This window comes from Aquarana catesbeiana, linkage group LG03 (assembly GCF_042186555.1).
Source record: "Aquarana catesbeiana isolate 2022-GZ linkage group LG03, ASM4218655v1, whole genome shotgun sequence".
Taxonomy (NCBI): Eukaryota; Metazoa; Chordata; class Amphibia; order Anura; family Ranidae; genus Aquarana; species Aquarana catesbeiana.
Window position 1 is genome coordinate 672,977,796 of NC_133326.1, and position 72,089 is coordinate 673,049,884.

Consider the following 72,089-nt stretch of genomic DNA (forward strand, 5'->3'; position numbering starts at 1 on the left):
GCAGTCTGGAGCCCAGTGCGTTTCTGTTCACTGGTTCAGGTGCGATTTTTTGCACCTAAACCAAACTCAAAAACGCACGGGGCCTTTTTCAAAACTGCACCGCGGCCGCCCCGGACATGCTTGAACTGGTTCCATTGCGAGTTGGTCTCCTTCACACGTTATGCAAATTGGATGCAGTTAAAAACACATCCATCTGTGATTGGACAAGAGGAGATTGTGATGTTCATACGCCCTTTGTCCAATCACAGAACGCCTTGCATCTTTGAAAAGCTGTTTTCTGAACGGAGCAGCTACATTGAGATCAATCCACTGTGATCCAAGTTAGAGGCTGTGTGTAAGTAACATTGTTCAAGAAAGCAGCCACCAACGAGGCACACATCATTAGGAGGTACCTAGCTAATGCCCCAAACAACGTTTTTGCGCACCCCTTTAACAATTATTGTTTTTTTTTTGTTGTTTTTTTAAATAAAGTGTGGGGGGGCGACATATAATGTACCATTAGTACACGCTGTCACGCAGTTTGGGTTACAACCCAGATTACAGTACTTGTGGTCTACAACCATTTCCTGCCTTTCTAGCTTTAAGAAACAGAACTTTTCGATGGCCCTTTAACACGTATGATTTTTTTTTTTCCTACGCACCCCCCCTTTTTTTTCCCCTGCTTTCTTATGGAAACCATTACAGCTAAAAATGGCTAGTCTCTAAGTGCAAGACGATAAACGATAATTGGCGCAACCAGAAAACATTTGAGATCTGTGTCTGAAATACCTGGTTAAAAAAAAAAAAAAAAAAAAAAAAAAAAAACAAAAAAATGTAAACATAAAAAAAAAACCCTGAATGTACAAGAGAGAAGGTGGCAAAGAGAAAGGGATACAGTCCGTTCTCCCATCTCGTTTTCCTATATCACATGGGGCGGAGTCACTGACCCCATTTGTACGTTAAGCTCCTCACATTCCATTCTTTGGTCCCAATGTCCCACCCACACAAGCTTCCCAAAGCTCCGTCTGTACTACCAGTGTTTGGCTTCAGTTACCCACCCCCAACAGGCTGCGTTTTTTTTTTTGTTCCCCAGTCCCTCCCACCTTAAAGGCTGTGTCTGTTCACTTTCCCCCCCCCCCCTGCGCACACAGCCTGCGTTTGGCCCCAAGACCCCCCATTTGCTTAGGCCACACTAGTGGCCCCCCCATCCAACCCAAGCGCTAATTGGCCCATATATCTTGCTGGGCCCCTTAATTTCCCATCCAGGAGAGGCTCTGTGTGGCTCCAATCTCCCGTCCAGTACAGGCTTGTTTGGTGTAGGTCCTTTGTCCATCCCAAGCGTTGTTTTGGTTCCCCCCCCATCCACCGTGCGAGTTTAGGAGGTTCCACTTCTGCTTGGCAGCTTTGGCGGAGGTCACTGCACTGGGTTAACCACCAGAACTTTGCACTGGCGCTTGGCTATTTTATCCAGCGATAGGGTGGCCCGCTCGGGTGGCAGGTAGAGGGGGCGGCCCAAGGGCGATCCTACAGGTGGAGTGATTGCGCGACGCTCCATAACGCTGCCGGTTCTATACAAAGAGAGGAGGGGTGTTACTGGTCAGATCATCAGGTGCAAACAGAGGGGGGGGGGGGGAGGCAAAGAAAAGAAAACGAATGCAGCCACCACATCTGATCGGTAAGCTGCAATATATTACATTTTTGTTTTAGGGTTTCATACTGCTTTAAGCATTTATACATAAAACAAAATGATTGTTTAAGGGAATACCCATTCCTATAACTGTCCTGCACATGTTGAAGTCATAAAAAATAGAAGCCTAATGATTTCTTGCTAAAGCTTTAATATGCACCCATTTATAGCCATCCTAATATAGATAGGATCACAAGTTTTTGTTTTCAAGATAAAGCTGCTGATTAGTAGACATCTTGTGGAGCCTCAGTCAGGTACACACTTATAGTGGTTGTAAAGGCAGAAGGTTTATCTTAATAAATTCTATACATTAAGATAAAAAGCCTTCTGTGTGCAGCAGCCCCCTAATACTTACCTGAGGTCCCTCTCTGTCCAGCGAAGTCCACGAGTGTCTCAGCTACCCGAGATTCTCCTTCCCTGATTGGCTGAGACAGAGCAGCAGCGCCATTGGCTGCCGCTGCTGTCAAGGTCAGCTAGCCAATCAGGAGAGGGGGTGGGGCCGGGGGGTCCTGTGAATGGACACAGGGAGCTGTGACTCCCACTTGGGAGGCGCCAGGAGCACCGAAGAGGCACCTGATGAGAGAAGGATCGGGCCTGCTCTGTGCAAATCCACTACACAGAGGAGGTAAGTATAACATTTTTTTTTTCTATAAAAATAATACACGAGACATTACAATTACTTGCTCACGCCGTTATACGTTGGCAGAATGGCACCGCTGCAGAAACCGCTATACCCGTACGGCGGCTCCTTTAAGAGCCCTAGCAGACGCACGCACCCGCTGCACAGCGGAGGACCCGATGCGTGTGGCCGGTGGGCGCGATCGCGGGCATGAGAGCCGGAACGGGGATTTGTGTGTGTAAACACACAAATCCCTGTTCTGATAGGGGAGGAGACACAGATTGTCTGTTCCTACTAAGTAGGAACAACGATCTGGATCCTTCTTCAGTCAGTCACATCCCCCCACAGTTAAAAACACTTCCCTAGGGAACACATTTAATCCCTTGATTGCCCCCTAGTGTTAACCCTTTCCCTGCCAGTGACATTTACACAGTAATCAGTAGGGGTGCAACGGATCGTCGCCGATCCAGGATCTGTACGGATCAACCTCCGCGGATCGGCACACCCGCGATCCGCGGAGCACTCTGCGGCCTTGGCCATAGGAAAGGCCGCGGCTTCGGCCTAGCTCCGGAGCGGCGGCCATCTTGGTACACCCAGAAGCGGCTGCTGTCTCATCAGGAAGTGATGTTTCGTCGCCGCCATGTTGCTACACCCCACACTCCTGCACAGTACAGTAATGATAGCGTGAGAAGGGGGCAAGCGGACATCTTGTTACACCCACCGGAGTTTTAGATTTAAAAGCTATTTTCAACACAAAACTGAGCTTATATGCATAAATACAGTATTTGTAGATCGGACGGACTGTTTAGATGTTAGATTTTAAAAGCAACAGCAAACCTGCTGACCTTACATGGTCAGTCCGGTGGGTGTAACAAGATTTGTGTGTTTTTTTTTTTTTTGCTGATCCGAAAATGATCCGATCCGTGACTCTGTTCCGAGGATCGATCCGATCCGTGAGTTTTTTGATCCGTTGCACCCCTAGTAATCAGTGCATTTTTATAGCACTGATTGCTGTAGAATTGTCAAGGGTCCCAAAAAAAGTGTCAAAAGCGTCCGATCTGTCCGTCGCAATGCCGATAAAAAAAAAATTATGTAGAAGAATACGTATCAACCTAAACTGATGAAGAAATTTGTTTTTAAAATTTTTTGGGGGGGATATACATTATAGCAAAAAGTTAAAAAATATATTTTTTTTTTTCAAAATTGTTGCCTTTTTTTTGTTTATAGCGCAAAAAATAAAAACCGCAGAGATGATCAAATATCACCAAAAGGAAGTTCTATTTGTGGGAAAAAAAGTACATTAATTTTGTTTGGGTACAGCTTTCCACGACCGTGCAATTGTCAGTTAAAGCGGCGCAGTGCCGTATCGCATAAAATAGCCTGGTCAGGAATGGGGTAAAGCCTTCCGGGGCTGAAATGGTTAAAGTAGGAGTATGGCTAAAGCCATTTTAATTGTACTTCTCCTATGGATCACAGGATTGCAGTTTGTTCTGCACTTCTGTGACCTGTTTTCAGCCGACAGAGGGCTAAAGCCCGCTGTTGGCACAGAGCCAGTCCAGGCTTGGGAAAGATCCTGACTTTACAGTCGGGATCCTCCCAGAAGCCTGGACCGGCAGCTGGCTCACCCCTCTCAGCATGCCACACAGAGCCTTAGTCAGCCGCTCCTGCCCCCTGCATAGCCCAGCGCTCCAGTAAGTGCTGGAGGAGCAGAGCAGAGTGCCGCTGACTGACAGTCCCTGCTCAGGGCGGAGGGGAGAACTGAGTGATCAGCGGTGTTTAATCACTCAGTTCTTGGTGTAGAGCCGGCAGGGGACAGCTGCAGCTGGTATCGGTGCTGCAGCCATCTAGGCGAGTATGATTTTTTTTTTTTTTTGCTATTCAAATACTTCTCTTTTAATTCTGTATATTCCTAGCCGAATCCTTTTATTTCTGTTTTTGAGCATGGAAGAGTTGGATTCTTGGCAATTTTGTTTCCAGTCTGTGTTACCGCTAGGGAGATTCAGCCTCTATCTGTCTTGGTGACCACTGTCTCCAGAACAAAGGTAGAGGGAAATCTTCCAATAGGGACACTTCTCCTGGTGACATAAGGCTAGCCATACACGTTACAATCCAACCATATCATCTCTGTACATTGGACCACCAAAACTAAGTAATATGAGGACCTATTTAAACTATACAACCAATCGGGCCCTTGCATTACAAACTTGGTAGATCTAAGGGAGATAGCACATTTAGATTGCAATGTTTGAGCTTGAGAGAGGTTCTGTCCTCACTTTGGAGAGATTACCTCTCACTTCCTGTGGTGTCTCGGAGACAGAAAATAAAAGAAAAATCTACCCGAAGGAACAAGACAGCAATAACCCCAACAGAGACTTTAAATGCCAGTTCACCTATTCAGAAAGAAGATGAAAAGGTGAACACTATACACCCTCCCCAGCGGTCTAGGGATTTGAAATCCCCTCTCCTCTTCTTTCTGTAGGGCTTTTTTGTGCGATTCTGATTGGTCAGTGCTGCCACGTGACTGGTTTGACAAATCGGAATCGCTCTCATTTATCCGGAAAACTTTACAGAAAGAAGTGGAAGAACAGCGGGGGATTTGCTGCACCGGCTTTGTGGGCACTAACACCTCATCACCCACAGAGGTAAAGTACAGTGCGGACCGGAGGGGGTAGGGAAGGTCTATTGTGTAACCCTGAAAAGGTGAAGTAACCCTTTAAGCATTCCTCACTCTATCCAAAGATGCACTTAAATCTTCAAACCAACACCGGTGTACCCTAGGCCATCTGATACACTGGTCCGTGATGCCTACCTATGCCGAACCCTAAGCCCTATGCTTTTAAGCACTAAGCCCCACCCTCTGTCTTTTAATGGTCTAGTTTCAAGATGCTGGTGGCCAATAGAGACTCTGGCATTTTACTGTCAAATTGTAGGGGTGGTACCTAATGTTAATTTGAGCGAAGTTCTGTGTACAATTTGGGCTGAAGCTTCACAAGGACACAAAAGTTGGTTTGAAGAGTCAAGCAAATAAACCGTGCGCAACACATGATGTCTGCACTCCCATAGAATGGTTTGCTTGGATACTTCCTAGGCCCTGACAGCCACACTTTAAAGAGTAACGCTGAACCATAAAGCAGTTGGATTCCTCACCGGATCAGCTGACCGCGAGGAGGCTGCTGGTGAGAGAAAGACTGGGATCTCCCAAGAGCACCCCCTGCCTGCTGTCTCTCCAGATCCCTAAGTGCCGGACTGCTGGGACTACTTCTTCTTGAAACAGGACGAGCGTCTGGAGGAGCCTGTGACACACTGGCTGTGAACTGCAGCTTCAGCTTCATATGTTGGCTCAACTAGAAGGGGAAAACAGAAGAGAAATCAAGTCTAGTTGAAGTGGTCATGGTAACTGTATTAAAGCATATTTCCACCATTGCAGTCAAATTTGAGAAAAACCAACTATACAGCATGTTTGTTATGTGTTCCCACTCACACAGCATACCTATTTTTTTGTAATATTTGTTACTTTTTAGATGTTTCTTAGGAGAAGGTGTCATGGCTGACTTCAAGGTTTTTTTTAAACAAACAATGTTGGGGTGAGCCTATGCCAAGTCTGTCCTCATTAAAGCAGAACTTCACCCAAAAGTTCTGCTTGTCCCTCCCCTATTTTTTTTGGGTGTGTCACTGATCAGGTGACCAGTGTGTGGTTATTTGGTCATGTGATGGGCCCTGGGTTTAGCAGGGACTGACCAAATTTCAATTCATGTATTGCAGTCCCTGGTCGATGGAAGTCGATGGTTAGATCATCTTCTGTCGAATGGACAAGCTGGAAAACATTTGTTGATCAGTGGCTGCAGCCACTGATCAATGTATTTTGACAGTGGAGAGTCCCGCTGTCAGAATACTGAACCATCTATGGCCAGCTTAACTGCACTGCTGGTCTGTGCTACCGATGCGTGTCAGTGAACAGAGCGGCTTCCTGTGCCTCTATAGTTCCGTGCAAGAGAGCACAGGTCCGGGTAGCTATGCCCTCCTTCCCCCCGAAGCACTGTAGCCACCTAAAAATCCAATGCTAAAATCACTCAACTTGAACTTTGGCTGAACAGAAGAGACTGTGAAGAACAAGACTGAGCATATAAGAGAAGAAGTAAGTGTGGCTATTATATTTTTTGTAAAGAGGATCTTCAGTCCTAATTTTTTTTGCAAAAAATTAAAAAAAAAAAAAAAAAGTCAGCAGCTATGATAAATTCTGTAGCTGCTGACTTTTCATAAAAGGACACTTACCTGTCTAGGGATCCAGCGTCGTCCTCACCTGGGCCAGTTTTTTGGGTCCCCAGCGACAGAATGTTTACTGTGGGAAGCCAGGTGTGACTCCTTGCGGCTTTGGAGGGGACTTTCCACTGCACTTGCATGAGCCACGCTTTGTCAATGGTCCCGCAGTCTCCTGTGACATGTCCCAAGAGGTAGCGGGCACGTGTTTGGGAATCAAGGTGGGGGACTGTGGGGGGGGGGGGGGGGGGGGGTGTTGCATGGGGAGCCATCCCTGCTGGGAGAATACAGTGATTATTGCTAGCAGCTATAGCCATTGGCAATAATCGCATATAAAAACCTGACATGCTGGTTGTACCGAAGCTGATCAATCCCTGCTAAACTGACCTAGATTTGAACCATCTACGGCCGACTTAAGTCTCTTTAAAATGCATGTTAAAGCAAACCCGTGTTTCGCCTACTCGTTGCACAGAATAAAATTGTAACTTTCATGGAACTGAGCAAGCATGTTTATGCATAAAACTGGCCAGCCATCTGACTATTATCCAATCCAGTTCCATGGCCACCTTTAACAATTACTATAAAAGAATTTGTGCTGCTGAAGTCTTGATAGTCCGGGCTAGAGTTGGTTAATTCCCATCTGCCCACAGAAGCCAGATGCCCTTCCTCTGTAGACAAACAGTGAGTCATGAGATAATTGCAGACAATCTCTGGAATAATGAATCGTCTGGGAATATTAACAGTATGTCTTATGTTTTCATCAAAGCGGAGGAGAGGGTCAGGTCATACACTGTATTATTCAAGCACTTATCTCTTCACCACACACACCGTCTCCAATAATGACAGGGTAGGCGCAGTGCTGGAGGACGGCAGGCTGAAAGTCAGACAAAGATTTTTTATTTATTTTTCCCCATCAGCAACAGATAGCCTGTCTTCAATCACAGGGGAATTGTGGGGTTTGGCACAGCTATGTAAGACAAAATAACAGCAGGGCAGGAGAAGAGCTCTGTGTTGGACATAAATTGCTCCTCGCTGGATCAGCTTCAGTTCAAAGTGAATACCAAAGCAGAGATAGAAGGTGCATCTAAGTGCAGTAATAAAACACTTTAATGACAAGGAAGGGTTAATAACACTTATAAGATGGAAGTGAACAAACAGGCATATCAATGAATCCATAACGTCCAACGGGATGCCTCCTGGGAGTAAGACAGCTGCAGGTGGACGTTCCAGCTGATCAGCGGTGGTAAATACGGTCTTTCTGATCCAAGATGGAGGGCTGTGCTGTCATGACCAGCATGGAATCCAGGCAACCGTAAGCGATGTCAGAGTGGCCGGTACATGTTTCGGAGCATGCCCAGTCGCACCAACGATTGGTTTGAAGAAGGAGCAACCCTGCATGCTGCGAAACATGTACCGGCCACTCTGACATCGCTTACGGTTGCCTGGATTCCATGCTGGTCATGACAGCACAGCCCTCCATCTTGGATCAGAAAGACCGTATTTACCACCGCTGGTCGGCTGGAACTTCCACCTGCAGCTGTCTTACTCCCAGGAGGCATCCCGCTGGACGTTATGGATTCGTTGATATGCTTGTTTTTCACTTCCATCTTATAATTTTTGTTTTTTTAACCTTTCCTTGTCATTAAAGTATTTTATAACTGCACTTAGATGCGCCTTCTCTGCTTCTCCTATAAAGTGTTCTTCCCTCTTCTGAAGTGCTGCATTAATCTCAAGAGCCAGTCATGTACTGGTAAAGTCTTCTTGTTATCCAGAGCGCCCCTATTCTCCACACTCCTAGTTCAAAGGGAATGTAACCTCAAAAAATTATTTGACATGCATGTTCTGTTTTTTTTATATATTTTTTGCAATCTGTTCAGTTTTTAGCATTTCAGTTATTCAGAAATACCTGGTGACCCTGCCAGTTTCTCTTTATCAGATGCTGATCTATGCTGGTGTGGTCAAGTTTGCATCTCTGTGCTTCCTCTTCGGAAATACAGGATGTTGTGGTGATGCACGGTGTGCCTATATCTCCCTTAGTCATTTTATCCACCATGGCCCCCCACCTAGTCCTGCTGTGTTAACTGGTAGCAGCTCCCAACACTGCAGCATACACAGTAGAGGAACATATTGACTGTCGTATGTGAAGTCACTCAGAGTCCTACTTTAGCTCATAATTGTCACTGTAAATGGAAGTGGAGGACATCACTTTTTGCAGCAGCATCATCATCATCATGCAGGCCCTGTCCCTCCTTTCCACTGACTGATCGCAATATCAGAAGTGGCCCTTATGCACTTTCTAGGGAGAGCTGAAAAAAAAAGTTCCTTCTTGCAACAACACCTGAAATGCCCCAGAGAAAGAAACACAGCTTCAGGTGAGACCGCAATCCATGTCTCTGTAGTGGGTGCTCGCCCAGGATTGCCACGTCACATCATAGGATAAAAAGAGCTGGCCGCACACCACTTAGATACTCTAACTTTACTCCATATAACACATGGGGACAACACAAGTGACACCAAATCTGCAAGTGTTAACGCGTTTCACATGGCTCAGTGCTTACTCATAACGAGAAATGCCGGCCAGACTGATACGTCGCCGCAGCATCCCGATGCGGAGAAAGTATTCAAAAGAAGGGCGGACAGTAAAATTTACTGGGAGCAGAGGTCGGAATCGCATATTTTCTGATGACTCCCATCCTTTACATCGCAGCCCCCCCCCACATTTATATCACAGTCCCCTTCTTACATCATTGTCCTCTGTTCCTCCCTCCCCATCACTGTTACTCCCCCTTTACGTCACAGTTCCCCTATGCATCATAGTCCCCACTCTATGTCACAGTTCCTCTTTTACGTCAATGTGACCACCTCCCTTAGCCCCCCTTCAAAGCACTGTTCTTACTCCCTCTTTATAGCAGCAGCAATGGGGAAAGCAGGAGATAAATGTACACTGCAGCTATGACAGAAAGGAAGAGCAACCTTTCTATCGGAACCAGCATTGACTTTTTCAGTAATTTGAGCTACAGTAGCTCTTCTATTGGATCAGACGACACAGGCCAGCCTTTGCTCTCCATGTGTATCAATAAGCCTTGGCCACTTATGACCCCATCACCAAGTCACTAATTTTCCTTCCTTGGACCACTTTTGATCGGTCCCGACCACTGCAGACCAGGAACATCCCACAAGAGCTGCAGTATTGGAGTTGCTCTGACCCAGCTGTCTAGCCATTAAAATCTGGCCTTTATCAAAGTCAGTCAAATCCTTATGCTTGCCCATTTTTTCTGCTTTCAACACATCAACATCAGGGGCGGCATGTTCATATATCCCACCCATTTTCAGATGCCATTGTAACAAGTTAATCAATGTTATTCACTTCACCTGTCAGTGATCATAATGTTATGGCTGATCACTGTATTCTTGTACTCAGGTCTAACATCCTGAAGTTTTCAGAAACTTCCCCAAAAATTATACTAATATTCTATCACATTCAGGGGTAAGCAACATTAAAGAGGTGGAGAATCTACCTGAACAACATGGGAGAAGTCAAAGATCACCGGACACAGTGTCACCTCCTCACGCCTGATTTAAACCTCTAATTACCGTAATACCGTGTCGCAATTGCGTGCATTGCACAGCAATCATGGGTTCATATCAGTCTGTCAAACACACTCAGATCACTTTTCAGGGGAACGGCAGTGCCTGCTGCACTTGTGAATGAGCCCTTAGTTGCATTCAGCAGCGGCACCCTTAGTGCTTGATCACATGTAAAGTTGGAGGATGGGGGGTGTAAACCCTGCGGTTGAGTCACGGTTTAACCGCCCCCAATTTGGCAGCAGCCAAAAGGTGTACACATACCACAGCAGGAATTAAGCCCTGTGTTGCTTTTGGTGGGGCTACCACCTGCCAATCGCGACCCATTCAAGTAAATGGGGCCACTCTGCAAGGGCCCCGCAACTACATGCTTCTGCGGGGTCCAAGAGGCTAACGCAGGTGGTGAAAAGGCAACACAAAGCTGCCTGCTTTAACCCTTGTTTTCTGTAGTGCACAAGATTGCAGGGTACTTGCAGAGCAGCCTCATTCACTTGAATGGGTCATGCTTGAAACAGCACTGCACCCGCAGTGTGGGTAAACCGCAGAACATCAGTGTGAAAGCAGCTCTATACTATTATGCCCGGTGTATTGCTTCACATTGACTTGATGATCTCTTCATTCCTGCTGCTGGCACCACTGCTAGAAGGGATAAGAGATGGAGTGCAGTTGGTATCACTCCGCATGGGACAGGAGCCAGCACTACAGAGGAGGCTTTGGCTTATGTGGCTCTTGCTCCCTACTACAGCCTCAACTTTATAAGTAGTCCCTCTGCATTGTACTCTGTTTGATTCTGTGGAACGGCAGGTCAGCAAGCCCAGACCGAGATCTACCAGTCACCTGTCTGCGATCTACTGACAGAAACTTTCCTTTAGAACCTCTTTCTTTATAATACAAAAAGAAAGGGTTCCCCTATTGGTGGACTTTTTAGGCACGTATAAAACGGTGTAGAAGAGTATATAAAGTACAAATAAAGTTGATTAAATAGAAAAATACTAAAAAATATGACAATAGTGTAACGTCTATTATGGGAATGCGAATCAAGCAGTTTTACATTTGTATATATACAGTGTAAAAGACAATGCACTTGCACCCAAGGGGGATGGAGGGGATGGGTTCCTCTATATGCCGCCCTTTCTATCCAGCTTCCTCTTCTTTCTGCTGCCCCCAGGCCCTGGTGTGCTCCTCTGTCCCCCCAAAGCTGTGCCGGTTTCCCCCTACCCTCTCCTGCCAGCTGCTGTGGGGGATCTGTTAGGATGGAGTCCAGGGAGAGGGGCGGTAAAAATGTCATTTACCGGTCCCTTCCTCTTCTAAATGGACACAGTGAGTAATCAGTACTGATCGCTCCTGTGTCCATTCATCGCTGAAGCATAACAAACTGTGTTTACTATGCTTCAGTGTGTGAATGAACGGGAAGCTCTGTACAGAGCTCCTACTGTCCATTCATTCAGTGCAGCTGAGGCTGCAGAGATGGAGATTGAGGGTTGTGTACTCAATCTCCTTTCTCTGTCTTAAAGGTGGAAAATTAGGAGGTCTGTCTAGACCCCTGATATTTCACCAAAGGCCCCAACGGGGCTCCTAAAAAAAAAAAAAGTGTAAAAAAAAAAAAAAAAAAAAAAAGAAGAAAAAAAAATTATATAAAATAAAATGGTAAAAAAAAATATAAAAATAAAAACTACCGACACCAGTGGCGGAACTACCAGGGTCACAAATGTACTTGCAAAAGGACCCTAGCGCTCTGCCATCGTGCTTGGAGGGAAGTACCCCAGCTGGGGGGTCAAGGGCGCCCTTCGTGGTTTCTTGCACCAGGGACTCGAAGGTTCTAGTTACGCCTCTGGACCATCCTATATAGTTACTGCCTGCTGAGCTAGGACTGTGTATATGGCTAACTGCAGCAGAGAGACAGTAAGTATGCTCTTAAGGTTACACATCCAAGACAACCTATCCCCCACCACAGGGTGCTTGTAAGAGACCCAAGGATCATATTAACAAGAAAAGATGCAGAATCTTTTTAAATTACACAATATTAGGCTATAAGAAAAAGGCTGGAATATGCTTCATGTTACAGATCCACATACTATGCACATCAGCCTGCTTCTACAAGCTTTGGGCTTGTGTCGATGGCATCTGTTTAACTTCAGTTTCAGACGTTTTTGAGATCATTCAAAATTTACTGACAGGTGAAGGTGACTTGAAGATGATCTCCCTTCAAGTAGGTTTTGCAATCCATAGACTCGTATGGGGATGCAAAACCTGCTTGAAGTGAACAAAAGCCCAATCACACTTAAACAAACTCACAAGATTTCCACAGTTCCCTGCTGCTCACCTCAAACAAGCCGGCTTTTAAAGCCATGAAGGTGACACCGATCGTCACTGAGCTGCCTTTCCGACAGAATCCCAGACTATTAATTGGAGTGTAACACACCATGGCCTCCTGGGCGCCCTGGGTCATACGTCGTTCCTCTTCTGACAAGCACCGACCTGTGGAAGGCCAGAAATTTAGCAAATCCTTATTTACTACATGACAGTGTGTCTCCTCTTACTGGCTCCTCTCTACTCACCACCTGCTGCTGTGTTGACGTCCGGCGACCACACCAATCGAACAGCTAGGAAATCCTGCAGGTCGTTCAGCAAAGTGTAGGTGACACGAAACGTAGAGTGCGCCTGAACTGGAGAGTCACAGCGAGCGGTCATGACAAACCGCGGCCTCTCCAGCCGAATACTTGGGAGCCTGGAAGAAAAGGTAACATTGATTGCAAATTGTAGTTACCACACAGAACAATCTACCTGGTGGTTTGATAACTTACTTGTAGTGGGTGTAAATCCCAGATGAATGTGGCAGTTTCGAGGTTGACCAGTGAACTATAGCAACTAATGGAACCTCCAAACCCTAACAAAACAATAGAAAAAAAAGGAGAGAAAAATGACCAAACTGAGGTGACATAGGGGCAGAGACTGTGAAAGACATACAGGCAGGGGTGTACGTACAGGGGGTTGCCATTGTGACCCAGACCCCCTGTACATCTGGATAGGAGGGAGGCTGCATGTAGGAGGAACTGATCCCTCCATGCAGCCACTGAAACATCATCTCCCTCCCACAGACACTTAGTGGCTAAAAGAGGGAAATGGAGGGCATCAGCTCTGCCACATGCAGCTCCCACTGCCTCCCTATCTATACCTGTCCTTCTACCCTGGGACTCCTGTGTCATTCCCTGACCCCGCCCCCACACACACACACCCCGCTGCGGGATTTCATGCTGGCTGCTGCGGGGGATCTGTCAGGATGGAGAGCGGGGAAGGATTTAGTAAATGTGCCATTTACCAGCCCCTTCCTTATTTTAATGAATAGAGTCAGTGATCCATCCATGATATACTGTGTTTACTATGCCTCAGTTTATGAATGAAGAGGAAGCTCTGTGCAGAGCTATTCCTGTTCATTCATTTTGTGCAGCTGAGGCTGCAGAGAAAGGGATTGATGAATCGGTCCTCAGTCCCTTTTTCTGTCTCAAAAGTGAGACATCAGGGGTCTGTTTAGACCCCTGATAATTCACCAAAGTCTCCCAACGGGGGTCCTAAAAAAATATGTAAAATAATAAAATAAAATTGTAATAAAAATAAATGAAATGGTAAAACATATTATGAAAAAAAATGACTGGGCTCTGGTGTTCCACCACTGTGGGGAGGACCCCAAGATGGCAGGAGGGTGGCCTGCTGCGGGACCGTAATAAAGGGTCCCAAAATAGGAGTAAAGGCCCCCGGGATCAGTGGGAAGGGCCCCGGTTGTATCCCCCCCCCCCCCCCCAGGCCCTGAAGGTCCTAGCTACGCCTTTGCAGCAAAAAAAACAAAAACAAAAAACACCATCATCCCAACCAAAACATCTTAAAATTCGTGAACTACAGGCATAAAAAAAAAAAGAAAATTTTATATCTAGATATAGAGATATATATAGAGATATAGATATATATATATATATCTATATCTATATAGATTTAGAGATAGATAGATAGAGTGTGTGTGAGTTAGTGTTTGGCTGAAGCCATTTATTATCAATCAACTGTGTTTACTCTTTTTAAATCATTATGACAACAGAAACTACCCAAATGAATCTGATCAAAAGTTTACATACCCTGGTGATTTTGGCCTGATAACATGCACACAAGTTGACACAAAAGGGTCTGAATGGCTATTAAGGAAAACATCCTCATATGTTTTCTTGTAATTAGTGTGTGTGTATAAAAGGTCAACGAGTTCCTGGACTCCTGACAGACCCTTGCATCTTTCATCCAGTGCTGCACTGACGTTTCAGGATTCTGAGTCATGGGGAAAGCAAAAGTATTGTCAAAGGATCTGCAGGAAAAGGTAGTTGAACTGTATAAAACAGGAAAGGGATAGAAAAAGAAATTGAGAATGTCAATCAGCAGTGTTCAAACTCTAATCAAGAAGTGGAAAATGAGGGGTTCTGTTGAAACCAAACCACGGTCAGGTAGACCAACTAAAATTTCAGCCACAACTGCCAGGAAAATTGTTTGGGATGCAAAGAAAAACCCACAAATAACTTCAGGTATAATACAGGACTCTCTGAAAACATGTGATGTGGCTGTTTGAAGATGCACAATAAGGAGGCACTTGAAGAAAGATGGGCTGCATGGTTGAGGCGCCGAAAGAAAGCCATTACTACGCAAATGCCACAAAGCTGATGTTTTGGGGATGTGTGAGCTACAAAGGCACAGGAAATTTGTTCAAAATTGATGGCAAGATGAATGCAGTATGTTATTAAAAAATACTGGAGGAGCATTTGCATTCATCAGCCAGGAAGCTGTGCATGGGACGTACTTGGACATTCCAACATGACAATGATCCAAAACACAAGGCCAAGTTGACCTGTCATTGGCTACAGCAGAATAAAGTGAAGGTTCTGGAGTGGCCATCTCAGTCTCCTGACCTCAATATCATTGAACCACTCTGGGGAGATCTCAAACATGCAGTTCATGCAAGACAGCCCAAGAATTTACAGGAACTGGAGACTTTTTGCCAAGAGGAATGGGCAGCTTTACCATCTGAGAAGATAAAGAGCCTTATCCACAAATACCACAAAAGACTTTAAGACTTTAATTGATGTTAAAGGGGGCAATACACGGTATTAAGAACTGGGGTATGTAAACTTTTGATCAGGGTCATTTGGGTAGTTTCTGTTGCTATTATAATTTAAAAAGAGTAAACACAATTGATTGATAATAAATGGCTTCAGCCAAACACTAACCATGATTGAAAGAAAAGTTTTTGTGTTATCATTCATTTTCTCTGAAAAATGGCCAAGAAATCCTAAATTCTGCCAGGGTATGTAAACTTATGAGCACAACTATCTCTCTCTCTATTTTATATATATATAAATAAATAAAAGAGATCAATAGATCCAGATACTGTAGGGAAGTAAAGGCGCAAAATTGCTGGGCATTCCTATGTACCCATTATGTAGATGGCAGGAGGTGATAATTGATAAAGTCCATCAAAAGTCTATGTGGGGAAAAAGGGGGGGACTAAATAAAACGTTCAAACAAGTATTTCGAAGTCCACACTAATGGCTGCCTTCCTGGAAGAGCTGAACCTAAGCCCCAATAATCTGCAAAAGAACACAAGGAGAGGAGGCGCCTCTAAGTGCAGTATTAAACCAATTTTAATAAAAACTCTGTGCAAAACACTCACATTTTGTAGATTAACATTAAGCATGTAATGTAACTAGAAGTCCAGGAGGAGAGGGGTCCGTCAGGTCTGTCACTAACTGGCGCTGAGTCCTGCTGTGCGTGCGGCTGTGCCCGAACACCGCTAAAGCCGGCCGCGGTGATGAGATTCCAAAGCGAGGCCTGAGACGCTGATGGAAAGCAGGCGCGGAGCTGTGACGTCACTGGGATGCGACGCGTTTCGTGAGCGTGCAGGCTACGATAGCACGGTAGCCGCGCTCCTTCATCAAAGCTGCAGAGGGATCGTGGGAGTGGTTTAAGAAGAGAATGGGGGCGGGGACTGGAGAGAAAAGGGGAAGAAGGAAGAGCGGATTGACAGGAACACAGTGAGGGGGAGGGAAAAGGACAAAGGATGATGGCTGTGTATCTGGTTTATCCAAAGAATGACAGGGTGTAAATCAATATGTGGGGGAATATATGTGTAAATAGAATAAAGGTGGATATGAAGATTTAATTTAGAAATAAACATGAAAGTGAAAGTAAAAGTGAAAATAAAAATAAATATAAAAAAAAATAAAATATAAAAATAATAATAATAATAAATAAAAATAAAAATAAAAATAATAATAATAATAGTAAAAATAAAAATAATAATAATAATAAAAATAAATAAAAATAATAAAAATAAATAAAAGTAAAAATATGCTCAAAGTGATGATGATAATAATAAATGCTAATAAGGATAAATAGAGTTAAATAAAAATGTTGTTGTATCATGAGATGATAGTTTGAGTAAAATGAACATTAAGATTAACATTAAGGTTAAGATTATTAATAAATCTGTATACATGTACGAATATGTGCATACATGTGCACAGGTATGTATTTTGTCAGGTGCATGCGCACGCATAAGGGGCCCACTGCTAAGTGGCCTCCATGCATGCGCCGCTCATAACAACATAAAGGGAAGAAAAGGGGCCTATTCAAGAAATGGGGGGGGGGGAGGGAGGGGGGGGGGGGAGCCCATGTATGTAGAGAGGTACACGGGTTCTATAGAATTCATTTTCTAAAAAGACAGTCAAAACACAAAAAAACAACAAAAAAACAAAAACAAAAAACAAAAACAAAAACAAAAACAAAAACAAAAGCAAAAACGGGGAACCCATCAGGCCTTCGGAGGTCAGTGTATGATTATCGTTAAAACAGCTTACTCATTTGGTTATAGATGGTAAACAGATATAAAATAAATAGATAAAAGAGTACATTGAGGTATAATATTGTGTTTACAGAATAGTTGCAATCTCAATGCTTTCGTTGATTCCTCCCGGCGAGAGTACATCTAAGGTATAGATCCAAAAAGTCTCACGTGCACAGAGCTTTTTGAATCTTTCAGCCGCCGGGAGAGACCTCGGAATTTGTTCAATTACCCACACTTTCAGGCCCTCAGTAGAACCTTGGTGGGCTAAGGAGAAATGTCTTGGGACACTATGAGGATCTGTTCCACCTTCTATGAGCCTTCTGTGTTCCCCAAACCTTCGTCTCAGGGCTCTAATTGTCCGGCCCACATACATTAGGCCACACGGACACATTAGGCCATAAACGACGAAGTCGGATGAACAGTTATAGAATTCCTTTAGCACAAAGGTCTTACCCTTAGTGGTAAAGGACTTCTGTCCATGCTGAATGAATTTGCAGGTTTTGCACAAGGCCTTACGGCACTGGTACATGCCTACTAGGGGGATCAGTGTAGGTACAGACGATGCTGTTGGAATGGATCTGAACTTGCTGGGTGCAATCTTACTTCTAAGGTTGGGAGCCCTGCGATAGATCACCTTGGGGCTCCCAATTCGCCCCAAGGTGATCTATCGCAGGGCTCCCAACCTTAGAAGTAAGATTGCACCCAGCAAGTTCAGATCCATTCCAACAGCATCGTCTGTACCTACACTGATCCCCCTAGTAGGCATGTACCAGTGCCGTAAGGCCTTGTGCAAAACCTGCAAATTCATTCAGCATGGACAGAAGTCCTTTACCACTAAGGGTAAGACCTTTGTGCTAAAGGAATTCTATAACTGTTCATCCGACTTCGTCGTTTATGGCCTAATGTGTCCGTGTGGCCTAATGTATGTGGGCCGGACAATTAGAGCCCTGAGACGAAGGTTTGGGGAACACAGAAGGCTCATAGAAGGTGGAACAGATCCTCATAGTGTCCCAAGACATTTCTCCTTAGCCCACCAAGGTTCTACTGAGGGCCTGAAAGTGTGGGTAATTGAACAAATTCCGAGGTCTCTCCCGGCGGCTGAAAGATTCAAAAAGCTCTGTGCACGTGAGACTTTTTGGATCTATACCTTAGATGTACTCTCGCCGGGAGGAATCAACGAAAGCATTGAGATTGCAACTATTCTGTAAACACAATATTATACCTCAATGTACTCTTTTATCTATTTATTTTATATCTGTTTACCATCTATAACCAAATGAGTAAGCTGTTTTAACGATAATCATACACTGACCTCCGAAGGCCTGATGGGTTCCCCGTTTTTGCTTTTGTTTTTGTTTTTTGTTTTTTGTTTTTGTTTTTTTGTTGTTTTTTTGTGTTTTGACTGTCTTTTTAGAAAATGAATTCTATAGAACCCGTGTACCTCTCTACATACATGGGCTCCCCCCCCCCCCCTTTTCTTGAATAGGCCCCTTTTCTTCCCTTTATGTTGTTATGAGCGGCGCATGCATGGAGGCCACTTAGCAGTGGGCCCCTTATGCGTGCGCATGCACCTGACAAAATACATACCTGTGCACATGTATGCACATATTCGTACATGTATACAGATTTATTAATAATCTTAACCTTAATGTTAATCTTAATGTTCATTTTACTCAAACTATCATCTCATGATACAACAACATTTTTATTTAACTCTATTTATCCTTATTAGCATTTATTATTATCATCATCACTTTGAGCATATTTTTACTTTTATTTATTTTTATTATTTTTATTTATTTTTATTATTATTATTATTTTTATTTTTACTATTATTATTATTTTTATTTTTATTATTATTTTTATTTATTATTATTATTATTTTTATATTTTATTTTTTTTTATATTTATTTTTATTTTCACTTTTACTTTCTAATTTAAATCTTCATATCCACCTTTATTCTATTTACACATATATTCCCCCACATATTGATTTACACCCTGTCATTCTTTGGATAAACCAGATACACAGCCATCATCCTTTGTCCTTTTCCCTCCCCCTCACTGTGTTCCTGTCAATCCGCTCTTCCTTCTTCCCCTTTTCTCTCCAGTCCCCGCCCCCATTCTCTTCTTAAACCACTCCCACGATCCCTCTGCAGCTTTGATGAAGGAGCGCGGCTACCGTGCTATCGTAGCCTGCACGCTCACGAAACGCGTCGCATCCCAGTGACGTCACAGCTCCGCGCCTGCTTTCCATCAGCGTCTCAGGCCTCGCTTTGGAATCTCATCACCGCGGCCGGCTTTAGCGGTGTTCGGGCACAGCCGCACGCACAGCAGGACTCAGCGCCAGTTAGTGACAGACCTGACGGACTCCTCTCCTCCTGGACTTCTAGTTACATTACATGCTTAATGTTAATCTACAAAATGTGAGTGTTTTGCACAGAGTTTTTATTAAAATTGGTTTAATACTGCACTTAGAGGCGCCTCCTCTCCTTGTGTTCTTTTGCAGATCCAGATACTGCCATCATGTCAGAACTTAATTAAATTGGAGTTTCTGAAATAAAAAAACGACAAATTTAAAGGGTTACTTCACCTTTTTATAAGAAATTTGAAAGGTGAGCTAACACTCCACAACCTCTGCACCCAGTTTCCCACTGTACTTTCCTCTGTAGGTGATGAGTTGTCAGTGCCCACACAGCCGGCATAGCGGTCCAGGGATTTGAAATCCCTGCTCTTCTCCCTAATCTTTATGCAGGGCTTCAGGAACAGATCAGAGCGATTCTCTTTGCTGGCACTGACCAATCAGAATCGTTGTGATCCATCACGGAAGCCCTGCAGAAAGAAGAGCAGGGATTTCAAATGCCTTGACTGCTACACAAGTAGTGTGGGCACTGACAGCTCCTCACCCATGGAGGTAAATACTGCAGGGATAAGTAGGGAGGGTGTAGGGTGTTAGCTCACCTTGTAATTTTTTTTCTGAAAAAGGTGAACTTGCACTTTAACTTCCTCCTACTCCATAAAAACTAACAAAACTAACAAATGAATAAATGCATTTAAATGCCTGTTGTATTTTCCGTCTCACCTCTTTGGCATCCTCAGGGGGGCGCTCTCTTGCCTGCAGCTGGAACAGGAAGTTGTGCTCCTCCAGGGAGCAGAGCATACTGGGTAACTGGGAAGAACAGCTGTGCAGTCGCAGGAATGAGGCCATACTGACGTCTCCTGACTGGTGACTGTGGACAGAGGACAGTCATGTAAAGTGTATGTTACCCACCCAAAAAATACCATTCTGTATATATTTATTTGTGTGTATATTCATAAAGCTGTCAATCTTCTGTAGCTGATCCTGCCAGTTCTTCTTGGTTTTGGTTTTAATATGACCACGCCAAGCATGGAAGCAGATCTGTGAAGGCGTGGTCAGTTTGCTTCCCTGGGATTGCTAGTAGAATTTACAGGATGAAGCATGGTGTGCCAGATACTCCCGTTGTCAGTTTGCCGTCACTCTGCTATGCCCAGTATTATCAGTCTACTGGACGCCATACAGGAGTCCTGTACACACCAAGGCTGCATTCACACCTGAGCATCACCTTTTTGAGAGTTTTTGTCAGGCGTTCTTTTGTATGTAAGTTTTTGAGCATTTTTTAATTTTTTTTTTATTAGCCAATACAGAAAAATATAATCCGTTGCATCATTTGTTGCTGTTTTTCAGCCTTCTCATCAGTGGCGTCGCTAGGGGGTGGCTTTTGGGGCTATAGCCCCAAATCTGGGGCCCATAGCCCTGAGTCTCTGCAGGGGACCCCAAGGGGAGGGGGGGTCTCTGGGGACCCTGATTTTAAGGGGGAGGATCTCTGGGGACCCTAATTTAAGGGGGAGGCTTTCTGGGGACCCTGATGTAAGTGGGGGGCTTTCTGGGGACCCTGATGTAAGTGGGGGGCTCTCTGGGGACCCGGATGTAAGTGGGGGGCTCTCTGGGGACCCGGATGTAAGTGGGGGGGTCTCCGGGGACCCTGATGTAAGTAGGGGGGGCTTTCTGGGGATATATACACACACATGTATATTACAGTATATACATGTGTATGCCCGCCCAAGCGTAGGACTTTCTTTACTACGCTGCTATGGGCTCTAGCCCCAGACCTTTTGTCGACCTAGCAACACCCCTGCTTCTCATCCACTTTTATTTTTTTTTACATTTTATGTAAAGTGTAAAGGTTATTATTAGGGGTTAATTTATTTAATATTATTTATGTATTTACTTATTTATTTAGTTAGGTTATGATTAGGTTTAGGGGTTATTATTCGTGTTCGGGTTTAGGATTAGAGGTTAATAGACTTAGGGCAGTGATGGTGAACCTTGGCACCCCAGATGTTTTGAAACTACATTTCCCATGATGCTCAACTACACTGCAGAGTGCATGAGCATCATGGGAAATGTAGTTTCAAAACATCTGGGGTGCCAAGGTTCGCCATCACTGAGTTAGGGGATGGGATAAGGTTTTATTTTACTTATTTATTTTTAGAATTATTTATTTTTATTTAGTTTAAATATTTTATTAAATGTTTGTGATTATTTATGTATTTTATTTCTTTTTTGATTTATTGTATTTTTTTTTTTATTTTATTTATTGCATTTGAGCAGAAAAACGCTCAAAAACGCATGACAAAACTCACGAAAACCCTTGAAACCAGCTGAATCAAGCGTTTCCATGCATTTCTATGGAACAAAAAACAAAAAATGCTTCAAAAACACACCAATCTGCCCGCTGCAAGCTACAAAAAAAGCTCCAGAACTTTGAGCTTCAGGCGACTTGTAGTGGAGGTGTGAACCATCTCCATAGAGAATATTATTATTATTATTATACAGGATTTATATACCACCGACAGTTTACATAGCGCTTTACAACATTAGGGCAGACAGAACAATTACAATACAGGAGGAATCAGAGAGCCCTGCTCTTTAAAGCTTACAATCTAGGAGGGAGGGTCAAGTTATACAAAAAGGTATTAGCTGTGGGGGATGAGCTAATGGAGAATAACTGATTTTTTTTTTTTTCTCCTCTGACGTTTTGGAGCTTCGAGCTACAAAACGCTGAGATGTGAATGGGGCCCAACAGTCAGCCTGTGATTACACAGGCGTACGCACCACTCTACATACAGCTGTAAGCCCCCCCCGGTCACACCGATGTGACTTGTCATGCGGTTTGACAAATCGCACACTAAAGTCTGCATTGGAAGCAGTCAAATCAGTTTGACTCAGACTCCAATTTTAAAAGTAGTTCCTGCACTACTTTTTGCAAGTTCAGGTGCGACTTGCATAGACATCTGTGCATCAAGTCACACAGATGTCTTCCAAGTCACACCTGAACACTGAAATGCTACTTTTGAATTTGAATTAGTACAAAGGATGTCAATCCCTTTATCCTCACCCACAGCCTGAGGAAGCCTCTAACTCATGGAGCTCAAGATATGTGATGTTAGTGCGAGGGGCTGAGCGTGGATTTGAGTATCCGCACACAGCCCCCAGAGCTAGGAGAAGAGGATAGGACACAGTGGTTCCCTTAAAGATTATTGTAAAGTCTTAAATACTGTGTAGTGGGTTTGCACAGAGCAGCCCCGATCCTCCTCTTCTCGGGTCCCTCTTCTGTGATCCTGGCCCCTCCCTCCTGTTCAGTGCCCCCACAGCAGACGGCTTGCTATGGGGGCACCTGAGCCAAGTCACAGCTCCCTGTGTCCATTCAGACATGGAGCCCTGACCTAGCCCCGCGCCCTCTCTCTCCCTTGATTGGCTAGCTGACTTTGACAGCAGTGACAGCCAAGGGAGAATCTTGAACTGTTGACACTCCTGGACATCGCTGCACAGAGAGTGACCTCAGGTAAGTGTTAGGGGGGCTGAGGGGGGCTCCTGCACGCAGAAGGCACGCACGGGAGCCGCCGGTCATGGCACTCACTCGTGAAAAAAACGGCAGGGGGGGCGTTTTTTCACAGCGCATGTGCCAATGACATCATCAGCACAGTATACAGTAAATTTCTCCTAAACGGCGCACGTTTAGGAGATATTTATAGTAATAAGCCTTTTTCTAGGCTTACTTATAGATACAACTTGCAAAGGGAAGTTTACAACTTCTTTAAGATAAAAACCTTATGCCTTTACAACCACTTTAACCAATGAGAAAATGAAGCTAAAAAAAGGAACTGATACATGTATGTTAGATGTTCAGATAAACAGCATGCTTAAAGCACAACTACGCTGCATCTGAGCACCACAAACTAAAAACAGTATTTACTTTTAGTATTCAAAGCAAACTTCCCCCCATCCATCCAGGTCTCCATGCTTTATTTTGCTGAGAAATCATTTTGAAAAACACCCCCCTAGCATTTCTGTATATGTTTAACTTTTTTTTTAAATAAATGCACATCTTTTTGCAGGTAAAAGATACATTTTTTTTTAAATTATTAGGAGCCTGGAAAGCATAGCACCCATGATCAGCAGTTCGCGGGTGCAATGTAGGACTCCTGCAGACTTGTCAGTGTGTCTGTCTGTTCATACCTCATACAGGCAGATGCACACTGACAAGAAGAGACAATGAACTACCAGAGTGCTCTATAGCATCATGGTAGTTCAATGAGAACTAAGACAACAGCCGCAACCTCTGAATAAGTGGAATGGCTGGGCTGAGCCCTGCATGGCTGCGTTTTCTTAAAAATAGTGACAGCGAGTGGGGGTGGAGGGGGGGGGGGGGAGAAGATCCCTGCCTTGCAGTCACTAGATGCTGTGAAGGCATCAGCTGCAGGAGTGAGAACATGTTACATATTTCACCCTAAAAACGAGTGAAACATGCAACATGTTCCCAAAGGTGAACTTATCTTTTAAAACAAGTAAATATGATACACTTTCCTGTTTATTAACCACTTCCCGACCGCCTGCCGTACATATACTGCGGCAAGGCGGCTTTATTACGTGAAATAATAAAAAGTAAAAAAATAAAAAATATAGGTACGTGATTTTGCTAATGGCCACTGGGGGGCACACACGTGCGCCGCCGGAGCCGCGATTGGCTACCTCTGTGGCCAATCAGCGCGCAATCAGAGGGCCTGGCGGACACGATGTCCGCTGGCCATCCGCGATCGCTCCCTGCAGAGACAGAACGGCGGTCTGCTGATGTAAACAAGCAGACCGCCGTGCTGTCAGGCATGGACACTCTGATCTAGTTTTCCAGGAACATGGATCAGTGTCCATGCAGTGAGCCCATCCCCCCCACACAGTTAGAAACACACTGAGGGAACACAGTTAACCCTTTGCTCGCCCCGATGTTAACCTCTTCCCTGCCAGTGTCAATTTATACAGCGTCAATGCCTATTTTTAGTACTGATCACTGTAATGATGTCACCGGTTCCCAAAAAGCTAGGTGCCTGATCTGTCCGCCACAATGTCGCAGTCCCGCTAAAAATCGCTGATCACCTCCATTACTAGTAATAAATAAATAAAAAATTCCATAAATATATCCCCTATTTTGTAGAAGCTATAACTTTTGCGCAAACCAATCAATATACGCTTATTAGGATTTTTTTTTACCAAAAATATGCAGCAAAATACATATTGCCCTAAATTGAGGAAGATTTTTTTTTTTTTTTTTTTTTTTAGGATGTGTTAAAGCAGAAAGTAAAAAAAAAATTTTTTTTTTTTTTTAAATTGTCGTTACTTTTTTTGTTTAACAGCGCAAAAAATAAAAAAAAACGCAGAGGTGATCAAATACCTCCAAAAGAAAGCTCTATTTCTGGGGAAAAAAAAACATCAATTTTGTTTGGGTACAACGTCGCATGACCGCGCAATCGTCAGTTACAGCGACCACGTATCGCAAAAAATGGCCTAGTCATTAAGGGGGGGTAATACCTTCGGGGGCTGAAAGGGGGTTAATGCTAGCAGCGTAAGGATTAAAACTTGTCAATGTGGATTGAGAGAATGAAGTTCCTCTTTAACCAGTGGGCGAGCATTGTTATGATGTGGATAGCATGTGTTTGGTTTATAGATACTTCGGATCTTCTGTTTACATTCTTTCTCAAGGAGTCATGTACAACCCACTGAATTCTTCATGCATTCCCATGCACCAAACCGGGGCTGGCTTGTATTTCAAAAGAACTTTACCTAACAAAGTGCCTGAAAATAAGAAAAAAAAACCAACAGCCCGCATTGCACTGAATCACCCTGCACTAGAAGGAGGACAAGGAGTGAAAGAACAAGAGAATTCCTTTTAGTTGTGGAGAAGGACAGACAGTTCTGAGCTCCGTCACTGTGGAAAATAATAATAATAATCTGTTCGCTGCTGGGTGACCACATGTTTCTGAAATATTCAGATTTAACATTTTTGTTTATAAGAGTTATTTCATCCAAAACCAATCATAGATGCTGGTTGTAGTAATGGTTCAAGACAGTTATGGAGGAAAACCTGTCACACTCAGGACTTTAACCACTTGCTTACCGGGCACTTAAACCCCCCTCCTGCCCAGACCAATTTTCAGTGCTGTCGCACTCTGAATGACAATTGCGCGGTCATACAACACTGTACCCAAATGAAATTTTTATCATTTGTTTTCACACAAATAGAGCTTTATTTTGGTGGTATTTAATCACAGCTGGGATTTTTATTTTTTGCTAAACAAAAAAAGAATTTTGAAAAAAAAAAAAAATCATGTTTCATAGTTTGTTATAAAATTTTGCAAACAGGTAACTTTTCTCCTTTATTGATATGCGCTGATGAGGTGGCACTGATAGGTGGCACAGGTGGGCACTGAGGATCTGCAGCAGCTCGCCATGATCAGGACTGATGTCCCTCTAACGGCTGCAGGTGATCGGCTTTTTTTTTCTCCTCACGCTGTCAGCACGAGGAGAAAAAATAGCCGATTGCCGTCTCTGTTTACATCACATCACAAGGAATGTAAACATCCTTGGGACAGAAATAGGGACGTGACAGGTACTCTTAATGGAGGGATCTGGGGTCAATAAGACCCCAAATCCCTCCTTTGCACTTGAAAACATTCAAACCACCAAGATCTGCGTTTTTGAATACTCTCAATCGCTTTGAGGGTTCTATAAAGGCTTTAAAAAAAAAAAAAAAAAAAATGCTCAAAGATTTGGAAATAATTCCTGTACATTCTAATTGTACAATGTCCTCTAAGAAAAGAGTATCCTGTTTTTTGGGGTTTTTTTTTGTTTTTTTTATTTTCCTGGCTTAGAATTTTTTTTTTTTCACAAAGTGGATTTTCAACTAATTTCACCTTATTCACTAAAATAAGTGAACATTCACTTTACAGCTGGCTATAGATGGATCGAACTTCATCCAGTTCAGCAGGGACAGGCTGAATTTCGAGCCATATATGTGGCTACTCCTGATCAGCAGAAACTGATTTAATGAATGACTTATGGGCTTGTTGGAAATTCTTTTCTTGATCAGCGTCTTAGGCTGCTGATCAACGTACTCTGACAGCGGAGAGTCCCACCTGTCAGGATACAATGTCTTTGTGGGGAGGATCCCTCTATCCACCACGATTGTGTGGATGGGGAATGCATTTGTTTTTTTTTTTTGTCATTTGATCCATCTATGTCCAGCTTAAAAGCCAACACACTCTTCTCCTCCTCTAGTAAATCTGGGTCAGGATTCAGATTTTTGTGCAAGTCCATTCTTTACTGATTCTCCTTTAACATACTGCAGTGTGGATTGTACGGTGTACAAACATGAACTTCTCACTTACCAGACATTGTCCACCAGCAGTACGGAACCATCCGGCATGACAGGAAGGTAACTGGCGTTGAAATTGGGGAGTATCCGTACATCCCGAATACAGAGGTCGTCCTGAGAGGAAGTGTTGAGCACTGAGAGGGGAAGAAAGATGGAGGGAGGGTGAGGGCAGCTGTATCCCCCCTACTTCTTTGTTCACTGTGCCCTCTTCTCCCAGATCTCACCTTTCAGAGCTGTAAGATGTTTCCCGGACACGTTGAACTGTCGGCACCTGAGGGTGGGAGGTGGGAGCACGGTGAGGAGGGTACTCACTGCCAGAGAGAAGAGAAGTCACTCAGAGAGGGGACAGAGCAACTACTGGTTATCAAAGGGAAAGAGATTAGTGGCAGAGCTAAAGGAAAACTATAACATATCTTAGGTATGCAGATAAACGTTATCCATATGAAGTAGTGGGGAAAATTATTATTTGATCCCCTGCAGATTTTGTAAGTTTGCCCACTTACAAAGAAATGAAGAGTCTATAATGTTTTATCACGGGTGTATTTTAAATGAGAGAGACAGAATATCAACCAAAAATCTAGAAAAAAAAAAACACGATACAAATGTTTTGAGTTGCAGTTCAAAGAGTAAAATAAGTATTTGATCCCCAAACAAAAAACATGACTTGGTACAGAAACCCTTTCTGGCAAGCACAGAGGTCAGACGTTTCTTGTAGTTGGTGACCAGGTTTGCACACATCTCAGGAGGGATTTTGGTCCACTCTTCTTTACAGATCTTCTCTAAATCCTTAAGGTTTCTTGGCTGTCGCTTGGAAACTCGAAGTTTCAGCTCCCTCCATAAATTTTCTATAGGATTAAGGTCTGGAGACTGGCTAGACCTCTCCATGACCTTAATGTGCTTCTTCTTGAGCCACTCCTTTGTTGCCTTGGCGGTATGTTTTGGGTCACTGTCATGCTGGAAGACACATCCATGACCCATCTTCAGTGTTCTGGCTGAGAGAAGAAGGTTCTCATCCAAGATTTTACAACACATGGCCACGTCTATTGGCCCCTCAATGTGGCAAAGCTGGCCCGGAACTTTAGCAAAGAAACAGCCCCAAAGCCTCATGTTTCTACCTCCGTGTTGGACTGTAGGGATGGTGTTTCTTAGGGTCATAGTCAGCATTTTTCTTCCTCCAAACACAGCGAGTCCAGTTAATGCCAAAGAGTTTAATTTTGGTCTCATCTGACCACAGCACTTTCTTACAATCCTTCTCTGAATCATTTAGATGTTCATTGGCAAACTTCAGACGGGCCTGTACATGTGCCTTCTTGAGGGGGACCTTGCGGGTGCTGCAGAATTTCAATCCATGGCGGCGTATTATGTTACCAATGGTTTGCTTGGTGACTGTGGTCCCAACTGCCTTGAAATCATCCACAAGCTCCTCCCGTGTAGTTCTGCGCTGATCCATCACTATTCTCATGATCATCCTTACCCCATGATGCAAAATGCTGCATGGAGCTCCACACTGAGGGGGATTGATGGTTATTTTGTATTTATTCCATTTGCAAATAACCACTCCAACAGTTGTTTCCTTCTCACCAAGCTTCTTGCTGACGGTCTTAGCCCATTCCAGCCTTGTGCAGGTCTACAATCTTGTCCCTGACATCCTTTGACAGCTCTCTGGTCTTGCCCACGATGGTGAGGTTTGAATGGAAGAAAGATTCTGTTGACAGGTGTCTTTTATACACATAAGGAGTTGTCATTAGGAGCACCTTCTTAAACTGACAGGACTAATCTGTGTACCACATGAGCAGATACTGTAGTCAGTCTGTGGGAGCCAGGATTATTGTTGGTTGGTAGGGGATCAAATACTTATTTTACTCACTGAATTGCAACTCAATTTATAACATTTGTATCATGTGCTATTTTCTGGATTTTTGGTTGATATTCTGTCTCCATCATTTAAAATACACCCATGATAAAAATGATAGACCCTTCATTTCTTTGTAAGTGGGCAAACTTACAAAATCTGCAGGGGCATCAAATAATTAATTTTCCTCACTGTATATCTAAAGTTGATGGATCGACTTCAGTACAACCAACCTGTTGATATACAGATTCAAATGATTCCGGTTCTGGGGGCGTGCCTACATACATCAACAGGAACAAAGCTTCCAGTCGTTGCCTTTGCCAGGATTTTACAAGCCATGCAACAGGAATAATGTAAAGGAAAAAATAAATTCTGGAGTGGAGAGGGAGTTTTGGGAATGCGTTTGAGTAATGCCTGTATTTACACTTCAAGCATTCTGTTTAAAGCCACTTGACCCCCCCCCCCCCCTGGCTTTTTCTGGCACTTTGTTTACATGTAACCATCTGTATTTTTTGCTAGAAAAATTACATAGAAGCCCCAAACATTAAAAAAAATATATATATATATATAAGCTGAGGCCCTAGAGCAGGGATCTGCAATTAGCTGACCTCCAGCTGTTGCAAAACTACAAGTCCCATCATGCCTCTGCCTATCAGAGTCTTGCTCTATGCTATAGAGAATAAATCGGTGGGTTTTGCAATTTATGTCGCACGGCATTTGCACAGCAGTTTTTCAAACGCAATTTGTTTGGAAGCCATACACTTTCATTTTAATGCAAAAAAACACAATGCTTAACCCAATTTTTTGTAAAATTAAAAAAAATGGATGTTACACCGAGTAAATAGATATAAAACACTTTAAAACTGCGCACTCCCCGTGCAACGGTGGCAAATGACATACATTTTACTATCCATAGGCAACACTTTAAATTTACTCAGGAGGTCTGGTGCTAGAATTACTGCCCTCGATCTGGCATTTTCAGCGATACCTCACATGTGTGGGACGATCATTGTTTGCATGTGTGCGGGACCAACGTGTACATTCACATTTGCAAGTGGGACAGGGGCACTTTTTATTTTTATACTGTTGCTTTAATTTTTTTATTACTTTTATTTCTATCACAAGGAATGTAAACATCCTTGTGACAGCAATAGGCATTTGACAGGTATTCTTTATGCAGAGATCTGGGGTCTATAAGACCCCAAATCCCTCCTCTGCCCTTAAATCAAGATCTGTGTTTTAAAGGCTTTTTATTTTTGAAAATGGAGCTGTTGACATCCAGGTAAACCGGAAGTGACGTCAGGTCATTGCTTCCAAGTTACCATAGCTGAGTGACGATTTGGACTTCGTTCAGCTCTCTGTAGAGACCCGAGTAACCAGCCGGTGCTTCCGGCTGGGACGGGAGAGCCAGAGAATCCTGCAGAAGGGAGGGAGAGTTGGGAACGTCCCCTCTCACTGCTTGTGAAAGCAATCCAGCAGCTAGTTAGCCACTAGGATTGCTCTTTTTTGCTTTTACAAGAGAGCCGACCGCCAGTTCTAAAAAAAACAGCTGCAGGCATCATCCCGGTATAACCACTTGAAGTCCAGTGACGTACAGGGACATCGCTGGTTGGCAAGTGTTAATATTAAGAAAGCCCCATCTGTAAGTCCAGGTATTTTCCAAATATACCCCTAAACTTCCTTCTCTCCATGATCATCACCCAACATTACTGCTGGAAATCACAATTCTTGCATTTAAATACTAATAAATGCAATAAAATATAAAAAAAAAAAATAAAATAAAAAAATAAAAATAAAACCCCTTTCATGTAAATATATGAAAAAGTTATATTAAAACTACGGTCATGAAAATCTTATGACTTGAAATGCATACTTATTAAATATATCCCATAGTTTTCCTTTAACACAGAACATACAGTGATCTCTCCCGCATAGACTGACAGGAAATTAAGACGTTAGTAGGTTAGTTTGAAGTAATTGTACCAGCTGTGTTCTCCTTATTGCAGTTTCACTTCTTTAGGGCCTTAAACTGGACACAAGCTATTAAAGCTTCAACTAGTGTGAAAAGAAACCAGAACAAATGACAGGAACCCCATATAAATATGAGGAAAGCAAACATCATGCAGACAGTAACTGCTCGTCCCCTATCCCTAAACATGAATCATTCTGCTCCATCTCACAATGGGGTTGATTTACTAAAGCTGGAGAGTGCAATATCTGGTGCGGCTGTACATGGTAACCAATCGGCTTCCAACTTCAGATTGTTCAATTAACCACTTAAGGACCGAGCCTCTGAGAGTTGGGGTTTACAAGTTTTTTTGCTAGAAAATTACTTAGGAAAAAAATATATAATGTTTGGGGGTTCTAACACCCTAGAGAATAAAATGGCGGTTGTTGAAATACTTTGTCACACCATATATGCGCAGCGGTCTTACAAGCGCACTTTTTTTTGGAAAAAATACACTTTTTTTTTAATTAAAAAAAAAATAAGGCAACAGTAAAGTTAGCCCAATTTTTTTATATATTGTGAAAGATAATGTTACGCAGAGTAAATTGATACCCAACATGTCATGCTTCAAAATTGCTTCCACTCGTCGAATGGCGACAAACATTTACCCTTAAAAATCTCCATAGGCGAAGTTTAAAAAAAATTCTACAGGTTGCATGTTTTCAGTTACAGAGGGGGTGTAGAATGATTGCTCTTGCTCTACCGATCGTAGCGATACCTCACATGTGTGGTTTGAACACCGTTTTCATATGCGGGCGCTACTCACGTATGCGTTCGCTTCTGCACGCGAGCTCGGCGGGACGGAGCGCGTTTAAACAGTTTTTTTCTTATTTATTTTACCTTTTATATTTTTTATTTTTACACTGTTCTTTTATAAAAAAAAAAAAAAATGGGGTCACTTTTATTCCCATTACAAGGAATGTAAACATCCCTTGTAATAGAAAAAAAAGCATGACAGGACCTCTTAAATATGAGATCTGGAGTCAAAAAGACCTCAGATCTCATATTTACACTAAAATATGGGCGGAAGTGACGTTGCTTCCACCCTGCAATGGTATAGAGACGCCCCCTGGCTCCCGCGTCATTGGATTTGATTGACGGCAGCTGGAGCCAATGGCTTCACTGCTATCAATCTATTCAATCAGGACCGAGACACCGCCTAAAGTGGGTGTGCTCATCCCCGGAACGATCGGGCTCAGGTAAGTAAAAGGGGGGGGCTCTGAGGGGCTGGTGCACTACAAGAGGTTTTTCACCTCAATGCATAGAATGCATGAAGATGAAAAACCGCAAGGGTTTACAACCCCTTTAAAGCTTTGACCAAAAAAAAAAAAAAAAAAACCTGGAAGTTGATTGATTTCTCTGCAGAGCTGCACCAGATTTTGCACTCTCCAGTTTTAGTAAATAAACCCCCATGCTGAGCATATGATGAAAAAAAAAATGGGGTCACTTACAGTCAAAATTGCACATGAGTGTGATCAGTAGATACAGAGATAAAGGCAGCTGAATTATGTGCAGATCACGTTTCCTGTAAAATTCGAGCTTGGCCACGTGCCTTCCTTATCCTGAACCTTGTTATTGGCTCTAAAGGCTGAAAGTGTTTTACCTTCATGCATTATATCCAGGGATTTCTTTTAGTGGGAATGCAGTTCTGGCACCTCCAGCACTAAACGTATGTAATGGAAAGGGGTGTGGAGTGTCCTAGAGGGTCTATTGATGCTGGCTGCTGGGGGATCTGCTGTCACTGGTGAGGACCTGTTTTTGGGTGAAGGTCTAGTGTTGCTGGTGGGGGATCTAGTGGAGTGTTATGTTGCTGGTAGGGATCAACTGTTGAGGGAGAGGACTATTGATGCTGGCTGCTGGAGGGTCTATTGATGCTGGCTGCTGGGAGATCCCTTACTGCTGCTGGAGGGTCTAATGTTGCTGGGGTTGATCTCCTTGTTGCTGGGGGTGGTGTTTTGTTGTGGGTGGTCCATTGTTGCTGGGGGGGGGGGGGTGTGTATTGTTGTGTGGGGCCTGTTATTGCTGCGGGGACCTATTGTTGCTGGGGTGGGGTCCATTGTTGTGTGGGGGATGTTTTTCTGCTGGGGGGGGGGGGGGGAACTATTGTTGCTGGTGGAAGAGGATCTATTTTACTTTGCTTTTCTTGTAACATTAACAGATTCAATACAAATTATATACTTGATTCTGTAGTCTCCAAAAGGGACAGTGGAGGTGGGTAGGAGTGGAACCATTGGAGGGTGCTTAGAGACAAGGGGTGACTCAAAAAGGGGGGGGGGGGGGGGCATGAAGGTAAAAACCTTAAGTATTTACCTGGGGCAAATCTTGTTCCAGCAATGTGCACAAGAGCAGCTGCTCTCCCAGCTCTCTGCCTCCTCATTGGCTCCCATTGCTGTCAATCACAGCCAATAAGGAGGTAGGGGGGCGGGGCCAAGCCCCGTTCTGTGTGTCTCAGACACACAAAGCAGGGCCCGAGAGCGAGCACGCACGGGTGCCCCCAAAGCACCCAGCAGGGGGAGGAGCCTGGAATGCCAGCAGGGGGCCCAAGAAGAGCAGGATCGGGGCTGTTCATTGTACAGAGCAGGTAAGTATAATATGTTTATTTTTTATTTACATTTAATATCACCTTAAAGCTGAACTTTAATTCCATACCTTTTTACTGGCTACACCCTCGGAACTCAAAGGAAGGGGAAATGCTTACTGACAGCAATTCAGGATTTGCTATAAATCCAGCTGTCCAATTCTCTGGATCTGCTAATCGTTTTGATATGCCATTTTCATGAACAATATGCATTTTTCATAATATGCTCATTTGGATTTGTCCATTTATGTGCAGTGTTTATTTTGACAGGTCAATTTGTGACAGGTTTAATTCTCCTATATAAAGATTCTGTAGGCGGGTTCTTAAGGTCACCTTGAGCCTTGAACGTGGCCTGTTCTTCTCGGAAAATTTGACCTGGGTTAGAATTGAGCAGCAGGGAGCGATACCCGAATGCTTTCACCCGTGGCTGTTCTGTGTCCCGCTTCCAGACTGTCACTACAATCTGAAAGAAAGAGAGAAAAATTATAACCACCTCCAATGTTGTCAACCAGCTGGTGACATAACAATTTTCAACTCAGCCAATCAGAGAAAGCTTTGTATACATTCACAGAATACAAAGCTGCCTATGAATGGCTGTGCGTTGCTGAGGCCAATTCTGTTTTGTTCTCCATCTCACAGCCGAAGACCCAGCACTGTGTGCTGTAGGTAGCTGAAGCTACCCGTCTTGTGACCAGAACAAAAACAGGATTGGTCTCAGCAGCACTCATAGCCATTCATAGGCAGCTTTGTATTCCGTGAATGTATACAAAGCTGAAGCCACCTAAAGTACATACAGCGCTTAGAACCAATACATCAGTTAGTGAAGGAAATAAAATTGTTTGGACCAGCTTGGTCCAAATGAAATATTTAAAGTGACAGGAAACTTGGAGATCAACATTAAGGGTAAGGGAATGGAAAACTTGACTGTATTTCATATTACACCCTATATGGGTAGAACATAAAACATAGCCGTAAAGGTAGAATTCATTGAGTGGAGTTAATTTTGAATAGCCTGCCAACGCATGGCAACGGACAAAAAAAAAAGTGCCATCATAAAGGGATGGACATGGTCAGCAACAATACTCAGGTAGGCCGTGGTGTTTAAATGACTCTCAATTGGTACTAAGGGGCCCAAAGTGTGCCAAGAAAATATCCCCCCCACCATTACACCACCACCAGCCTGAACCATTGATACAAGGCAGGATGGATCCATGCTTTTATGTTGTTTATGCCAAATTCTGACCCTACCATCTGAGTGTCGCAGCTGAAATCGAGACTCATCAGACCAGGCAAAGTTTTTCCAAACTTCTATTGTCCAAATTTGGTGAGCCTGTGTGATTCCAATTCTTAGCGGACATGAGTGGCATCCAGTGTGGTTTTCTGCTACTGTATCCCATCTGCTTCAAGGTTTGTTCAGAGATGGTATCCTACATACCTTGGGTGTAACGAGTGGTTATTTGAGTTACTGTTGCCTTTCTATCATCTCAAACCAGTCTGCCCATTCTCCTCTGACTATTCCTCCACACAACTGCCACTTACTGGATATTTTCTCTTTTTTCAGACCATTCTCTATAAACCCGAGAGTTGGTTGTGTGTGAAAATCCCAGTAGATCAGCAGTTTTTGAAATACTCAGACCAGCCCATCTGGCACCAACAACCATGCCACGTTCAAAGTCACTTAAAGTGGTTTTAGAATTAGAAGGTTTATCTTAAATGCATGAAGATAAAAAGCCTTCTGTGTGCAGCAGCCCCCTCAATACTTTCCCGAGCCCCATCTAGATCCAGTGATGTTGCAGGAGTGTCTCAGCTTCCCGGGACTCCCCTTCTCATTGCCCAAGAAAGCAGCGTGGCATGCACCATTGGCTCCCACTGCTGTCAAAGTCAGACAGCCAATGAGGAGAGAAAAGGGTGGAGGTGGGCCTGCGGCTCGGTGTCTGAATGGACACAGGGAGCTGCGGCTCGGGGGCCCCCATAGCAAGCTGCTTGCTGTGGGGGCACTCAACAGGAGGGAGGGGCCAGGATCACCAAAGAGGGACCTGAGAAAAGGAGGATCTGGGCTGCTCTGTGCAAATCCACTGCAACAGAGAAAGTAGAGCATGTTTATTTTTTAACGAAAAAAAAACAAACCAAAAAAACCAAAAAAAAAAAAACCACGAGACTTTACAAATCACTTTAAATCCCCTTTCTTCCCCATTCTGATGCTCGGTTTAAACTTCAGCAAGTCATCTTCACCATGTGATTGGCTGATTAGCAATTTGTGTAACCGAGCAATTGAACAGGTGTACCTAATAGTGGCCAGTGAGTGTATATTGTATATTTACGTCAGTCTCTGCCCTAAAGGAGCTTACAATCTAAGGTCACTATCTCACATTCATACATACACATACTAGGACCAATTTAGACAGGAGCCAATTAACCAACCAGCATGTCTTTGAAGTGTGGGAGGAAACCGGAGTACCTGGAGGAAACCCACACAGGAACAGGGAGAACATGCAAACTCCAGGCAGGTAATGCTGTGGTTGGAATTCGAACCGACAACCCTATGCATAGGTGTGAAGACAGGTTTTTCTATACAAACAAGCACAGCGGCAATAAGCACTGTGACATTAATGCAGACCAGGGTGGATATAAATCAACGATTACATTTTTTTTTTTTTTTTTAATAAAATCTGTTTTTTTTTATTTCAATTAATTTTTTTTGATTTTTAATCAAATTTATTTTAATAAAATGCTTTTGGAGTAAAAATCTATCTAAACATAGTTTTCTATTTAAGATGCATTAATAATTTAGTTTATTCATCATGAAATGGAGCTTAGTTATGTAGCATGAGGCTGTATATTCTGCAATATTTACATTTTTGGTAAACTCATTCAATGAATCCAAACTGAGATAACATGCACTGCATTGATGCATTCACACAATTTCAAAGTAACCATGAGATAACAGTAAGTTCAGGAATATTCCTTTATCCCATTGTTTTGCAAATCTATGTACACTACAAACTGTATGATTGAATCGGTTCTGATATCGCTTTTTTACTAACCTGACAGCTTATTATTCTAAATAGGAAACCTTCATTTTGTTTGCAAATATTAAAGATTCTAACTACCAGCAAAAATTAGTCCTTACATTTAGAGAGCACCTGTCATTTCAGATCCCTCATGGCAGCGCCTGTTAGCGTGCATCCACCCACCTGCTGCCGCCACGTCCCTCACCTTGTTGTGTCACTGCCGCATCACCAGACATCCAATTAAAGTGAATGGGACTGTCGGTGAGTCAACAGCGGGTCAGAGGAGGATCTGCTGCGGGACAGAGATGAGAGTTGCCCTTTAAAAATTATGATATAAAGGAAGCCTTTTTACTAGAGATTTAAATCAACTTGATTTAAATCAAATCCAACCTGCTGCAGACACAGATGGTGACCTAGCAGAACGTTTTCGGCCCCTTTCACACTGCCGCGACTTAAAAATCGCGCCATGATTTCAGGGAATGCCTGTGTAAACTTGAGGTCCATGGACCTCAACTCGCATGAAAGTCGGACCAAAGTAGTACAGGGACTACTTTGAAGTCGGCACGACTTGAAGTTGCACATATATGAATGGTTTCCATTGGAAATCATGGGGGGACGACTTGTCATGAGACTTTGCAGTTCCCAAGTTGCAGGACAAGTCGCAGAAGCGTGAAGGGGGCCTTAGGATTGTCGGAGAAAACCTGAGCCATAAGAGGGAACAGGGCAAGAGAACAGGCTTCGTGAAGATAGCGTGTCCATGCTGGAAATTCAACCAAGTACCTTAGCACTGCAATATCACAGTGCTATCTATTATTACACCAAGAAAAAAAAAAAGATTTCCCCTTCGTTGGGACTTTATAGGCAGCAACCACACAAATGAATTTGAAAAATGTAATTTATTAAATATTCATAAAATCATTCGATCATACAATGATGGTTAAAAAGAAATGGAAAAAATGCTACACGAATATACAAAAAAACACAAGTTACATGGTATGTATGACAAAAAAGTAATTGTTACTCTCCGGTATATAATGATCTCCGGTACCCAACGCGTTTCTGGTTCAAGCACCTTCGTCAGGGGTATTAGATAAGAGTATATGCAGTCATAATTTTTGTCTTACTAAAAAAAAAAAAAAAAAAAAAAATTATGACTGCATATACTCTTATCTAATACCCCTGACGAAGATGCTTGAACCAGAAACGCGTCGGGTACTGGAGATCATTATATACCGGAGAGTAACAATTAATTTTTTTGTCATACATACCATGTAACTTGTGTTTTTTCTATATTCGTGTAGCAAGTCTTTTTAACCATCGGTCATTGTATGAACGAATGATTTTATGAATATTTTAATAAATTACATTTTTAAAATTCATTTGTGTGGTTGCTGCCTATAAAGTCCCAATGAAGTGGAAATCTTTTTTTCTTGATAGACTATTAGGGATGTGGCAACAACACACTAATCTGACATGGTGAAACCCTCTTTTTTTGCTCTATTATTACACCATGTTTATGGCTCCTATTTCTACCAGATTTTCTATTGGTAATATACAGGTCAGGACACCAAACCTCACCAACTTCAAGTCTTACCTTGGCTTTAACTGTTGTTGGCGGCAGACGATCCAAAGACACAGAGAGGGGGAAGATGACCTCATCGCTGGACACAACGGGATCTGTAACTGGGGTCTGTGAAAAAGGAAGAAATTTGGATCATTAGAGGAAAGCAAGATGAATTAAAAAAAAAAATCTCAGAGGACGAGGACTGGATGGGATTGGACGGAGGGGGGGGGGGGGGGGGTGTGAATAATACTATGACTGGAGATGCTTGGTATGGTTAGCAGATGACCCGCACACTACCCATTATCTAAATTGTTCACATTTCTGGTCAATATCAGATCTCAAAGTAGGTGTTGGTAAGACACGCTAGTCAGTAGACTCACGATAAGACGCACCGCCGTAAGCAGATAGCAGAAGGAGCTGCAGGGAAAACGCACATCGGACTGGTGACAGATTACTAAGACTATAGAAGACAGGCCAGAGAAAATGAAAGCTTACACAGCAAAACACGGCAGTAAATGTTAATTATTCATCAATGGATGGAAAAGGAAAACTAAGATGGGGGGAAAACAGAACGGGGACACATATTAAAGTGATCCTGTCAACGATAATTTTATTTGCCAAATAATGGTGCCAGGAAAGAGTTTGGTAAAAATATTTACTCAATGCAACAAGAGCATGCATTCCAGCCATGTGGAAACAACAGTCTCCTCCTACTATCACCCAATGGTTCGCCAGAGTGAAAGATATAGAAAGCATGGAGCATCTGACCTCTGCTTTGAGACAAATCAGAAAAAACATAAAACCAGATGGTTCTACTGGGATCAGTTCCGCTTCTCTGGTGAATATTCTCAATACTTATGAACCAATTTTTTGCCTATAAAGGACGGTATGGTGTGTGGCTGGCAGGACACTGTTCGCGTCCTCCCCCCCCCCCCCCCTCTTTTTTTTCCTCTCTTCTTTTTCTCTTACCCTCTTCCCCATTCCACCCTTCCCTTCTCCATTTCTCTCTTTTTTTTTTTTAAAAACAAAAAAACAAAAAATTTATGCAACCTGTTATGGCCGAATTCTGTTAGTGATATAGGCCATCATTATTAGTTGATATTTTCTCATAGGTATCGAACTCCTTATTGTTGGTACAAAACTGCCTTGTCTCAGTCTCATGAGCATATATTGTCAGATTGTGGTATTTACGCTGAATGTTATTACCCTTACTGTGATATAGCATGGCCGCTTAACTATCTACATGTAATTGTCATCTCGTGTGCATCTGTCAATAAAAAGATAATTAAAAAAGAAAAAAAAAAGAGAAATGATTTTGGGTTATTGCCATTACTTTATCAGCCCCGCTCCTGACTGCATTCAGCCCACAATACTCCGCGGTGCACTGCAGAATAAACTGGGGATAGGCAGAAGAGTCACAGAGTTTCTTTTAAAGCGGTATTAAACCCAAAACGTTAAATATTGCAGCTTACCAATCATTAGAGGTGGTGGCTGCATTTGTTTTCTTTTCTTAACCTCCCTGGCGGTTTTCCTGAGTGTGGCTCGGGGTTAAAATTCAGGACCATTAGCGGTAACCCCGAGCCAGACTCGGGATCGCATTGCAGGATCCTGGGGCGGCGTTACTTACCTTGTCCCCAGGATCCTGCGATGTCCCCCGCAGTGTCCGAGGGCTCCGTCCTCCTCCGAAGCCTCTCCGTGCCAGGCTCCGTTCCCTGCAAGCGGCGCGACGCACGGGGGCGGAGCCTGGCGGCAAATTCAAAAAAATGTCAAAATCATAACACATACAGTACTGTAATCTTACAGATTACAGTACTGTATGAAATGATTTCACATCCCTTTTGTCCCCAGTGCTTTGGCCCATGCCCTGCATGCAGTTTTACATGATATATACTGTTCTTTCTGCCTGGAAACTGGAGATTGTCCATAGCAACCAAAAAGTGTCCCTTTACGTCAAAAGTGGCTTTAGACCAGCTAGAAAACAGCGATAGTAAATTAGAACACTTGCAGAATTGAGCGATAGTGAATTGTGGGGAAATTTATTTTATTACTATTTTTTTAAATTTTTTTAAATTATTTATTTTTATTTATGTGTTTCAAACTTTATCATACCCGGGATATCTACTAGACTCTGGTTTGGACAGATTTAAGTGTGTTATTGTTAAGATTTACAGACCTACAATATAAAATGCCAAATTTCCATGCAAAATAATTGTACCGCTTTCAGCACCTAAAATCCGAAAGAATCATACCACCAGGGAGGTTAAGCTCCCCCCCCCACCCACCCTTCTGTTTTCACCTGGTGATCTGGCCAGTAACACACCTCCTGTATTAGAGCACCCCCACTCCGGATGAAGGAGCACAGGGGGACACCTTTGGACAGCAGAACTGTTAGACCCCTTTCACACTGAGGCGCTTCTAAACCGGCAGTAAAACACTAAGCACTTTTCGGGCGCTTTTGAAGAGCTTTTCAGGTGCTTTCCATTCATTTCAATGGAGAGGGGCGCTTTTTTTTAGCTCTCCAAAGATGCTGCTTGCAGGAGTTTTTTCACCTCCCCGCCAGTGCACCGCCCCAGTGCCCCATTGATTTTAATGAGAAGCAGTTTTCAGGTGCTTTTTTTTTTTTTAAACACAAAAGCGCTTGAAAAACTCCTCAGTGTGAAAAGGGTGTGTATACAAAGTAATTTTCTAGCAAAAAAAAAAAAAAAAAATTTAACTTGTAAACACCAAGTCTGAAAAATTTGGTTTGGTCCTTAACTAGTTAAATTAACCACTTAACGACCGGCCACTGTATATATACGTAGTTTTTTTGAAGATGGATGTCTCGGTAACGGCAGCAGCTGCTGCCACAACCGAGGTATCCATCTTTGTGGCCGGCGTTTCTGTACACGATAACGGTGGTCTCTGCGGCGGGTTCGCCGTGAGATCACCGTTATTGGCGGCGGGAGAGGTGCCAACCCCCCTCCCGCCGCTCTCCCGCGCCCTCCGCCGCTTACCGGAGCCGTCGGTAGCGGTGGAGGAGATCGGGACCTGTCAATGCTTCGGTATAGAGACGAGTGAGGCCAAGATGGCGCCCACCCGTCTCTATACCATAGGACGGCTGGAGCAACGTCATTACGCCGGCTCCGCCCACTTCTCTTAAAGGCACAATTTTTTTTGTGTAATTTTTTTAAACGACTTTTTTTTTTTTTTTTTTTGCATTTTAGTCTAAATATGAGATCTGAGGACTTTTTGACCCCAGATCTCATATTTAAGAGGTCCTGCCATGCTTTTTTCTATTACAAGGGATGTTTACATTCCTTGTAATAGGAATAAAAGTGATCCAATTTTTTTTTTTTTTTTTAAACAGTGAAAAAATAAATAAAATAAAGTAAAATAAATAATAAAAAAAAAAAAAATTTTTTAAAGCGCCCTGTCCCAACGAGCTCACGCGCAGAAGCGAACGCATACGTGAGTAGCGCCCGCATATGAAAACGGTGGTCAAACCACACATGTGAGGTATCGCCGCGACCGGTAGAGTGAGAGTAATAATTCTAGCCCTAGACCTCCTCTGTAACGCAAAACATGCAACCTGTAGAATTTTTTAAACGTCGCCTATGGAGATTTTTAAGGGTAAAAGTTTGACGCTATTCCACGAGCGGCGGGCGCAATTTTGAAGCGTGACATGTTGGGTATCAATTTACTTGGCGTAACATTATATTTCACAATATAAAAAAAAATTGGGCTAACTTCACTGTTGTCTTATTTTTTTATTCAAAAAAGTGAATTTTTTCCAAAAAAAGTGCGCTTATAAGACCGCTGCGCAAATACGGTGCAAAAAAAAGGATTGCAATGACCGCCATTTTATTCTCTAGGGTGTTAGAAAAACAACAATATATAATGTTTGGGGGTTCTAAGTAATTTTCTAGCAAAAAAAAACTGTTTTAAACATGTAAACACCTAAAATCCAAAACGAGGCTGGTCCTTAAGTGGTTAAAATCTTTAAAAGTGATTACAAAAACCATAAACTGAAAACGTGTTCTTTGCATATGCATCCACATCCCTTTGCGGTGAAAGCCATGAGCACGCTCTGTTGACAGTAGATGACGTCAGAAACCACATCATTGCTAAAACCCACATAATTAGTTGAATGGAGTCCAACAGTGTGCAATAATGCATGATCTCAAAACAAACACGCCGCATGATCTCAATATACAGATTCCTGTATCTGGAAGGTCCTAGTATATATCATGAAGGTGGAGGAGCAGGATCCACTGCTTGAAACAACATTACAGGCCGTCCCCGTGGCATATGGTTCCGGCTCCCAGGGATTTACCTAGGTTGCACCAATTCGGATGCACCGCTTCTATTGTTGTATTAGAAGACAATTAAGGAAATGACTGAATAATTGATAACAGAATCAATAATAATAAACTAGTTAAAGAATTGTGTAAACCCAGCATTTTCTATTCCCGATATGTGGCTGCTGTACCATGTACTTGTATTAAAAAAAAAAAAAAAGCCTCCTGTTCTCTTTGTGTGAAATCCCTGGTGTTCCTGCCACTCCCTCTGCTTCCTAATAAAAACTGACCACACTAAGCAGGAGAGCACACTGTGGTCAGTTCTCTAGCTGTGCTCCAATGATCAGACTTGTCCTGACACACACCCCCACCACACAGCCAATCACTGGGAAGATCAGTGTTCTGCTGTTTCTCCTCTCCCAGCTCCTTTGCAGCTGAAAAGAGAAGGAATGTGATCACTTATAAAAAAAAAGAAAATAAAGGTATTTATTGTAACGACACCCCGAGTATGAAAGGGGTTAAAGTAGTTTAGGACATTCCATACCCAAACACTTCCATCACCCGAACAAGGGACCCATACAAAAAATTCTCCCCCAAATACGAGACAAGGCTCTGTCTTGAGGTTCAAGCAGGTATGAATCTTTATTCAAACACGTTATACAGATCCCACTTCAAAACACTGCCCCCCCACCCTTGGAAAACAGGGCAGGTTAAACTGTCCAATGACAATGGACACACAGGTCAGGTGTGTTTAACTTCTCATCAGTAAACAGTCTTAACAGGGGGGCTGCTGGAGGAATCCCTCCTCCCTCTTTCCTCACAACAAGACCATAAGGCAGACAGCTACAATAGACAATAGAATATAGTCACACCCCAACCATCACAGCAAATAGTACACAACATAATGAGACAGCACACATTGTATATACATATATACAGCATTGAGTCTGACTAGCACAGATCACAGTGGGGTACATGGACCTGAATCTACAGTAAAGCCACCTCAAGGGTCACAACGAGCACCGTTCCCCCAAATGCCAGGGCCCATAATCGGTAGGCAAGAGGCTGGCATTCAGTCCCCTCCAAAAGCCTCTGTCCCGGATAGGTCTGTCACATTTATGTTTTTTTTTTTTATTTCTATACATAAAACGTTCTGCATTTAATTTCTACTTTGGACAATTTTATGCTCCCAACTTTGTGGGAACGGTTTGGGGACGGCCCCTTCCTGTTCCAACATGACTGCTCACCAGTGTACAAAGCAAGGTCCATAAAGACATGGATGAGCGAGCTTGGGGTGGAGGAACTTGACTGGCCTGCACAGAGCCCTGACCTCAACCCGATAGAACAGGGGTAGGCAACCTCAGCCCTCCAGCTGTGGTGAAACTACAAATCCCATCATGCTTCTGCCTCTAGGAGTCGTCAGGGTCTTGAAATGTCTAATGGGACTTGTAGTTTCACCACAGCTGGAGGGCCGAGGTTGCCTACCCCTGCGATAGAACACCTTTGATGAATTAGAGCGGAGACTGTGAGCCAAGGCCTTCTCATCCAACATCAGTGCCTGACCTCACAAACGTGCTTCTGGAAGAATGGTCAAACATTTCCATAGACACACTCCTAAACCTTGTGGACAGCCTTCCCAGAAGAGTTGAAGCTGTTATAGCTGCAAAGGGTGGGCCAACTCAATATTGAACCCTACAGACCAAGATACCATTAAAGATCATGTGTAAAGGCAGGCGTCCCAATACTTTTGATAATACCAACATTTTTTTTTTGTATAAAAAAAAATAAAATAAATAATAATAATAAAAAAAAACATTTTTTACATTTCTTGTTTTTTTGCCCCCCCACGATCACTTCCCCGGCTCCTGCACACTCTTCCTCCAGCTCCCTGTCTGTGCAGAGGTGGAAAATGCGTCACTGGACTACAAATGGTGTCCCACTACAAGTCTGTCTGCCTCTGTGGCACTTGGAATTTGTGGGTCACTCACAGAACTCTGTAAATGAATAACGTGGCCGTTCCCCACACATTTGTGCGGATTTCAAAAGTGACAATGGCTGCGGGGAAAACCACCCCTATGCACTGTCATTTCTGCTTCGCACCATGTTACACCCTAAATCTAATATTTTGCAGCTTACCAATCAATAGATGTGGTGGCTGCATTAGTTTTCTTTTTTTTAGTATTTTTTCACCTGGCCAGTAACACCTCCTGTATTAGAGTGTCTTCACTCTGGATCAAGGAGCACAGGGGACACCTTTGGACAGCGGCATTGCCAGTCTGAGGGGGGGGGGGGGGGAGGTTAGATGTACTAGCAGATTTAGACACACTAACAAACTGAAGCCAAACTCCAGCTCACATCTTTTTTAAGAAGTTACAGCAAACTGTTTTGTTCTTTTGGGATAAAAGTTTTACATAAATAGACAACGCTGATGATTGTAAGGACCCCTGCTAGTGGTAAATGGCTTGCCTCATCCCTGTAACTGATGCATTCTGCTGGGGAGTTTGTGCTTTTGATAAACAACGGACTTACTGGCTGGATCACCAGAGGAAAATGGAAAAAAGAAAGCCTAAAAAAGAAAACAAATGCAGCCATCACATCTAAGAATTGGTAAGCTGCAACATAATAAATGTTTGCATTTGGATTTATTACTGCTTTAACCGCTTCCTGACCACCTCAAGCAGATATACTGCGGCAGAAGGGCACGTACAGGCAGATTAATGTACCTGTACGTTGCCCTTTAAGAGGCGGCTTGCGGGCGTGCGCGCCCCCGCCGGGAGCTCAGTGACCGTGATCATGGGTCCCGCGGACCTGATGTCCACGGGGATACCTGCGATCATCTCACGGGGAGATGCTAATGATCACAACTCCCTGTGATCGGGAGCAGAGATCAGTATGTGTCACACACAGCCCCTCCCCCCACAGTTAGAATCACTCCCTAGGACACACTTAACCCCTACAGCGCCACCTAGTGGTTGACCCCTTCACTGCCACACATTTACACAGTAATCAATGCATTTTTAATTGCACTGATCGCTGTATAAATGTGAATGATCCCAAAATAGCGCCAAAAGTGCCCGATGTGTCCGTCATAATGTCACAGTCACGATAAAAATCGCTGATCACCGCCATTACTAGTAAAAAAAAAAAATATAAATAAAAATGCCATAAATCTATCCCCTATTTTTAGACGCTATAACTTAATGAGCTAGTATGCATCGCATAATATATTATGAAATCCTTGCTTTAAAACGAAGCCCCCGCAGCGTCGCCCAGCCACCGCTGAAGGGGCCGACATGTTGCCACGGCGTTACTTCTGGGTTCGCGGACTCCGGCGCTGTGAGTGGCCGGAGCTACGATGACGCCACTCCTGTGCATACGCACTGGAGCCTATGGTTCCGGCAAGGAGCTCTGAATTTCTGGCACGATACTTTGGACCTTCAGAGCGCATGTCAGCAGCTGAATGTAAGGTGAATATCTCCTAAACGGTGCACCTTTAGGAGATATTAATGTTACCTACAGGTAAGCTGTATTATAAGGTTTACCTGTACGTAAAAAAAAAAAAAAAAAAAAAAAAAAAAAAAAATCACAAAGTGGGCAATACAACTGCTTTAAGCTTTGACAAAAAAAAAAAAAAAAAACTGGAAGCCGATTGGTTTTATGCAGAGCTGCACCAGGTTTTGCATCCTCCAGTCTTAGGCTCCATTCACACCCAGGCATTCTCGAATCGCCACAAAACACGGGACGCACTTGCAATTCCGTTACTTGCAATGGCACCCCAATAGCGGCGTGAATTTGTAGCGATTGTCGCCCCACAAAATGCGACAAAATCATGCAAAAAAAATAAATAAATAAATTGCGGGATGCCTGTCTTCCAAAAAGAAGTTTCAGAACACCTGGGTGTGAATGAAGCCTTAGTAATTCAACCCCAATGACTTGTATGGGGAGGGTGACAGGTATGACAAGGATACGCCAACATGTGTGGTAAGGGTGACAAGTGGGACAAGGACATAAAGACATGTATATGGGGGGGGGGGGGGGGGACAGGTATGACAAGGATACGCCAACATGTGTGGTAAGGGTGACAAGTGGGACAAGGACATAAAGACATGTATATGGGGGGGGGGGGGGGGACAGGTATGACAAGGATACGCCAACATGTGTGGTAAGGGTGACAAGTGGGACAAGGACATAAAGACATGTATATGGGGGGGGGGGGGGGGGACGGACAGGTATGACAAGGATACGCCAACATGTGTGGTAAGGGTGACAAGTGGGACAAGGACATAAAGACATTTATGGGGGGGGTGACGGTGGGATAACAGAGGAGATGGGAGTAACAGGACATTGCATGTCTCTCTCCCCCTGCTGTCAGGCCTAGATAACAGACGGGGGAGGGGGTGAAGAGTGATAGAGAGGACCGCTTCTCTTTCTTAGTTTCCTGACAAGCTTGAAAGGGAAGGGTAACAGACACTGATGACAGGTTCTACAACACACTGGGGCTGATTTACTAAAGGCAAATATACCGTGTACTGCAAGTGCACTTACTCCAGAGCTTAGTAAATGGAGTAAAACTTCACTTTGCTAAGAATACCCAATCACATGCAAGGAAAATAAAATACAGCAGTTTTGTTTGTATGATTGGTTAGATGATTAAAACAAGCAGAGCTTCCCCCCCAGATCTACAGCAAATGCAGGTAAAGTGATGGCAGGTTCTCCTAGTATCAGGCTCTAAGGAGGGGGAGGTATGAGGTGCAGTGACAGCTTCTCCTTCTCAGAAAGTGGAGGAGATGAGTAAAGATAATCAGTGACAGACAATGACAGGTCCTCTTACTATCAGGTTCTATGGAGAAGATACAAGAAATGACATGCAGTGACAGGTTCTTTTTCGGAGGTTCTATGTGGAGGATATACGTAGCGATAGGCAGTGACAGATGACGTCAGGTTCTCTTAGTATTAGTCTCTATAGGGGAAGGTATCAGGAATGACATGCAGGGACAGTCAATGACAAGTCCTCTTAGTGTCAGGCTCTATGGGGGAGGGTATGAAGAATGACATGCTATGTCAGTAATGAGAGTTCCTCTCTCTGTCTCCATGTAGAGTATTATGCAGTGACAGTTAGGACAGGTCCTCGGGCTTTACAGGGAAAAGAATGAGCAGTGACAATCTGTGACAGGTCCTCTTAGTGACAGTCTATGTGTGGAGGGTACAAGTAGTATCATACACTGACAGGTCCTCTTAGTGACAGTCTATGTGTGGAGGGTACAAGTAGTATCATACACTGACAGGTCCTCTTAGTGACAGTCTATGTGTGGAGGGTACAAGTAGTATCATACACTGACAGGTCCACTTAGTGACAGTCTATATGTGGAGGGTACAAGTAGTATCATACACTGACAGGTCCTCTTAGTGACAGTCTATATGTGGAGGGTACAAGTAGTATCATACACTGACAGGTCCTCTTAGTGACAGTCTATATGTGGAGGGTACAAGTAGTATCATACACTGACAGGTCCTCTTAGTGTCAGGCTCTATGGGGAAGGATGTGGGTAGTATCATGCTATGACAGGTCCTCCTAGTCTCAGCCTCTAGAGGGGAAGGTAAGACAGTCAGTGACATACAATGACAGGTCCTCTTAGTCTGTCTCTACAGTGGAAGGATATGGGTATTATTATACAATGACAGGTCCTCTTAGTCTGTCTCTACAGTGGAAGGATATGGGTATTATTATACAATGACAGGTCCTCTTAGTCTGTCTCTACAGTGGAAGGATATGGGTATTATTATACAATGACAGGTCCTCTTAGTCTGTCTCTACAGTGGAAGGATATGGGTATTATTATACAATGACAGGTCCTCTTAGTCTGTCTCTACAGTGGAAGGATATGGGTATTATTATACAATGGCAGGTCCTCTTAGTCTCAATTGGGAAGGTATTTGGAGGGGGGGGGGGGGTGTATTATACAACGACAGGTCCTCTTATGCCGCGTACACACGGTCGGACTTTACGACTGGACTGGTCCGACGGACCAAATCCGGCGGACAATTCGACCGTGTGTGGGCTTCATCGGACCTGCAGCGGACTTTTTCGGTCGAAAATCTGACGGACTTTAGATTTGGAACATGCTTCAAATCTTTCCGACGGACTCGAGTCCGGCCGAAAAATCTGCTCGTCTGTATTCTAGTCCGACGGACGAAAACCGACGCTAGGGAAGCTATTGGCTACTGGCTATGAACTTCCTTATTTTAGTCCGGTGTACATCATCACATACGAATCCGTCGGACTTTTGTGTGATCGTGTGTAGGCAATTCCGTTCGTTAGAAAGTCCGCCGCAAGTCCGTCTGTCGGACTTTTGTGTCCGAAAAGTCCGACCGTGTGTACGCGGCATTAGTCTCTATGGGAAAGGTATGGTGGTGGTGGTGGTGGTGGGGTTGGGTGTATATCATTATACAATGACAGGTCCTCTCTGTCATTCTTTATGGGGGGGGGTAGAGGAATGAAAAGTATGACAGGTCCTCCTAGTCTCTATGGGGAAGACATGATGGGGGGAGGGGGGGTATGTTATCCTCTCTATGGTATGGGGGTATAATATCCTCTCTATGGTATAAAGAGGGGGTGTAATATTATCCGCTCTATGGTATGGGGGGGGGGGTGGTGGTGGAATTATCCTCTCTATGGTATGGGGAGTATATTATCCTCTCTATGGTATGGGGGGGGGGGGGTGGTATGATCCTCTCTATGGTATGGGGGGGTATATGATTCTCTCTATGGTATGGGGGGGGGTATATGATCCTCTCTATGGTATGGGGGGGGGTATATGATCCTCTCTATGGTATGGGGGGGTATATGATCCTCTCTATGGTATGGGGGGGTATATGATCCTCTCTATGGTATGGGGGGGGTATAGGATCCTCTCTATGGTATGGGGGGGTATAGGATCCTCTCTATGGTATGGGGGGGTATAGGATCCTCTCTATGGTATGGGGGGGGTATAGGATCCTCTCTATGGTATGGGGGGGGTATAGGATCCTCTCTATGGTATGGGGGGGGTATAGGATCCTCTCTATGGTATGGAGGGGTATATGATCCTCTCTATGGTATTGGGGGTATATGATCCTCTCTATGGTATGGGGGGGGGTATATGATCCTCTCAATGATATGGGGGGTATATTCTCCTCTCTAGGGTATTAGGGTTATAGTGGTATATTCTCCTCTCTATGGTATGGGGGGTATATGATCCTCTCTATGGTATGGAGGGGTATATGATCCTCTCTATGGTATTGGGGGTATATGATCCTCTATGGTATGGGGGGGGGCATATGGTCCTCTCTATGGTATGAGGGGGGGTATATGATCCTCTCTATGGTATGGGGGGGGGGGGTATATGATCCTCTCAATGATATGGGGGGTATATTCTCCTCTCTAGGGTATGGGGGTTATAGTGGTATATTCTCCTCTCTATGGTATGGGGGGGTATATGATCCTCTCTATGGTATGGGGGGGTATATGATCCTCTCTATGGTATGGGGGGGGGGTATATGATCCTCTCTATAGTATGGGGGGGGGTATATGATCCTCTCTATGGTATGGGGGGGTATATGATCCTCTCTATGGTATGGGGGGGGGTATATGATCCTCTCTATGGTATGGGGGGGGTATATGATCCTCTCTATGGTATGGGGGGGGGGTATATGATCCTCTCTATGGTATGGGGGGGGGGTATATGATCCTCTCTATGGTATGGGGGGGGTATATGATCCTCTCTATGGTATGGGGGGGGTATATGATCCTCTCTATGGTATGGGGGGGAGGGTATATGATCCTCTCTATGATATGGGGGGTATATTTTCCTCTCTAGGGTATGGGGGTTATAGTGGTATATTCTCCTCTCTATGGTATAGGGGGTATAGTATCCTCTCTATGGTATGGGGGTGTATAGAATCCTCTCTATGGTATATTATCCTCTCTATGGTATAGGGGGGTATATTATCCTCTCTATGGTATATCCTCTCTATGGTATGGGGTGTATAGTATCCTCTCTATGGTATATTCTCCTCTATATGGTATGGGGGTATAGTATCCTCTCTATGGTATGGGGGGGGGGGTATAGTGGTATAGTATCCTCTCTATGGTATATTCTCCTCTCTATGGTATGGGGGGTATAGTATCCTCTCTATGGTATATTCTCCTCTCTATGGTATTGGGGGGGGGGGGGGGGTTATAGTATCCTCTCTATGGTATGGGGGGGGGTATAGTATCCTCTCTATGGTATGGAGGATATAGTATCCTCTCTATGGTATGGAGGGGGGGTATAGTATCCTCTCTATGGTATGGAGGGTATAGTATCCTCTCTATGGTATATTCTCCTCTCTATGGTATTGGGGGGGGGGGGTTATAGTATCCTCTCTATGGTATGGGGGGGGGTATAGTATCCTCTCTATGGTATGGGGGGTATAGTATCCTCTCTATGGTATGGAGGGGGGGTATAGTATCCTCTCTATGGTATGGAGGGTATAGTATCCTCTCTATGGTATGGAGGGTATAGTATCCTCTCTATGGTATGGAGGGTATAGTATCCTCTCTATGGTATTGGGGGGGGGGTATAGTCTCTTCTCTATGGTATGGTATATAATACGAGGTCTCTCCCGTCGGTCTCTCACCCCTCCATGCTCCCCGGCGGGTTGCTGTGCCGGTTGTTGTTGGCTGAGGATGGCCCGGCAGTGTCGGTAGGTCCTCCCCGGTGCGGTGTCCCCGCTGTCCTCATCCTCCTCGTCCGCCTCTTCCTCCCCCGGACACACACTGGCCAGGGCGGAGAGTGAGGCGGCTAGCGGCGCCCAGGAAGAGGAGGCCTCACTCCCCGGACTGTCCTGGGCCGCCTCTCCCCTCAGGCGCAGCACCAGCAGGAAGCGGAGGGTCTCGCCCAGGTAGAGGTGGTTCCGGCGGGGCAGGGAGCGGTACCGGCCCGGCAGGTCTGAGGGGAGAAGCGGACAGGCCGGGAAGATCATGGAGTAATCGCACTGCGACTCCATGATGAGAGATCCCCCGGCCCAGGCCAGAGCGAGCGAGCGCCGACACGCCGAGCATCACCCCCGGCAACAGGCCGAAGTAGAGGAGCGCCGAGACGGTGATCGGGAGCCTAGCGCTCGGAGCGAGAGAGCGTCGCCTGGCAACGGCGGCGGAAGCTGGGTATCCTAGCAACTAGCTCTGACTGATGCTCTGCGGAGGTAACCTAGCAACAGAGCTGAGCACCAGCAACTAACCCTGACTGATCCAGGGTATCCTAGAGACAGAGTAACCTAGCAACATGACATCCCTGATGTAGAAGACCGGAAGTTAGAGAAAAGGTGACCCATGGTATCTATATAAGATCAAGTGATCCTGGAGATCCCATCCATAGGGACTAAGAGGTTCAGAGTTACTTAGCAACAGGGATTACATTATCTGGGACATCCTAGCAGAAGGATTGATTAATCCATGGTAACCCGGCAACCAGGACTGAGTGATCCAGGGTAACCTAGCAACCAGGACTGAGTAATCCAAGGTATCCCAGCAACCAGGACTGAGTGATCCAGGGTAACCCGGCAACCAGGACTGAATGATCCAGGGTAACCCAGCAACCAGGATTGAGTGGTCCAAGGTAACCCAGTAACCAGGACTGAGTGGTCCAGGGTAGCCTAGCAACAAGGGATGAGTAATCCTGGGTAACATAGCAACCAGGGCTGAGTGATCCTAGATATTATAGTAACATGGATACCAATGCTCTCCAACAACAAATGACATCCCATTGGTTTCATTTTATGCTAACTCCCTCTAGGGTTCTCTAAAATGATTACAATGTATATTTTGTTACAAAGACATATGTATTTCCTATGCTCCTCAGCTCCATCTAGTGGCCATAAACTGATATCGTGTTACTGTCCATAATTAGAGAAGATTTGTACAGAATAGAAATTAGCCCAAAGAATATTGGATGAAGTGGTCCACACAGATTATATATACTGTATAACACAGTGTTGCAGGGACTGGACAGCTTTACACACAGTCAAATTATTCAGGATAAGGGACTGAGTTGCCAAGAATAGGAAATCTAAGAACAGGCAACACCTTCAAAGTAAGATGGAAATACAAAAATATATCCAGTGTTGGTAAAGTAACAGGAGTAAAGCAGTTCAGGATATTTCAGCAACAGGGAAAAGAAGTGGTCAACAGTAAGCAAATGACTTTGTCCATTGACAACTTGCTTCAAGATATCCTAGCAACAGGGATAACGTGCTACAGAATATCCTAGCAACAGGTATGATGTGGTCAAGGATAATCTAAAACATAGGAACTGAGTGTTTCATGGCAACATAGAAACAGGGATTACATTTTCCAGAAGATCCTAGCAACAGGGATTGAGTAATCCATGGTATAACATAGGATGACACCTATATAGAGTCTGATAAGGCTGCACACCCCAAAACAAATATTTGCAAAAAAGGTTGAGGGTTCCCCATGGGGTTTTTTAGCAGCAAATGTAAATCAGAAAGAGTTTTGTATAAAAATAGGTTTTATTAACAAAATACTCTGGACATGAATCATACAATACAAAAGTTTAAAACATAAGCTCCAGTTTACATGATACGAGACACAGTGGGTTGGATAACAGATCAGACAATTGGTAATATCATGTGAGAATTATAGGGGGTATGCATCCCACGATGCTACCTGCAATATTGATTATGGTTATACTGTCCGATGTTGGGAAAAGCCCCAATGCATTTCGACCCTATTGGGTCATGGTCTTCCTCAGGGGGTTCTTATATTTCCTCTCTACCAAATGGGCTAGTTTATCCGGAGACTTCTTTATAAAAACAGAAAAGAAAACAGAAGATTCCCCTACTTGTAATCCTGGATTCTGCTGAGAAGTCGTCCCTACCTGCACCCTCAATGGGGAGGCAAAACCGACCCGCGAGCCTTGCAAGTGGTCACAGTTAAAAAGTACCCCCCACACACAAGGAGGGAAGAGGAGAACAAGGGCACCTGGTTTCTATGTTGGGATTGTTAGACCGCTGAGACATTCGAAGGGGAATGCACAGTGTCTAATTACCAGAATCAAAGGACATATACATGGAAGCCCCGATAGCTTTGTGTGTTGCCATGCTCGTGTCAGGGATCAACTGTTGATCCCTAACACGAGCATGGCAACACACAAAGCTATCGGGGCTTCCATGTATATGTCCTTTGATTCTGTTGATCCCTGACACGAGCATGGCAACACACAAAGCTATTGGGGCTTCCATGTATATGTCCTTTGATTCTGTTGATCCCTGACACGAGCATGGCAACACACAAAGCTATCGGGGGTTCCATGTATATGTCCTTTGATTCTGTTGATCCCTGACACGAGCATGGCAACACACAAAGCTATCGGGGCTTCCATGTATATGTCCTTTGATTCTGTTGATCCCTGACACGAGCATGGCAACACACAAAGCTATCAAGGCTTCAATGTATATGCCCTTTCATTCTAGTTAGACACTGTGCATTCCCCTTCGGATGTCGCAGTGGTCTAACAACCCCAACATAGAAACCAGGTGCCCTGGTTCTCCTCTTCCCTCCTCCGGCCTTGTGTGTGGGGGGCACTTTTTATCTGTGACCACTTGCAAGGCTCGCGGGTCGGTTTTGCCTCCCCATTGAGGGTGCAGGCAGGGACGACTTCTCAGCAGAATCCAGGATTACAAGTGGGGGAATCTTCTGTTTTTTCTTTTATGTTTTTATAAAGAAGTCTCCGGATAAACGAGCCCATTTGGTATAGAGGAAATATAAGAACCCCCTGAGGAAGACCATGACCCAATAAGGTCGAAATGCATTGGGGCTTTTCCCAACATCGGACAGTATAACCATAATCAATATTGCAGGTAGCATCGTTGGATGCATACCCCCTATAATTCTCACATGATATTACCAATTGTCTGATCTGTTATCCAACCCATTGTGTCTCCTATCATGTAAACCGGAGCTCATGTTTTAAACTTTTGTATTGTATAATTCATGTCCAGATAATTTTGTTAATAAAACCTATTTTTATACAAAACTCTTTCTGATTTACATTTGCTGCTAAAAAACCCCATGGGGAACCCTCAACCTTTTTTGGGTAATCCATGGTAAGCAAGTATCAGGGATTAAGTGCTACAGGATACCCTAGTAATGGGCATAATGTGATTTAGGATATTCTAGAACACAGGAACTAAGTGGTCCATGGTAACATAGCAACAGGCATTCGGTTTTCCAGGATATCCTAGCAACAAGGGTTAAGTGATGAAGGGTAACTTAGTAACAGGGATGAAGTGCTACAGGATAACACAGCAACAAGTATGGTAAGGTTTATGATCTTCTAGATCAGTGGTTCTCAACCTCAGTCCTCAAGTACCCCCAACGGGCCATGTTTTGGGAATTTCACTTTAGGTAAAATAGCTCTTATCAATACTCTGTCATTGATATTGATTTAAAGCAGCTGTGCAAAGTAAAGGAAAATCTGAAAACATGGCCAGTTGGGGGTACTTGAGGACTGAGGTTGAGAACCACTGATCTAGAATATAGAAACAAAGTGGTCCATGGTAACATAGCAACAAGGATTACATTTTCCAGGATATCCTAGCAACAGAGATTGAGTGATCCAGAGTAACTTAGCAACAGGGATAAAGTGCTACAGGATGACCTAGCAACAATGATTGAATGAACCTGGGTAACCTAGTAACAGGGATGATGTGCTACAGGATAACCCAGCAACAAGTATGGTAAGGTTTAGGATCTCCTAGAATACAGAAACTAAGTGCTCCATGGTAATACAGCATCAGATATTAGGCAAAACTAAACCCTCCTATCCTTTTCAGCCAAGGAAACTGCCATTTTAACCTCTATTTGATTTGCAGCTGCCATGATGCTGCACATGTGATTATGACACCAGCCATTTGATGGTTTGTTGGTTTGGTTGAGAGCACAAGCAACATGACAGTTAGCATTCCCGGCATGCTGGTAATATAATGCCGCCTACACACGATCGGAATTGTGGCCCGCAAAAGACCGATGAGAGTTTTTTGTCAGAAAATGCGACCGTGTGTATGCTCCATCGGTCTTTTGCTGGCGGAATTCCAGCCAGCAAAAGATTGAGAGCATGCTCTCAATTTTTCGGTCGGGAAAAGTTCCTATCCGAAAATGCGATAGTCTGTGGCAATTCCGACGCGCAAAATCCCTACGCATGTTCGGAAACAATTCGACGCATGCTCGGAAGCATTGAACTCCATTTTCTCGGCTCATCGTAGTGTTGTACGTTACCGCGTTCTTGACGGTTGTAATTTCAGCAAACTTTTGCATGACCGTGTGTATGCAAGGCAAACTTGAGCGGAATCCCGTCGGAAAAGCCGCCATATCTTTTTCTGACGAGAAATCCGCACGTGTGTACGCAGCATAAATGTTTTTTGAAACTGTTAAATCAATTGGTTTAGTTCCACTTTAAGTTTTCCAGGATATCCTAGCAACAGGAAATGATTGATCCAGGGTAACCTAGTAAGAAGGATTGAGTGCTACAGGGTATCCTAGCAACAGGTATGGTGTGGTTTCGGATATTATAGAACAGGGGTCTCAAACCGACCCCCCTCCAGCTGTTGCAAAACTACAAGTCCCATGAGACATTGCAAGGCTGACAGTTACAAGCATGACTCCCACAGGCAGAGGCATGATGGGACTTGTAGTTTTGCAACAGGTGAGGGCCACCAATTTGAGACCCCTGTTCCAGAACATGGGAACTGAGTTGTCCATGGTAACATTTCAACAGGCATTACGTTTTCCAGAATATCCTAGCAACAGGGATTGAGCGATCCAGGGTAAACTAGTAACAGGGACTGAGTTATTTAGGATAGGAAACCCAGCAATAAGTCAAAAGCAACCACGATGCAGTTATTGTGTGGCAAAAGATATTGTAGCTGCAGAGTAGTCCATGATAAGCCAACTACACGACAAAGTGGTCCATGGGGTTTTAGCAGCAGTAACAAAGTGGTCCAAGACAGGGCTAGGCTGAGGGTAAGGCAAGGGGTGGTTATGAAAAAAGGGCAGGAGCTGCAACCTGTTTCTGAAGAATAGGATGGACACTATGGCCTTTTTACCTTGTTCTCATCCCAACACCGATCCATGATATCCTAGCAGCAGGGACTGCATGATTCAGGAGAAGCTCCCTCGTCTCCTCCTCCCATGCTCGTCTCCAGGACTTCTCCAGAGCCTCTCTCATCCTCTGGAACTCGTTACCTCCACCGGTCCGGCTATCCCCTACTCTTGCTACCTTCAGGCGATCCCTGAAAACTCATCTCTTCAGGAAAGCCTATCATGTCTCCAACTAATCTTCTACCACTTCCATCAGCTCATTCCCCACAGTTACAACCTTTTGTACCACCTGCCCCCACCCTATTAGATTGTAAGCTCTTCTGAGCAGGACCCTCTTAATCCTATTGTATTTTATTGTATTATAACTGGATTGTCTCCTTTTTATATTGTAAAGCGCTGCATAAACTGTTGGCGCTATATAAATCCTGTATAATAATAATAATATCCATGTCCATCCATTGTTTAAGATAGGCAGGTAACAGGTCAAAGTTATGCATGCAATAATGTCCAAGTAGCTCAATTAATTCAAGAAAGAGACAGAGTGTTCCATGGCATCCCAGCAATAAGGATTTACTAGCCCATTGTGTTCTAGCAAAACAGATTAAATGCACAGAGCACCAGGAACTAAGGAATTAACAATCTTTGAGCAACTGGAACTGATCCAGGGTAACTCAACATTTACAGTAGGACCAAATATTCAAAATTAAGCTAGCAACATAGACCCATCCACCCAGGCTGTCCTATCTACAAGGACTAATTCACCAAGTGTGACATTGTGATCATGTATAACATAACAGCAGGGACTGACTGACCAAGGCAGCGTATCCTATTGGCATGAGAGGCCCAGGATCCAGGGATAGGATACCAAGAGTTTCCTTGTAACTGAGTGGGACTGATCAATGATATCCTAACAAAGACTGACTGGGTGCTTTAGAGCAGTGGTTCTCAACCCTGTCCTCAAGTACCCCCAATAGGCCATGTTTTTTAGGTTTTCCCTTATTTCTTGCACAGATGCTTTAAATCAGAATCATTGGCTTGGTATTTTGGACATCGCCTGTTGGGAGTACTTGAGGACAGGGTTGAGAACCACTGTTCTAGAGCATTCTAGCAACAGAAACTGGGAAGCTTAACGAGATAGACATATTGACATAGCCAGGGCTTTTTTTCTCAAACAATAGGTGCTGGAACTCAACCATGACCCCCCCCAAAACACCTCCACCCACACACACCCTCCAAATCACATCAAATAGTGAGTGTGGTCAGTCAAATTTCACAAACAGTAGGAGGGTCCTAAAGGGACATTAAATACCAAGATTGCATTACCTACAGAGTGCAGAGTTCAGGGGGGTTACACACAGAGTGCAGAGCTGTCACTTGTAAACTCAGAAACCGGACTTCTGTGTTTACAAGTGATTGTGGTCAGCAGGCCCCCCCAAGGGTCTGAGCCAGAGGTGGTGGAACTGCGTTCCACCAAGTCCCCCCTGAAAAAAAGCCCTGGACATAGCCAGTGTCCATGCAACTGGATCTAGGACATCCTAGCAGTGTAACCTAGCAAAAAAGAATTAAAAAAAACACACAGACTTGCAAAAAACCCACAATGGGCTAAGCTCATCTAGACATGAAAGGGTCTAGAGTCACAATGTCACAAGCATTCATCCAGGCTGCACACATTTTCCTTGTATTTTTTCTAATACTATGTTTTCCTATGATGACCAACAAGATCTAATGCAGTCAATTTTGTGATCGAAATATTTCAGAAAATGATACCACAATTTGGACACTAGATGGAGCTGATGATCATAAGAAGTTTTAGCATTAGTAAAAATGGGGGGGGGGGGGGGGGGTTCATGCAGGCTGGACAGATGCTTCTGACATTCATCTAACAATTTAGACAAGCCCAACCCCTTTCACCACTCCTAGAACCAGCCTGTATCCTCCTCAACTACTTGCAATCACCCGGCTGCCAAAGCCCTGGAGTCCTCTCTTGCTCCATTGTAATCCACCATCCAAATAATGGGCCGCACACCGAAGACGTTCAGCTCCAGCCAAGGTTTATTGCAGTAACAGCTCACCACTCACTCCCTCCCAAAACCACTCCCCCAGCATGTTTCATCCACAACAGTACTTAATCATGGTGATTAAGCCCTGTTGTGGGTGAAACTTGTGTGAAGTTCACATTGTTCGGTGAAATCAGAGTTTACAATTTCAGAACAGGAGAGGACCAAAGGGGAAGACAGCAGTAATTAAAATTGAAATTGGAGCTAAAGTTTACATGTAAAAAACAGCAGCCCGCTAAGTATAGAAAAGTAAGAAGCACATGCAAAATACTTGCCTATCCAGCACAGTCCAGCAATTCTTCTCCCCACCGGTGTCAGTCACATGACCGAATTCTGGCATTTGCTTATATGATCTTAGCCAAAAAAGAACTGGCGGAATGACGTTCAGGCACAGCTGGTCAATCAGCGGCTCTCCCTAAACACAGATTTTTCTCTTCAGCTCTAGGTCTACTTTGGTATGTTATCTGGTGCTATTCACTAGCTATTTCTTTTTTATTATGAGCTGTAGGAATACCTATGCTGAGCATTACTAGTTCGTTCGAAGTAGATGTACAACTTTCCATTGTAACTCTGGCTTAAAAAGAGAAAGAACACTGTAGGGTTCAGCTGCACTGTGTGTAATGGCTAGTTGGTGGTCTACACCAGCCTCTTTTAACCAGGGTATCTTAGGTGATTTGATGTTTCTTCAGGGGTGCCTTGGCAAAATGCCTAGAAAATGCCCCAAAATTGTATACAAGCAGGTAAGTGGATGGAACCTGCTTTTTAGTTTTACACAAAGCCACAGGTTTCCATTGTACACCATTAGAACCTTCTACCTGCCAACCTCCTAAGGACCAATGGCATCATCAGTTTATAAGGAGTATGTCAGCTGCCTGCATATTATCCTTGTTTGTCCCTCCCTTGCCTCTCTCCATCAGTATTGGGGTCTCATTAGCTAAGTGGTGGAGAAAAACTGAGGACTTACTAACCCCCCCTCTTTTTATCACCCCCCCTCTCACTTTACATTAGTCTCCTCCCCTACACATCACAGCCCCTCCTTTACTTCACATTCCCCTCTTTACATGAGTGTTCTCAACAGCCCTTCACAATATAGTCCCCCCTCCTTTACATTAGTGTCCTCAGTCTCTACCTTCACATCACAGCCCCCCTTTACATCACAGCCCCCCCTTTACATCACAGCCCCCCTTTTACATCACAGCCCTTCCTTTACATCAAAGTCCCTCCTTTACATCACAGCCCCTCCTTTACATCACAGTCCCCCCTTTACATCACAGTCCCCCCTTTACATCACAGCCCCTCCTTTACATCACAGTCCCCCCTTTACATCACAGCCCCTCCTTTACATCACAGTCCCCCCTTTACATCACAGCCCCTCCTTTACATCACAGTCCCCCTTTACATCAGCGTTCTCAGCAGCCCTAACATCATAGTCCCCCCTTCATTAAATTAGTGTCCTTAGTCCCCTCCTTCACATTACAACCCCTTTCTTCACATCACAGTCACCCCTTCACATAACAGACCCCCTTCACCCTACATTTCCCCCATGACATCACGGTCCCCCCTTTACATCAGTGTCCTCAGTTCCCCCTTCACATCATAGTCCCCCCTTTTACATCACAGTCCACTTCACATCACAGCCCCTTTTAAATCAAAGCCCTCCTTTCATATCAGTGTCCTACATCAAACCCCCCCTTCATTACAGTCCTACCTTATACAACAGGGCAGAGGATGGGAAGCACGGCAGGTCTAGATGGAGGATGGGAGCTGCCCAACTTTTCATGTTAACAAATGGGTGAATGGTTACCAGCAATCTCATGTCCTTCACATCACATTCCCCCTTCACACCGAATCCCCCCCTTACATCGCGGCCCCCCTTTTACATCAGTGTCCTCACTTCCCCCTTCACATCACAGTCCCCCCTTTACATCACAATTCACTTCACATAGGAGCATCCCTTTTTAATTATAGTCCCCTTCACAATCCAAGCCCTCCTTTCATATCAGTGTCCTCAGCCCCCTTTACATCAAACCCCCTTCTTTACAGTCCTACCTTATACAGTTGGGCAGAGGGCAGGAGGCATGGCACCTCCAAGATTTGACTGGACAGTGAAAGGAGAAGCAGCACAGTGATGATCTCATTTCTCACTCTGCTCTCCCTTCCTATCAGCATGCTTCTTATTAGCACGTGAACTGATTGACTCTTTGTACTGCTTCTTTCTTTCATACTCCAGCCCTGCTGTACTAGAGGCTGGTAACATGTAGAATTCAGATACTTACATTGCTTGTACACTGTCAATGTCAGGTCTCGAAACAAATGCAAACACGTGTTCTTTTGTAGAAGAAGTAGCAAACTCCTCTTTCTGGTGGCCTGTTTCTCCTACTCTTCCTTTGTTGCAGCGCTGTAACCTCCACAAGTCTCCTAGGCATTCAACACTTCCAGAAGTGTCAGATACCCATGTCCTCCACTGCTCACTTTGGTTCCATCCTCCAACCCCAGGTACTGTAGTGACGTAGGGGTAGGAGAATGAAATCACAGCGACAGGGGACAAGGTCATCCAATATTCCCAAGCGTATCAAAGAGATTCATGGAGACAGCAGGACTGGAAGGGAGTGAAGATAGGAGACGTGCCACCAGAGAGCTGAGTATAAGGCCGCGTACACACGAGCGGACTTTTCGGCAACAAAAGTCCGGCGGCCATTCCGGCGGACTTTCGTCAGACTTTTGACAGACTTCCGACGGACTTTTGAACGAACGGACTTGCCTACACACGATCACACCAAAGTCCTATGGATTCGTATGTGATGACGTACGACCAGACTAAAATAAGGAAGTTGATAACCAGGAGCCAATAGCTGCCCTAGCGTGGGTTTTCGTCCGTCGGACTAGCATACAGACGAGCGGATTTTTCTACCGGACTGGAGTCCATCGGAAAGGTTTGAAGCATGTTTCAAATCTAAAGTCCGTCAGATTTTCGACTGGAAAAGTCCGCTGAAGGTCCAATGAAGCCCACACACGATCGGATTGTCCGCCGGACTCGGTACGTCAGACCAGTCCGGTTGAAAAGTCTGCTCGTGTGTACACTGCAAAATACTTCTTCTATGACAGGTAGCTGCTGCTTTCATTTAGAGACCGATCGTGGTCTCTTTAAATGAAATGAAAGGTTTGATTGACTAACCAACTTGATTAAAACTATCTTTCCAGGACAGCCGAGGTCTATTCGTCAGGCGTGACCTCTCTTCCTGAAGGCCTCATTGTGTGTAGGAACTGGCAGCAAACTGACATTTGTCAGCACCCTTTACTTAAGGAGTCAAAGGCATGCAGCAAAGGATTACTTATTAACCAGCTTTAGAATAAAAAAGCAATTACTTGCCTAACAATCCATTATCTGAAATAGCAGATTTTTAGAAGCCTTAACTTTTTTTTCTCTGTGTATTACACAAGGATTCCAATAAGATTGATACATTTATTTTATTTCACAATCTATTTTTTATTATGTAGGTTGCTTGGCTCCCTATGTATACCTTATTTTGAAACAATTCTCTCTGTCACTCTTCTCCCCCAGTTATCTTTTTTTTTTTTTTGCTCTCTTTTTTTTTTTGCTGATGACCTCTTTAACCAGTTCAGCTCTCACCCCAGTACACCTCCTGTAGATCAGAGCAATCTTTACATTCCAGCTATGGACCTTTATTCAGCACTGGTGCGACATATTCTCCGACTTTAAGTCGCATGACAAGTCGCGCTCCATTCAGTGCAATGGAACCATTCTAATATGAGCGACTTGAGTCACTCCGACTTAGAAAAAGGTTCCTGCACTACTTTTGGTCCGACTTGGCACTTCGGAACTTGTATTGCCTTCTGTTCAAGAATTCATGCCAAAGTTGCGCTGGGATGTCTGCTTTGAAGCGGCGGCAGTGTGAACCGGGGCTGTGAAACTCAGCACTCCAGCTGCGGTCAAACTACAAATCCCGTCATGCCTCTGGGAGTCAGGTCTGTGGCTGTCAGAGCCTTGCAATTCTTCCTGGGACTTGTAGTTCCACAACAACTGGAGTGCCGAGACTACCCCTATCTTAACCACTTCAATACAGGGCACTTTCGCACCTTCCTGCCCAGGCCAATTTTCAGCTTTCAGCGCTGTCACTTTTTAAATGACAATTGTGCGGTCACGCTACACTGTACAGAAACTGAATTTTTATCATTTTGTTTGAGCTTTCTTTTGGTGGTATTTGATCACCTCTGAGGTTTTTATTTTTTGCTACACGAATAAAAAAAGACCGAAAATCTTGAAAAAAAAAAGTTTTTCTTTGTTTTTGTTATAAAATTTTGTAAATAAGTAAGTTTTCTCCTTCACTGATGGGCACTGATAAGCTGCACTGATTGGCACTGATAAGGCGGCACCAATGAAATGGCACTGATAGGCAGCACTGATGGGCATTGATAGGCGGCACTAATGGGCACTCATAGGTGGCACCAATGAAATGGCACTGATGGGTAGTTATGGGTGGCACTGATAGACGGCACTGATGGGCACTGTTTGGCATCACTGAAAGGCGGCACTGATGGGCATTGATGGGCACTGATGGCTGGCACTGATAGATTTCACTGATAGGCATCACTGGCACTGGATGGCATTTTTAAATGGCACTGATTGGCAGCTGCCTGGTGGTCTAGGGTGGCATACATGGTGGTCCAGTGTGGTGGCCATCCCTGGTGGTCCTGGTGGCATTCTGGTGGTTCTGGGTGGGCATCCAAGGGGGGGCTGCGCTGATAAGCAATCAGCACAGACCCCCTTAGTTAGGAGAGCAGCCGATCGGCTCTCCTCTACTCGCGTCTGTCAGACGTGAGTGAGGAAAAGCCGATCAACGGCTCTTCCTGTTTACATCTTGATCAGCCGTTATTGGACACAGCTGATCACGTGGTAAAGAGTCTCCATGTGTGCCCTGGGGGGGGGGGGGGGGGCACCTCCTGAGATCATTATATATATCATCATAGATTTTGCACAGAGCAGCCCCGATCCTCTTCCTCTGGGGTCCCCCCATCGGCGCTCCATGCCCCTCCCCTTCATCGGGGGCCCCCTTGGAAAGCCGCTTTCCCTGCTACTGCGTCCATTGACACAGACAGTAGGGCTCAGACCCGCCCCCCCCCCCCCCCCCCGCTCCTGTGTCACAGGATTTGACAGTGGATCAATCAAAGAATGTGGTGTCATCCCCCCAGCTTTGCTTTGTAGCAGAGCTGTGTAAGTCTCAGAACTGGACGGAAATAGAAATCCTTTGGCAGGTAACACTGTTCTCATATACTGTATGTATTAGCTATTTCCCTGGAGTTCAACTCTAAATTTCTACTTTACATAACAGCAATGTACAGTATATCTGTAGATATAAAAAATTATCGATCAGGGAACTGCCCATCATCGTTTTTTAATTAAAGTAAAAGCTAAAAAGCTAAGAGATTTAATTGCTGCAGATTAAAAATTCTCTGCAATTCTCTGCTGACTGAGTCAGCCTGATGTACAGTAAGGTACTAAATCAACACGGGACAGCCCCACTCCCAATAAATTCCTGAGATTGCAGTTTAGAGAGAAGGAGCGGAAAGGACAGAGCTTATGTGGCTATCAGATTACAGAGCTGTGTAATTCACCCCTGCAGGGCTTATAGCTGTGGAAACACATGCTGAGGGTCTTCTGTGGGGTCAGAGGGGAAAAACAGGGTAATCAGCAGAATAGATTCCTGGGCTCTTATGCATTCTGACAGTTGAGACAATCATGTTTCCAGAGAAAGAATATTGTGGGGGGACTCTGCTCCTTTCACTGTCTGATTCTCCTCTTCTGAGATACTCTGTGCTGCTGGAGGACTCTGCTCCTTCCACTGTCTGATTCTCTTCTCCTGAGATACTGTCACGTACCTAGTTGGAGGTGGAATTGACAAGAGGGCTTCCCTTGCAACTGAGCACCAAGCACCCCTGGAGGTGAGAACAAGGCTCAAAGAAGCACGGGTGCCATGTAGGTAGGTTGCTTGCAGAGGTGTCTACTGGATAGCGATCAGCTGGTCTATCAGGACTGATGGCAGGACCACTGTTGCCCTTGGAGATCTAGCAAGACCAAGGCAGCGACCACAAGTGAGATGGTGCCAGTGGCAGGAGAGAGGTCAGACTGGCATAACCAGACTGAAGAAGCATAGTCAGGATGGAAGCCAAGGTTATACATGGAGAGACTAGCCAGGGGGTAGGCAGCAGCATGGTCAGGAACAGAGCCAAGGTCATGCCCAGGAATCAGGCGGGGCAGGTGGGAGAATAGTCAGAGCAGCAAGCCAGGGTCATACACTGTTAGTCAGGAGAGTCCTTAGAGCAAGCTGGGGTCAAACCAAGAGGAAGGCAGCAGTATAGTCCAGAGGCAAGCCAGGACGGTAACGGGAAGTGTTTTAATGAGGCACACTCGGGAATAACAATACCCTTATTGCAGAATTCAATATTTTTGGAAACACACTGCACCAAAGCTCAAGTATTTGAACCATACTATTTAAAATAACAGTGCAGAGCCCTCCTTCCCTTTTTAGGTACATAAAAGGAACCTAGAAGAGCATGCATGTAAATAATCCCTCGGGACACAATGCTAAACATGCAAAACCCTTGTATTCACCTGAAGCAAAGCCTTGTATACGAAGAAACATAAGATATGATCCAAGATTGCTGCGAAACCTAATGTATTTTCACCTAGTATACTTGTCGGATACTGTCGTCATCTCCCACATTTGCTACAACCTAAGGACTGTGTCATACAGTTCAAAGAACTACAGGTACAAGTGTTGTCACCCTATTAATACCATGTGGCCATATAGGGGAGCAGGAGCTGGGAATTACAGTATGCAGTGCAGTATATCAATTTTTTTTTTACCGGAATAGTAGTTTTTGTATGTGTGTTCTTCACTTACAGCCATGGTCAAAAGTTTTGAGAATGACACAAATATTATTTTTCATGAAGTCTGCTGCCTCAGTTTTTATAATGGCAATTTGCATATACTCCAGAATGTTATGAAGAGTTATCAGATGAATTGCAATTCATTGCAAAGTCCCTCTTTGCCATGAAAATGAACATAATCTTATAAAAAACATTTCCACTGCATTTGTGAAGAGGGCTTCAGGGCACCCAAGAAAGTCCAGCAAGCACCAGGACCATCTCCTACAGTTGATTCAGCTGCGGGATTGGGGCTCTACCAGTGCAGAGCTTGCTCAGGAATGGCAGCAGGCAGGTGTGAGTACATTTCCATGCACAGTGATGCAAAGACTTTTGGAGGATGGCCTGGTGTCAAGAAGGGCAGCAAAAACACCACTTCTCTACAGGAAAAACATCAGGGACAGACTGATATTCTGCAGGTACAGGCATTGGACTGCTGGGGATTGGGGTAAAGTCATTTTCTCTGATGAATCCCATTTGTTTGGGGCATCCAGAAAAAACCTTGTCTGGACAGGGCCGGTGCTACCACTAGGCAAACTAGGCAGCCGCTTAGGGCGCACTGCTGCCTAGGGCGCCCGGCCACTGGTGTTCCTACTATTTTCTCTCTACAGCAAGCAACTAAGTCTCAGCATCAGCAGGCACACATAGTGTCAGAGGCGCAGTGGAGGACTGTGTCTGTGTCCTGACTCCCGAATGAATGGAAGCAAGCAATTAATCACTGATGGGCGCAGGTGAGGCTGCATTTGATGGGCGCTGGTGAGGCTGCATTTGATGGGCACTGGTAAGGCTGCATTCGATGTGTGCTTCATTAAAAAGGTGGGGTATACATGGGCAGGGCAAAGAGGGTGGAACCAATGGAGGGGGGGTGAAGAAATTAGGTTTCGCCTAGGGTGTCAAAAATCCTTGCACCAGCCCTGTGTCCGGAGAAGAAAGGGTAAGCGCTACTATCAGCTCTGTGTCATGCCAACAGTAAAGCATCCTGAGACCATTTATGTGTGGGGTTGCTTCTCGGCCAGGAGAGTGGGCTCACTCACAATTTTGCCTAAGAACGCAGCCATAAATAAAGAATGGTACAAAAACATCCTCCAAGAGCAACTTCTCCCAACCATCCAAGAACAGTTTGGTGACGAACAATGTCTTTTCCAGCATGATGGAGCACCTTTCCATAAGGCAAAAGTGATAACTAAGTGGCTTGGGGAACAAAACATCAGAATTTTGAGTCCATGGCCAGGAAACTCCCCAGACCTTAATCCCATTGAGAACTTGTGGTCAATCCCCAAGAGGCGAGTGAACAAAAAAACACCCCACAGATTCTGACAAACTCCAAGTATTGATTAAGCAAGAATGGACCATTAGTCAGGATCTGGCCAAGAAGTTGATTGACAGCATGCCAGGGTGAATTTCATAGGTCTTGAAAAAGAAGGGTCAACACTGCAAATATAGATTTTTTGCATAAACTTAATGTAATAAAATAAAAGCCTTTAACACTTATGAAATGCTTTTAATTATGCTTCAGAATAGCATAGTAACATCTGATAAAAAGATCTAAAAACACTGAAGCAGCAGACTTTATGAAAATGAATATTTGTGTCATTGTCAAAACGTTTGGCCAAGGCTGTATGTATCTAGCTACCTGGCTGGAGGTGCTCTCTCCTGCTTATTGGTCTTTAGAGACTGGAAGACTGGCTACCCAAGGTCCGGTGGTAGGAACATGCTGTCCATAATCAGTTTGTATCGCGGTCACAGTTAGATGGCTTGCAATGAGCTGTCATAGATGGAAAGATATGTCTCAGCTTGTTCTAAAGAATTCCATCTGTCATCAGCTTGTTCTGTTTGAGATAAACATGCTTAGAAGTTTGTTTTGAAGATCTGTCCATGAGAAACTAAAATTACTGCTGACGCCAACATGCATTATACTGTTTACTGTCTTGGAAAGGGTCTGCCTGCAGTCCCTGGCAATCTCTTTGCAGTCTCTGACCGTCTTCTCTATGTGAAATATTATCTGTAGCACTTTGGTAGAGATGAGCTTGGGTCTGGGCCGGTGTTATTGACATAATATGGCCAACATCATTGAGGGCAGCACAGTGGCCAAGTGGTTAGTGCTTCCACCTAGCAGCCCTAGGTTTGTTGGTTTGAATCCCAACCATGGCATTATCTGCCTGCAGTTTGCATGTTCTCACTGTGCCTGCGTGGGTTCCTCCCACACTCCAATAACATGCTTGTAGGTTAATTGGCTCCTGTCTAAACTGCATGTCTGGATGAGAGTTAGGGACCTTAGATTGTAAGCTCCTTGAGGGTAGGGACTGATGTGAATGTATCACATATATATGTGTAAAGCGCTGCATAAATTGTCAGCATTGTATCAGTACCTGAAAAAATTCTAATATGGCCATATTAGGTCGATGATATCAAGAGCATCAATTCTCCTTGTATGTGTGCAGCTGCGGGGCAGGAATTGCCTGTGCTACAACTGATTGTGACAGCTTTCTTTCAGATTTGGATGATCATGGGTTAAGACCAAACCCACGTGCATTTCTACACATTGGTGACATCAGAGGGGTTGCAGATGACCCTATATTTATTAAGTTGACCAACACTATTGTATAATATAAGTTACATTTAGGAAGTAGGGATGGCACCAGAAGCATAACTATAACCTTCAGGGCCCTGTGCATGGAACCATGAAAGGCCCCCCTGAGCCCCAGCCAGGGCCCTTTCCTCCGAGCCCAGGGCCCTGCTCACTGATCCTGGGGCCCTTTATTTTTTTTAATTTTTTTTTTTTTTAGGAGCCCCGTTGGGGGGCTTTGGTCAAATATCAGGGGTCTAAACAGACCTCTAATGTTTCACCTTTGAGACAGAGAAAAGAGATTGAGGACAGTTTACTATGTTTCAGCTATGAATGGACAGTGATTGGTATAGATCACTGATTCTGTCTATTCAGAAAAGGATTGGCCCGGCAAATGACATATTTCCTGACCCTTTCCCGCACTCCATCCTGACAGCATCTCCCAGCAGTGGGAAGGGGGGAACCCAGCAGCGCTGCAAGGGGAGCCGGGAGAGCACACATGGAGGCAGGAGAGCACAGGTTCCCTTCCATTTTCCTCCTGCAGCAGCTGAATGCCTGTGGGAGGGAAAAGCAGGCTTTCAGAGGCTGCAGGAGGAACATGGAAGGGATCGGTTCTTCTATATGCCACCACCCCTGCTGCCCCTCCTATCCAGTTGTACGGGGGGCGCACAGCCCCCTGGAGCATGGGGCTGGGTCGCTATTGCAACCCCTGTGACCCCTGTAGGTACACCCCTGGATGGCACATACTGTAACATATCTGGAGAGTAGCAAGTTACTCTGGACACTCTCTGGAAAGAAGTGTTGTTTCTTTCTAAAATCAAAAGTACCCATTGACTAGTGATGTCTCTCCACAACTTGTGCTGAATCTCCACTCGGCAATGATAAGAGTTGTAAGCCTTTTTTTGCCCTCAATGATACTCAGGCCCAAGATGCATATCCTGGTTTACAAGAGTCTGCCCAGCATTCACAGGGCTAGTAGATCCTAACTTGGCCTGACCTGTGGATCATCTCTCCTACCCCGAACTAGCAGGTCCAACACAGCTTAATAAGCTTGTTGGGTAGGTGCAGCATGTAGGCAAAAAACACTCAGAGTCCCGATTTGCAGAAAAACGTTATATTGAAACAGTAGGTGAACACCACAACAGGCCCCGCAGGAGGCTCATATACCCAGTGCCATTTACAACTGTACAGCGAATAGACAGCAGTATTCTCAGGGATGCTGACAGCATCTGCCATGAGAAGCAAAGTGTGGCCTGGCCAACCTGACCCAAATGGGAAGCTTCCTAATGAGGTAGACAAGATCCCTGCTCTTTTCCTACTCCACCAGAACCTTTCCCTTTAGCTGTCACTGTTCCTGTCTGACGGGGAACCTGTCCCTAACCTGTCCACTCGCATAAAGCGAGCCAAACCCAGGGGTCAGAGTCTTAAACAGATTCTGCTTGACCTAAGATGGCTGCCAAGGTCACATGGGGCATTGGCCCAAGGGCCTTGTCTTAGTGTCTGCAACACAGGAGAGAGCAGACGTCTGTGTCAGCAGCTCTAGCGTTTCCGGCTCCAGCCATCCGGCCACCCAGCCATCCGGGACTCATCCCGGACTCCCCAGCGGAACTTTACCGGACCCCCACCTATCCATCGTGCCATCCACTGCCATCTGGACACTGCGTTCCAGCCCGCCAGCTGCGTAGACCCTTCCTGCAGGACACTCTGCGGCTCCGGCCTAGCACCCACAGGACACTTTGCGGCTCCGGCCTGCAGCTTCACCTCCCTCAGCCCGATCGGCAACCCAACCGGCAGGCCCGCGCACCACCTCCCAACGGATCATCCTCCATCACCATCCTCGGACGTGCCGTTAGCCGCACCGGGATCCGAGCAGCCGGACAGCCCGGTGGCCATCTTGGTCCTCCCTCCTGAGGCCACAGCACTCCGCCGGCCGCCTGGAGATCATTCCCGTACATCCCAGCAGGACCCACTGGGACTGCTGGGGCATTGAGTGACACCGGAAGCCAGGATATCCACGGCTCAGTCCCTACCCGGCGTCCATCATAGATCCTCCCAGACGCGGCTGCAGTACCAGTACCAGTGAGTAGTGGCCAGGTCCCTTTGAGCCCTCTCCCTCTTTCCCTGCCCCCCCACCCCTCCATCACTCCTCTCCTGCGTCTCTTCCCCTTTTGGACCATCTCGGATTAGGTAAGCTCACTGGGGCTTCACTAGCAGTTGATTCAGGGATCACCCCTCGGGGAGTCAGGAAGGAATTTTTTTCCTCTGCTGCAGCAATTGGCCAGCTCAGCTAGGGGTTTTTCGCCTTCCTCTGGATCAACAGGAGGGTAGGTTAGGCCAGCAGGTCCCCCCCCCCCGTCATCACCACCTCCAGAAATTTCCGCACCATCATCCGGACCATCAACACCACCACCCCCGTAGCAGTGGCAGCCATCAGAACCTCCATCCTCTCAGCAAACTCATCATCGCTACATCAGTACCATCATCAGATCATCCTACCTTCAGCAACTTTTTCTTTTCTCACCATGTGGAACTTCAAACACTCAGCGGACGCCCTCCACAGGCTAAGAAATACCGCCTCAACATTACCAACCTACATTCAAAAAAGATTACAAAAAGAACAATTACTAAGGACCAACCTACAATCAACCATCAAATATAGGGAGACACCAATTCAACCACAACAACTAGCGTGCGCCCTGATCAACACCAGATCTACAGTCAAGCACAGACTGGAAATAAATGACTTCATCATCGAAAACAACATAGATTGCCATTTCATCACGGAAATCTGGCTAACACCCGACTGAAACGCCATCCTAACCGAATTGGTGCCTGAGAACTACAGGATCCTAACTGAGCATAGAAGAGGAAAAAAAGGATGAGGCCTAGCAGTAATCTTCAAATCTCACCTTGCACTCACCAAACCAACTTTACAGAACAGGGACACTCTCCCTTCATCTTCAAACAACACCCCAAGACACCATTCACATACTACTATGCTACAGACCACCAGGACCGAAGACTAATCTCCTTACACCCTTCACGGAATTCATCTCAATACACACCGTGAAAACCAAAACATTTCTGGTACTTGGGGACTTCTACCTCTGGGCAAACTCCTACCTAGACCCTATCGCCACCGCCTACATTAACCAACTGGAAGAACTAGGTCTCCAGCAACTGATAAATGCTCCTACACATGGTTCAGGACATATTTTGGACCTCATCTTCAAACAAAATATGGACATCAACATATTCGACAATGTACCGCTACCCTGGATGGACCACCACACTATCAAATTTAAAATTGCCACCAACACCACCACCCTCCAAAAACGGAATCACGCAATAACAACACACTGGTCTAGATCTCGAAGAAACTACACTCAGAACTCTTCAAAACCACATTATCAAACAAAATAGCAACGCTAAATTTAAACCACTCAACTGAACAAACACTCAACTCCTTAAACAAGGCGTTACTACAAACAGCAGACTCAGTGGCTCCAAAACACAGAACACTCATCCGCAAAAAAAACTCAGGATGGTTTCCTTACTCTACTGAAGAGCTGAAAGAGCCTGGAGAAGAAATTCTACTAAGGAAAACCACTCAAACTACAAAGTTCTCACCGAGAAATATCACAAAGCAATCTTCAAAGCAAAAAAAGAACATTTCTCGAACACCATCTCAACAGCCTTAAACCGCCCTCGGGAACTTTTCAAAATCGTCGCCCAGACTATGAACCCAACCTGCCTAGAGCCCCCAGCAAATGAAACCCAAGAATTCTGCAATGAGTTATCGGACTTTTTCATCGACAAAATCGACAACATCCGGAAAACAGAAAAAAACAACCAACCTCATTCAACCAAAGCAAAAAGAGTAAATCGATACGAACATCACACAAGCACCGAATTTCTCATTAATCCCAATCACCACTGACATCACCAAAAACATCATCAGAAGCCTCAGAGACACCACTTCACCACTTCACCACTTCTGAAAGAATGTTCCGACATCCTGGCTCCTACTATAACACATCTCATAAATCAGTCATTCAAAGAAGGGACTGTCCCGATCGCCCTCAAGCAAGGCGCCATCAAACCTCTTCTAAAGAAACCCAACCTCGACCCTAAAGACCCCAACTGCCGCAGACCAATAACAAGTCTTAACACTATCTCCAAGGTCACGGAGAAAGCATTCGTACAACAGCTACAATTCCACCTGGACACACACAAACTCTTGGACCCCCTGCAATCAGGCTTCCGCCCAGGCCACGGAACAGAAACGGCACTTCTCAAAGTATGGGACGACGCCCTCGAAGCTGCAGATGATGGAGAATCAAGTCTCTTGGTACTGTTGGACC

General features: G+C 44.6%; 1 protein-coding gene across 1 annotated transcript; it reads right to left on the reverse strand.

Annotated features, from left to right (window-relative positions):
- Positions 1-639: 639 nt before the first annotated feature.
- TRAPPC14 (trafficking protein particle complex subunit 14) lies at positions 640-51,141 on the reverse strand. Its single transcript, XM_073622874.1, has 11 exons — positions 50,678-51,141; positions 37,773-37,868; positions 33,501-33,630; positions 26,954-27,040; positions 26,743-26,863; positions 20,084-20,231; positions 12,932-13,014; positions 12,686-12,855; positions 12,451-12,605; positions 5,433-5,629; positions 640-1,547 (listed from the first exon to the last, which is right to left on the reverse strand). Exons 1-11 carry the CDS (start codon positions 51,044-51,046, stop codon positions 1,394-1,396), a joined length of 1,710 nt encoding a protein of 569 aa, XP_073478975.1. The 5' UTR covers positions 51,047-51,141; the 3' UTR covers positions 640-1,393.
- Positions 51,142-72,089: the final 20,948 nt, after the last annotated feature.

Bases quoted from the DNA above. Each gene is read 5' to 3' on its own strand.
- TRAPPC14 (XM_073622874.1), bottom strand. From the start codon at position 51,046: ATGGAGTCGCAGTGCGATTACTCCATGATCTTCCCGGCCTGTCCGCTT. The intron at 5,630-12,450 runs GTGAGCAGCAGG...TTCCCCTTCTAG, and splicing joins TAAAAGCCGGCTTGTTTGAG to TTGAGCCAACATATGAAGCT. The intron at 1,548-5,432 runs GTGAGGAATCCA...CTCTTTGTATAG, and splicing joins CCTCGCGGTCAGCTGATCCG to AACCGGCAGCGTTATGGAGC.